The sequence below is a fragment of the Leptosomus discolor genome, unplaced genomic scaffold (genome assembly GCF_034619465.1).
Source record: "Leptosomus discolor isolate bLepDis1 unplaced genomic scaffold, bLepDis1.hap2 HAP2_SCAFFOLD_104, whole genome shotgun sequence".
Classification (NCBI taxonomy): domain Eukaryota; kingdom Metazoa; phylum Chordata; class Aves; order Leptosomiformes; family Leptosomidae; genus Leptosomus; species Leptosomus discolor.
The window spans coordinates 138,510-199,457 of NW_028237901.1; the positions used below are offsets into that span (position 1 = coordinate 138,510).

General features: G+C 53.6%; 4 protein-coding genes across 4 annotated transcripts; 1 reads left to right on the top strand and 3 right to left on the bottom strand.

The window, feature by feature from the left end:
- Window positions 1-7,883: 7,883 nt before the first annotated feature.
- On the bottom strand, window positions 7,884-11,893 carry LOC147412468 (ubiquitin carboxyl-terminal hydrolase 42-like). The gene is made up of 8 exons (XM_086481341.1): window positions 11,707-11,893; window positions 11,232-11,342; window positions 10,604-10,674; window positions 9,967-10,049; window positions 9,534-9,720; window positions 9,143-9,283; window positions 8,821-8,921; window positions 7,884-8,103 (listed from the first exon to the last, which is right to left on the bottom strand). The coding sequence occupies exons 1-8, from the start codon at window positions 11,891-11,893 to the stop codon at window positions 7,884-7,886; spliced, it is 1,101 nt and encodes a 366-aa protein (XP_086337467.1).
- A 7,838-nt stretch (window positions 11,894-19,731) lies between these two features.
- On the top strand, window positions 19,732-20,334 carry LOC147412469 (olfactory receptor 14J1-like). Its single transcript, XM_086481342.1, has one exon. It carries the CDS (start codon window positions 19,732-19,734, stop codon window positions 20,332-20,334), a length of 603 nt encoding a protein of 200 aa, XP_086337468.1.
- Window positions 20,335-31,291: 10,957 nt separating this feature from the next.
- Window positions 31,292-37,440, bottom strand: LOC147412470 (uncharacterized). Its single transcript, XM_086481343.1, has 9 exons — window positions 36,863-37,440; window positions 36,421-36,828; window positions 36,210-36,322; window positions 35,940-36,009; window positions 35,484-35,578; window positions 35,088-35,164; window positions 33,745-33,831; window positions 31,978-32,062; window positions 31,292-31,842 (listed from the first exon to the last, which is right to left on the bottom strand). Exons 1-9 carry the CDS (start codon window positions 37,438-37,440, stop codon window positions 31,292-31,294), a joined length of 2,064 nt encoding a protein of 687 aa, XP_086337469.1.
- Window positions 37,441-37,823: 383 nt separating this feature from the next.
- Window positions 37,824-48,302, bottom strand: LOC147412471 (ubiquitin carboxyl-terminal hydrolase 36-like). Its single transcript, XM_086481344.1, has 16 exons — window positions 48,065-48,302; window positions 47,771-47,992; window positions 47,485-47,595; window positions 47,083-47,185; window positions 46,358-46,425; window positions 45,859-45,929; window positions 45,361-45,443; window positions 44,918-45,029; window positions 44,484-44,624; window positions 44,073-44,173; window positions 43,628-43,766; window positions 43,164-43,350; window positions 41,149-41,228; window positions 40,677-40,731; window positions 38,987-39,056; window positions 37,824-37,941 (listed from the first exon to the last, which is right to left on the bottom strand). The coding sequence occupies exons 1-16, from the start codon at window positions 48,300-48,302 to the stop codon at window positions 37,824-37,826; spliced, it is 1,899 nt and encodes a 632-aa protein (XP_086337470.1).
- Between the last annotated feature and the right edge of the window lie 12,646 nt (window positions 48,303-60,948).

Here is a 60,948-nt window from a genome sequence, read left to right on the forward strand (position 1 = left end):
TGGCCGCGGAGTTATGAGCTACCTACGGGTCAGTTCTTTGCTCCTTATGTTCCCTACGCTGCTACAGAGATGAGCCAGTCGTTACCTGGCACGGGGAAATGCAGGGCTCTGAGGGCAGCTAAGTGGGGCAAGACGTGACCCGCAGCTCTTCCCAGCCCCTGCTTTCCTTCACCAGCCTCGAGCAGCCAAGGTCAGCTTACTCACCCCCATCTGACCTGGGGGACATTGCGATTGGTTATTGCACTCTATTTTCTCACACAGATTAAGACCCACCAAGATCTTACAGATGTTGCAGAAAGTTTAGGCAGGTTCTTTTCCCCAGACAGGTTCATTCCAGAGTAAAGCAGAGCTCACAGTGCAAGAGAAGCCTGGGATGGGGGAGCTCAAACATGCTGGACAGGGAAAAACATATGCTGAGATTTCTGTATGTGTATGCCTTCACTCCAAAGCCTTTTTCTCCCCGACTCCTCCTCCCTCATCCCAACTCCCAGACATAAGTCCCTTATTTCAGCTCCAGGCAAATCTCCACCTGCTATTGCCAGACCCTGGGCTGGACATATCCAAGCCCATCGACTGGAGGGCAACTCCAGCACGCACGGCAACACAGTTATCACTGCGGAAACTCCAAATGGCAGCCCTGAAGAGGTCACCCCTTGGTAAGAGCACACCAAGACAGCCTGCAAGAGCTCGTTTTGGCCACCCAGGCTAGAGAAGCACAGCACCCAGAGGGCCCCAGCTCCATCCCTGGCTCAGCCAGGCTCTTCAGCCTCCCTGCAGTGCCCATTGCTAGAGGCCTGGGTAACCCTTGCAAAACCTACTCCCAGCCCCACAGGAGGCAAACTCCCTCTGCCAGAGCCTTCCACACCCAGACAAAACCCTTGCAGGCAGCAGGGAACAGCTGTGAAAGCAGAGCTGCAGAGACCCTGATGACCAAGCAGAAGGGCACCGATGGGCTCTGCAAAAAGCAGCTCTGTTCGATTCTCTCAGCTTTTGCACACAAAGCTCTTGGGGGGCTCCAGTGCTTTGCGAAACACACACGTTCTGCCAAAGCTGCTTGATTTCTGATGGCAGGGAAGGCAAACACTGCGGATTATTACTTTTTTCCAGCTAATGGGGATTTTGAGGGACAGGAATACACTGCATTCCCAAGGAACACAGCAGGGAGATGTCACTGCAGGTGGATGCTACCAGCCAGACTGCAGAGGGAGGCCACAGCCAGCTTGTCCTGTAGCTTCTTCACCACAACCATGGCTCTTGATGGCCACAGACACGAGGCAGCCCTGCCAAACTGCCCTTTTGGAACAGCAATGGACCCAAAATTAAAATCAACATGGGTGCACATAATTTGCAGGTCTACACACACAGCTCAGGACACCCTGCAGGATGCAGAGGACTGCAGCCACCACTTTCTAACCCAGTTCTGGGCTTCACCCTGCTTGGAGATGGAAGTCGTAAGACAGACCGTCCCTCTCACAGAGCTTGCTGCCCAGGTACACAGGTGTAGCTGAGACAGGGCAGAGGAGGAAAGACCAAGCCTCTTCCAGGCTTCTTCCTCAGGACAGGGCTGATCAGCCCAAAGGCAGCTTGCAAGCCAGCCACAAAAGGAAGCATCACCCACCGCCCCAGGGCAGACCCACAATTTCCAAAAGTGAGCCCAGGAGCCCAATTTCACACCATCACAGATGCTCGGGACCACGGGCTCAGGGGAGGTACAGAGTTCACATCACTGCGCCCTCTCCATTCCTGGGGCTGTACGTACCCACCCCTGCACCCTCCTCAGGGACCAACAAGTTCCCTCGCCAACACCCTCTCTGCCCCAAGAGCCCCCCTCTGGTTTCCTTCACCACGTCCAACGGTCACCATCAAGCCCAGCTCGGAGCCATCACGCCCCATCACACCCGCTCTCACCTGACTGCCTGCACTTCTGACTCCAAGGACACATTCCAAGCAGCACAGCCTGCGGCCAGGCCCCGGGAAGCGCAGAGGGGACCACACTTGCACACAGCCCAGGCAGAAGCCAGCCAGCCACCGAGCACTTCAGACAAGCCACCCTTCTCCACCCGAGCAGGTCTGACCAACCCAGGCTGTTGGCCCTGCTCTCTTCAGAGGCACAGGTACTGCTAGTTCATGCAGGGAGCTGCTCTTCGGGGCTGAAAATCCCTCCCCCTTCCCCTGGGAAAGGCAGTTTACTCAACTCCCATCCCCCTGCAGACCCCAAGGAGCACACAGCCCAGGGCAGCAGGCAGGCCTGTTGCATTATTAACCTCTCCTTTGCTGCAGTGCTAGAAGGACACAGAGCACTATCAGCCAGCGTCCTCAAAAGCCCTGCTGCAGGCTCTGAGGTGAGACCTGACAGCACAGGCACTGTCCAGCTTCTGAACACCAAAACCAGAGCCCCCGGGGGGGGGGTTGAAACAAGCCCATCACAAACATCTTTCCTGTCAACACTGTCACTCACCAGATCAAAGCCATAGAGTAACTGGACTCACTGGGTCTTGCAGAGGACACGGAGCTGCAGCAAAGGCAGAGACAAGGGCTGCAGCAAGGATCCAGGGAGAGGAGGGAAGCACTGGCACAGACAGCTCACACGAGCAGATGGGAGCATTCACTACTCCCAGGTTAACCCAGCGCTCGGTTAAAGAAGGGACTGACAGCGACACTCCAATCACTTGAGCTGCTATCAGAACATTTCCCATCGAGTGACTGCGTCGAGATCACTCACCCACCTGCACCTTGATGAAGTCACAATCATGAAGTCACAACAGGCGGCCCATAACCCTCTTCAATCCAGGCAGGGTTCGTATTGGTTTTCTTCTGAGAAATAAGGAAAGGAAAGTTGGCTCCATTTAACCATGTTTCCCCTGCCTTCCTCTGAGCAATGCAATCCCATATTGCAGGGGAGAACAGTGATTTTTTGGATAGCACAGACCTCCACAAACAGCCCTGGGTTTGCTTTCTCCCTTTTTATTCCCATGTCAGGAATGAATTTTATTTCCTCACTTTTTGCTTATTTTATATCTCATTTCCAAATCCTGAACTGTTTCTCTACTCCTTTTCTAAATCAAGACAATATTTCAAATACCCACATTTTGGAGACACTGACATTAGCTGTGCAGCCATGAAATCCAAAAAGCGTCAATTGTTTTTTTCCCACTGCTTTTTAAAACAAAGCAAAGCCCTTGGCCCCAGCAAGTGTAATGCCTCCTAGGTTTTCTTTTCCCTTAATACTATTAAATCATTTAATCCAGCCAGCTGTCTTTGTGTAAATGCAGAAGGAAATTTATAAGCCTCAAGATGTTAATCACAGTTCAAGGGGAATCTCTCACACGGAGGTTAGCAAGGCAGTAACTGAGGCTGTGATTGCCAGGAGACAATGTCACAGGAAGACAGGTAGATTTTGGATGGAGGTTCAGGCCTGACTCAGCAGTAACATCTCAGCCTAAACAGGAAAGCTGACAGATGCCAAGGGCACTGATCACCTACGCAGTTACCGGATGGTTCGATAGTTGTTCCTGTGGCTGATCCCAACTGTCTGGGCCTCGTGTTTCCCCTGGCAGCTAAAAACCATCTAAACCCCCACAATATTGAGGACAGAAACACGCTGCAGTACCACCACGCGGCAGGACGAGGGCTTAGTGGTCTTTCACAGTCACAGAGGCAGAGCAGGGGTCAGTCTCTCCTCCTTCACACCCAGCTCTTTTCATCTGGCAGGGTCCTGCCAGGGCAGTCTCCATCCCACCCAGCGCCATGGGGCACCACAGGCTGGGGAGCACCAGGCCCTCCTTTCCTCCACCCAAGGCACAGGACATCCTTCAGAGCCTGAGCACACGGCAGCTCTCTGCTCCTCGGCACCACGCGCATTTAAAACCGCAGCGATACCTGAGCACCCCCAGCCCACCAAGACCCTTCGGTGGGCAGCTCCAAGGGCCACGCTGAACGCCACAAGCGGTCCTTCCTTCCAACTGCTCCAGGCCAAGAAAAACACCTTCACCTGCTGAATCCAGGCCACAGCAGCTTGGCTGGCATTTGCAGCTTCTGGCATCACTTGGCAGCTCCATTTGCAGCAGGAAGAGGCTCCTTGGCTCCTGGCTTCACAGCAAGTCGGGCGTTCACAGCCCCAGCAGGTCTCACCCCTGGGGAGAAAGTCCCCCCTGCAGGGGACTTTCAAACACCAACATCTGCGTCTGTGATTTGAAGCCTGGCAGAGGAAGATTAGAAAAAACAACAGCTGTCAGTGGGACACAGGGAAGGGACAAACAAACCCAGCCCATGACACGGGTTCCAACACGAGCCCACAGGAGCCCCTGGCACAATCCCAGCAGCTACGAAGCACCACAGGGTGTTCAGCAGCAGTGCTGGGAAAGGAGTAGCTGGTTTTATTTATCACTTGGGAAGCACCAAAGGGACAAGCTGGTCCCCTTGACACTGCCAGGCCAGCTGGGGCAGCTCCCTGCAGCACACAGGGCTGTGCTGAGAGGTGCTGGGACAGCCTGCAGGCACCAGCCCTGCTGTGCAAGGAAGTGACAGACTGAAGGAGGCACTAAGGAAAAAAATGTCAAAGCCGAACGTGGCTTTACCTGCTCCAGGCAGTTGCCTTCACAGGCCAAATCCAGCCGTGCAACAGCCACAGCGGCTGAGTTTGAACTCGAGCAAAATCCTGAAGCAATTCCCCATTTGCTCAAGGAGGGACTGCTGGATCCCCTTTTGCTTAGGCAAGTATTTGGCTGCATTTGTGTCCAAGTTTTTTGCCAAAAAGACTGGGAGTTTTGTTAAAGAGTAGCTACGCAGAGGCTGTCCTGGGCTGGAACCTGAGCCAGGGCTTTCTGGTTTTTAAACAGGGCACCTACTCCATCCCTTCGAAGAGCCTCTGCTCTCTGCCATGCAGGTACCATCAGTCTCTACAGCTTTTACGTGACCCAGGTCTCCATGCTGACTCCAGCACATCACATTTTGGCAGTGGGGTCAGAGGGGCAGGTTTTCACTTTCCACATCGAGATTGTCCAAGCTGAACTGTTAAATGAGTTCCTCGGGTTCTGCCTTTGAACTTATTCCCATCCTTCACATGTCCTAAGAACTACCATGAATCAAAGAGCCAGCAACAAAACCAGCCCCAAACATCTCCTGCAGATTGTCCTTGAGAGAAACTTCCACACTCATGAAAGCCCAGCTTTGGAATAAATATACGGACCCAAAAGCAGAGGGGAAAATCCTTCAAAACACAAAGCAGAAGGGGAGCCACTCAGGAAATTAAGCGTGGTTGATCAAAAAAGCAAATAGGTCTGTGCAGAGAGCACCAAAGGCCTAAAAAATGAACGTGTCAAGTCGCTGATGTCATTTAAAACAGCTGGGATTGCAGAAGACAAGACAGTAGCCACACTAAAAAAACAAAGATGAGGATAAGAACATTAAAAGACGAGCACCCCAGTGGGTGCAGAAACAGCCAGGTTTGCATCTCTGTGACCGTCAGCACAAGCACCTCTGAGTTTCAAGGCTCAGACAGACCCACCCGATGCAGAGCTGCCAGCCTCACTGCAGAGTTCTTGTTTCCCCTTACCAGGTCTGTTACAGGAGCAGCTCCAGAGGGTGCAGGTTTGATTTGAGCAACCTCTCTCTGCCAAGGATGAAAGCAAGAGCAAGCCTGTGAGCCAAGGACATGTTCCTTGACCACACACAGTCAATTCGAGGAATGGTCGAGACCTCCCACTCACGGACCACCTACCCAAATCATACCCCCTACTCACAAGGGAACAATACAAGACTACGACAGAGGCTGCGTGCTAATTTGCATCAGAAGTGAGGAAAGAAGAACCAATCATTGAGAGGATGATAATGAATATGCATTGTATAGACTGAATCTGTATGAATTTAATGTATAAATATTTGTTGACTGCAATGGGCAGGTGGACATCTTTGGGAAGGATCTCATGTCCCTGGTGCGCATCGTTAATAAAGGACATCTCTACTCATCTGACTGTGTGCAGAGAAGTTTTCCTTACCAGTGCAGATTGGCGAGTCACAGAGCAGAGACGGAGGATTTAAGAAAGGGCCCAGTAAGGGGGGCAGAGAGAGACTCCAAAATACCAGAAAGCCTCGATGACCTCAAGGGGGGAGACAGAGCAATTAAAGACCAGGGACAGGGAGCCAGGCAGAGACCAGCGAAGGCAAGAACGGGCTACGGGACAGAGGGGGAAAAATGAAAACACAGGGACAGGACCCTGGAACGAGAGAACGTCAGGGGCTCCTGGAGGCACTGTCCACGTCCGTCTTGCCGCCAGCACGACGGGGCTGGGAGCGGCCCGGGGCTTCGGGACAGGCTGTGGAGGAGGTGCCGGCGCTGGGGGCAGCTGCACGGGGCGAGCGGGGCCGGGGACGCACAGGGGCGGCTCCGGCGACCCGCGGAGGCGGCCGGGGTCTGCGCCCGGGGTGGGAGCGGGGGCTCTCCGCTCTCGGCAGCTCCCCGGGGCTGCCCCGGCCCGGCTCGCCTCCCGCGGACCGGCAGCCGCCGCAGCGGGGGGGGTCGGCGCTTCCCGTGCCGCCACCCCCGGGCGCCCCGCGGGCAGCGCCGACATCCCCGCGCCCGCCCAAGGGGCTCGCTCGCCTCACCGCTGGCCTCGGCCCTCACCCACCGCCGCCGCCGCCGCCACCCGCGCCCGCCGCGCCGCCACGCTGCTCCTGCCGTGGCACCGCGCATGCGCCGGTCCCGACGGCGCGGCGCAGGGGCCAGAGCCGGCGCGCGACCGCGGGGCTGCAGGACCGCGCTTCGGCCACGCGGCGGCGGCGCGGCCCGAGCGGGAGGGGGCGGCGAGCGCGAGGCACCGCCCCGCGGCACAGTGCTGCCACGGCGCATGCGCGGCGGCCCGGCCACAGCAGCGGGCGTCGGCGCTTTGGTGGTGGCGGGGTAGGGTCGCCTTGGTCGTTGTGTCGCCTTAATGACTCTGTGTCCTTAATGACTCTGTGTCCCTAATGACTCTGTGTCCTTAATGACCCCTTCCGAGCGCCCGGCCGGGCGGGAACGGCCGGTGCCTCAGCCCCGCCGGAGCCGCCGAGCCCCGGCCCGCTCGGGGCACAGGGCTGCAGGTCTCTGCCCGGCCCCGCTCGCAGCCCGCACAGCCTCATTTTCACTTTCTGAAGTCCTAGCTTTTGCTTCTGAAGCCTCATTTCAGGCTCCAAAGGCTCATTTTGAGGGTTCAAAGGGTCAGCTTTACTTTGCAAAGTCTCAGCGTCCAAAGGCTCATTTTTAGGGTCCATAGCTCAGGTTCCAGGGGTGAAAGCCTCATTTTTATGCTCCAGATCCTCCTTTGAAGGTGCAAATTCCTCACTTGAGGCTCAAAGCCTCATGTCCAAAGCCTAATTTTCAGCACCCAAAGACCCATTTTTAGGCTGGAAAGCCCTATTTCAAGGGCCCAAATCCTCACTTTCAGGCTCCAAGCCCGGCTTTTCGCACCCATTGACTTTTTTTAGGACCCACAGTTCCAGTTTGAGGCTATGGCCCTGCTGACTGGCTCAGCTGTGGCCGATGGCCCCTCCTCTCAGAGACGCCCCGTGCCCCTTCTCGGGCCAGAGGGCCCTGACCAGGCCCAGGCCGTTGCAGTCATTCCCAATTCAACATGGAGCAGGAGAGCAGCCACAAACCCAACCCCAGCGGCTTCCCCAGCCCCACATGGCCCAGGCTCAGCCTCACTCCTCCCTTCCCATCTCCTCGGCCCCCTCTGCCCCCTGAGTGGCGCAGGGGGATGGGGAACGGGGCTGCAGCCTCCCTGATGGGCCTGTGCCAGCACAGAGCTCCCAAAATCCCCAGACATCAACCTCCCGCGCTGGGCATTTGCACCAAGAGCCCCAAAACCTGCACAGAAGAAAACTCCCTGCAAATCACATGTGGAAGGTCAGTGCGTGCTTTTAATCATGGCTTTGGCTTTTCTGCTTGCTCTCCTTCTTGCTGGGCACTGGTGATCTGTGTGCTCCACAACCTGGCTGCGGAGATCGTAGCCCTGCCGCGGGGATCTGCTCCGGACCCTCTCCCTGGCGCCAGTCCTCTGGCAAGGGGATGAAGGGCTGAATCCTGGTCCCGCAGCACCCCCCTGCTTGCTGCCAGCCGCCTGCCGACTGAGGAAGGAATGGGCGTGTGATGGTGCCGGTGAGGAAGGCCGCCTTGGTTCAGTTTCCAGGTCAGGGCGCCTGGAGACAAAAAGAGTGATCTCTGGTTAGGGCTGTTCTCGCAGCCTCCTCTGGGCTTCAGCCATTTTCTTGGGGCGGTTTCTATGACAGAGAGAAGATGTAACCAGGACCACAGATGGGAAACGTGACTGGCGTCTTCCCACCAGGTCTCCCCTGCCGGGGCAAGTCCTCGTCTTCGTACCCCCTACAGCCTCCATTTCATAGGATCATGGAATCACAGAGTGGTTTGGGTTGGAAGGGACATTAAAGACCATCTAGTCCAACGCCCTGCCATGGGCAGGGACACCTCCCACCAGACCAGTTGCTCCCAGACCCATCCAACCTGGCCTTGAACACTGCCAGGGAGGGGGCAGCCACAGCTGCTCTGGGCAGCCTGTGCCAGCACCTCACCACCTTCACAGGGAAGAACTTCTTCCTAATATCTGATCTAATTTACCCTCTTCCCATTGAAAACCCTTACCCCTTGTCCTATCACTGCACTCCCCCATGACAAGTCCCTCCCCTTCTCTCCTGCTGGCCCCCTTTACATGCTCTTCTCTGCTTTAGCCAGCTTCAGATCATTGAAACACTCAGGAGGGTGAGAAGGAAAGGAGCAAAGCCAGGAAAAGGAAAGCTATTCTGAGCACCTTCTAACACTGCTCTTACCTGATGTAAAAGAGTAAATAGGCTTGCTGCTTGAGAACTGTGCTGATGTCACAAGGATTCACAGCCGTGTCATCCATCTGGTACCACAGTCCGTCGCTGGCCTGTACAAAAAGGCACCGAGATCTGGAGATGAAGTGCACGGTTTCTCCACAAAAACACAGGTTCAGAAAGCTGCGGCACCAAGAGGACGCCCCAAGCAAATCCAGCCCAGCCCCTAAGGAGACCTTCTTCCCCAAAACCTTGGCTGCCAGGAATGCTGCCAGGAAAGTTTGTCTTCCCCAGCACACGTTGCTCCCTGGCTGGGGAGGAAGTTGCTCTTTACCTTTATGTAGCAGAAGTAGTGTCCTGCACCACAGCTGCCACCTGCGTGCACCAGGACAGCATACAAGGAGTAGAGGAGAGGCTCTCCAGCTGTCTCGGATGTGTATGGGCGAAGGTCCAAGTACTCGGGGTACTGCACAGCCTACGGCGAGAGAAAGAGGGCTCAGAAACCATCCTGAAACAGTGCGTGAAACAGCCTTCCAAGGGCCAGGGGTTCACAAATACACCTCCGGGTCCTGCACACGCTTGCTTTTCCCCAAAGCAACATGTCATGGTTTGGGTGGCGGGAAACTGCTCTTGGCCAAAGCAGCTCTGTCACAGCAGAGCACAGGCTGGTCTTCCCACAGGAAGCCTCCTCTCCCCAGAAGGGAACACGAAAAACCCAACGTGACCAGCTTGGGAAAGAGCGCGCTGCTTTGGGAAATCCGCTCCGGGAAGAGACGGTCGCACTCCAGCTGCCTACGCACCTTGCAGATCTTCCTGCCGGTGAAAACGTTGTACCTCTTCAGACACAGTGTGAGGACCTTGGGTTCGCGATGGACAGTGAACCCCTTGGAGACGGCAACTATCTTGTTGCAGCTGGAAAGCAAGCACAGAGCCTGGTGCTGAAATGCACCCTCTTGCCGCCAGAAGGCCAGGCTGCCTTCCCTGTCTCACACACCCCTCCGCTCTTTCAAGGCTACTCAGCACCGTGAGGCCATAGGAAGAGAAGCTGCGTCTCACCGTTGTGCATTAAACCCAGGGGAACAGGTCACTTGTGCTTGATGCCGTGCAGCACCTTCCTGCCGGATCTGGTATTAATAATGGTGTCAGTGATCATCTTACCTGGCACATTTAAAGCAGTTTTGGACATCCAGCCGCTCGGGTTCCACAAAGGCCTCCAGGGCTGCGGCGACAGATGAGGCTGCCTGGAGGAGTGAGAAAAGAGAGCGCTGAGCTCTGGGAAACATCCTTGCCCAAACTCTCACGAGGAGTTTATGCCAAAACCCAGCTCGGTGGTGCCGAGGAGAGCCACCGTGAGCCCATGAGCCGTGCCCAGGAGGAGGCAGAATGAGGGTATTTGGCTGAAGAGTCCCTCAATTCCCAGGGATTCCCGGGGCCATCAAGAGCCACGGCTCTGTGGCACCGCTCAGCTCAGCTCCCGACAGTGTGCGGGGTCATCCGTAATGAAACCAGCACAACCCATCAGCCTGGGCTGGAAGCCAGATGGGTGCGGGGGGAGGGCAAAGGGAAGAAGGACGAGAGTACATGGAGGGTGCAGAGAGGACAACACGTGCTTGTCCAGCTGAAAGGCAGCTCCTCCAGGGAGAGTGGTGCCATGGCCTCCCCAGCAGGACACTGTTCGTTCCACCTCCCACCCGCCACCAAGCTCTCCTGGGTTTGCACTAGAGGCGTTTAAGCCCACTGCATGGATTCTGGAAAGCTACAGGGAGTCTGGAATCACAACTAGAGAGCCTCTTACTCTGATATCCAAAGAGACATCCAGGAAGGCCTCGTAGGAATCAGAAACCGCTCCACAGCTCAGGCACGTGACTGGAAGGCAAATCAAAATGCTCAGCGACAGGGGAAGTCGACTGGCTGTGCCGGCTTTCGCTCTTCTTGCCGACCACGCCAGTCACAGTGTCAGTGGTTTACCCTAGGCAGACAGAAGGGCACCGGCAATCCCAGGGGGAGCAATAGTTGTGGAAAAGTACCTCTGGATCTCAGGGAGCCCCAGAATATTTGATGGATGGTGGTGGTCGATTGAGAAGAAGCGTCCAAGCTGGAAAGCAATGGTAAGGCAGAGGGTTAGTTATCTCCTCCGAGAGCTTTGCTTTGTCTGAAAGCCCTGGTCATACGGTTGCCTTGACGGGAGTACGTCAAGGAGCCCCAAGGGCTCAGGAACATTGGAAAGGTCACTGCTTGTGCTTACTCGCTGCTTCCGTGCAGACAAGCTGTCTGCATGGCATTCAGAGTGCAGAGGAAGAACTCGTGGGCATCTTCCTGCTCATCAGGCTGGAAATGCTCTCCTATTACTAAGAAAGAAGAAGTTAGTTGTTCTCTCCTACAAGAAGGGAAGAAAACCTGTAAAAGCACCAGAAGCGACTTACGATTGAGGACATTGCTGATGGCCGTAGGATAGATGGCACTGATTGAGCAACTCAGGACCTTGTTGACGTGCTCTTCCACTGCGCACATCACACAGGTGTCTTGCTGGAGACCTGAAGAGGGAGGAGGGAAGGAAGAAGCACCTCAGGTTAGCAAAAGAGCCGCAGGGATGGGAAATCTGATGGTGATCTTGACGTTCTAAGAACAGTCTCCGCTCCTCTCCTCCCAAGGTCCCAACAAGCCCAGGAGAAAACTTTCTTCGGAGGGATGCTGAGAGCCGGGGCTAGAAAGAGGTGCCTTTCTAAAGGTGGACACACCTAGATACGACAAGCGGCTTCTAGGCTTGAGTGTTCTAAGAACACCCACTTGGGGGGCCAACAGAGAAGGGCTGCTTTTCTCCTAAATCAGATTCCAGACTCTGGGAACCCTTGGGCGTGCCCAACAGATTGACACGGAGATGTTCATGAAAGCACTCACATGACTGGCTGTGCTCCCGAGAGAGCAGGTAGTTGCCCAGAGGCGGGGTGTAGGTCAGGCACTGCAGGACAGAGTTGAGGAAGCACGAGTTGCCCAGGTTGTAGAGTCCCGCTCCAGCACCCCGTCGTTGCTGCCAGTCCAGGCAAATCTTTTCCGGGGGACAGAGGATTCTTCGTGGTGGAGCCATCCCTTCGGCAACGACTGCAGAGAAACAACATTTGAAAAGAGATGAGACAAGCAAGTACTTCTCAGAGAGGGTAACCCTACGGATGTCAGATCTTCCCAGGAGCAACGTCATCTCTAAAAGTCTGGTTCCTAGTGACAGAGGAGTGAAAAAATTTGTTTTCCTGCGACTAATCGAAAACACGTGGGTAAGTCTGGCTGCTATCAGGAAACCCCCCAGAATGCACTCTGGGCGGTCAGCACATCGACGGCCAGGGATGGAGCATCAGCCACGTCCATTGCCTGTGGGGATTCACAAAGGCCAAGGCTGCTGGTGAAGCCCGTACTCACAGGAGTTGTTCCCCATTGCGGCCATTGCTCCTCAGGAACAGAGGGGAAAGCTCAGGATGACCAAGGGTGTCGGGACGTGCTCCAGAAAGAGAAGATTAGTGCCAATCTCATCACCTGATGGCAAAGAAATAATTGTAGATCAACAAAATGACTTAGAAAAGCCCCAAAGATAACCCACAGATCAGCCCCCGCCATCAAAAGTGTCTTGGTGGTACTTGTAACTGCTGCAGAGCTGCAGGCTGGTGGCCCTGCTGTCCCTGTCACAGGACTCCAACTGTCAGCAGTTCCCAAGGCCCTTTGGAAGACTGCATTGCGTGCCACCTTCTCAGAAGCGAACCTGTTGCCAGTGTTAGCAGCAGAGCCCTCTCCTCCTTGTAGGCAGGAGCGACCGGCTTTTGGCCACGACTTTAATGGCTGCCTTTGCCAGGCTCCTTTTCTGTTTCCCTTCCGACCCATCGGTGAGGGTGGGTGGGCTCCTTGTCACTCCAGGCTGAGCCCAGCCCCTCAGGCTAGACTGCCACCCCCCCACTTGCCTATCCTAGGCTATGGTAAAGAAATCGGAATCGGCAAGTAGGATCCCTACCCACAGCCCACCTCTGGCCGGCCTATGCAGGTGCAATAGCTCAGCCCCGAGCTCAGAAGGCAGAGACCAGGCTGTGCTTCTTTCCTGTGCCTACCCACCTACAGTCTGTCCCGAAAGTCAAACCATAATTACCTTTGACAGAGGATGGACGTTGCAGACAAGCAGCCAGAAAACGAGAAATGGCTGGAACAAAGTAGCCGCACCAGCAGCAAAGGAAGGACCAAGCTGCTGACCCAAAGGCCAGCTCAGCCCGACTGGCTTTCGCTGGGCTGCTTCTCGGGATACCAAGCCTTGGCCAGGGGAGGTCACAATAGCCAGGCGGGTACTGCATCACTGCCCCTTTGTGACACGGGGCCATGTCACAAGCCGCTGGGCTTCCCCAGGCGCCGCTGGCCAAGGGCTGTTCGTCTGCCAGCAGAGCTCCCATCTCTGCCCTGGGCCGCCCCAGCCGGGCAAATGGAAACCTGCCCAGGGCCGTGAGCACGCCTGTCCCCAGCTTCGGCCGGCACAGGCGGGTTGCTGAGGGTTTCTTTTCCACTTGTCCCAGGTCCGGGGCTGTGTCTGTGAGCCTCATGTAGCAAAACCCCCGCTCTCTCACAGCGTCATTTCCAACGCCTTTCGTCTGCCCCCAAGATACAGCCACGGGCTGACGCCGAGCAAGCGCTGCCCGAGAAACACCTTCAGCAACTGCACGGGGTTGAGCTTCGCTGGCTGCCAGGCCCCTGCCCAGCTGCGCTCTTGCCCAAACTCCTTCATGGGCAGCTCTTTGCCACCTTCCCATTTCTCCTGCCTCCAGGGATTGTTAGCTCTCTGTCAGCCACAGCTTGGCCAGATCCCTGCTCGCGGTGGCTGGAAGCAGTTTTGTTCCTGCCCGGCCTGGCCTGCATAGCTTTGGGCTGCCCAGATGAGGCAGCTGGTTGCTATTCCTGCCCCACTTGAACTGGCCAGTTTGGCCCCTGCCCCAAACTCAGGTCATCCAGTTTTCCCAGTGTCCACTCAGGGCAGTTGGTTTTCCTCCTGCTCAGCTCAGGGCAGTTCGTTCTGCCCCTGCTCCACCCGGGGAGACTTTCTTCTTTTTATCCCCCACTGGGGCATCCCGTTTGGCCACAGCCTTGCTTGGGTGCCTTTTGCTCATCATGTCCCCCTCGGTTCTTCCCCTCCCTTGCTTGGGGAGGCTCCTTTTGCCCCTTCTCCACACAGGCTACCTGGATTTACTCCAGCCCTGCTCTGGGGGCTCTTTATGCCCCTGCCCAAATCGGGGTGGCTAACTTTGCTCCTGCCCCACTTGAGGCACTGAGTTTTCTCCCTGCTCCCTGCTCCCTGCTCCCTGCTCCCTGCTCAGGGCATCTCATTTTGCCCCTGCTCCCGCCCTGCTTGGAGTGCCATTTTTTGCAAAGTTCCCTCCTGAATCGAAGAAAACTCAATAACAACCCAGTGTTGTCAAGCAGGGATTCTTTATTGCGGTGCCAGGCAGCACGAGGGATGGCTCCTTCCATCCGTGTGTGCGCAAGCGTTAGGACTCTTGCCTTATAGTTACAGCTTTTATACATATTTATTACATTTCTAAGGAAAGGTCGGGTTATTCTAAACATTTCCAGGAATTCGTTAACGTAAGTTCCTCCCATAGTCCCGCCTCAGTCCGCCCAAGTTACGCCCCCATCGGGGGTCCTTGGTGGTCGTTGGGGATGAAGGTCCGAGCCTTCCTCAGGGTTGAGCTTTTGAACTTGTCCTGTGGCACATGCCCTGTACCATCCCGGGTCTTTTCCAATTTGCAGAACCAGCTCATGCGAGCTGCCCTCCCTGTCTCTCCTGCTCAATCCTTTGTGTTCCTTGAGCCCCACAGTCTGATTGGAGGAATCCAGCCGGTGTCCTTCATTTGGCTAACTTGGCTTCCTTCTCTCTAAAGGCTGGTTAGTCAGTTGGCAATGGATACGTACATATGCATAATTCATTACAAAACGGAGAACAACCAGTGGTGGATGGGGATCAAGCCAGGGGTTACTTGAGCAAACTGCGCTCTTCCCAGGCCATGGAACTTGGAGGGGCTGCATCCACAGGTGCTGAGAGAGTGGTTTTTCCCCAGGAGGCACCAGTTCATTATAATTCCACTAAGAAAGGCACTCAGATCCTGTTTATTAGCACTAAGACTATAAGGAGAGAATCTTGCAGATAATCTTAGGTCCCTTTAACAGTGGCAACCCCAGGGAGTGTAGCATCGAGCGGGCCTTTGACCTTAACGCAGCCAAGCATGCAGACCCCATCCATGGAAGAATCTCCAGATTTGGTCACTCAAGCTAGTACAGGATTTTCTGACAAGGAAACAGCTCTATTCATGATCTTGAAACAAAATCCGGAGCTTCCAAACCCCCTTGCTTTCTCATGCTCCTCACCGAGGTCGGAGGCTTGGTGCGGCCAGGTGAGGGTTTCGAGATGAACGCTCAGTAACAACAGGGTGTCATGAAGCAGGCATTCTTTGTTGCAGCGTTGGGCAGCACCAGAGATCGCTCCACCACGAGTGCTGCACTGGAGCAGTCTCACAGAATAGCTTAAGGACAGTTTAACTCGTGCCTCTTCATTACAGTTCTCAGAACTAATTGTAACATTCAGGACTTTCCTGGAACTCATTACTGTGTGCTAATGATTTTGGAAGATGCGCAGTTAAGTTATGGTAGGGGTCTCTTCTCCCTCTGGTGGTCGTCTGTAGTCTTCCTCACGTTGTCCTTCCTTTAACCCCAATCACCACACACGCTCAGTTGTCCTTTGAATGTATTTTTGTGTCTCCTGGTCTGGAGCTTTACTTGGGTGTTTTTCAAAGTTCCTGTTATTTGCATATGGCGGTGTGTTTATATCTTCCAGACACCAAAGGCCACACAAACTGTTCTTCCCTGACATAAACACACGATCAATTTCCCTGTATCTTAACTGGTAAAAATATCATTCTCTGACAAACAATGTAAACTACAGACAGAGGGTGTAAGATCAAACGATCCTCGAAGACTAAGCTCCATAGCTGACAACAACCAGGCTTAACACCCATGTGGTGTGGGGGTGTGTGATGCCAGGTCCAGGTCAGCAGTAGGACCCCTCCCAGGCTCCATGGAGGGTGGGTGAGGAGACAACAAAGCGCTGGAGCTGTAAGGACCTTGTGTCCTCCAGCGGGTCTCAGTGGAAAAGACAGAAGCCAGAGCTGAGAGAGAAAGGGTCTCAGTTCTGTTGGGGTGTCAAAGCCCCTCAAGGCCCATGGCTATCCACACCACAGCTACACTGTCCCATGCCGGTGCCCGTTACCTTGCTTCCAACACCAAGCTGTGGTTTGCTGAGCATTCGCCAGTGCCTGTGTACCCAGCCCATTTCTCCCAACACCTTGCTAATGCCCATTTTCACCCAAGGTTTCCGGTCCCCAGACAGGTGTGACTTCTCTATTGCGCGTCCTTCTCCTGCTGCCTGGAAATACAAACACAACCTATTTCACTTCAGCTTGACACCCTCAATATTTTGGGTCTTCTTCCTTTCTTCAACGCACTCCCTGCTACACCTACACTCATCTCTCCTGCACTCCCCTGTGTCCAACAGACACAGAGGTGGGATCTGAGTGGACATGCTCCAGGGCACAGCCGTGGTTGCCCTGCTCACCCACTAGCCATTTTCGAAAGCCCCATTGAACATCTGGGTGCTGCCAGTAAGAAGGGAGTTCCTTCCACCTCCATGACCTCTCCAAGATGATGGAGAGTGGCTTCATGGTGACACCAGCCTGCTCTCTCAGCTCCCTTGGATGTCGCACCTCCTGTCCCTGGGAAAAGCTTGTGTTTGCTCAAGTGACCTCTGACTTCATCCCCATTTGCCACTGGTTCTTCTTCTCACCGGTCCTGTCTCAAGTCACAGAGGCCTGCGAGACCTTGCTGGGGAAGGCTGAGGCAAAGAGGATGGAGAATCTCAGCTCTAGCTGCACCTGCTCTCCCATTCAGCAGTGGCCACACATTGTGTTTGTTCCTTCTTGAATTGTCCCTGACATTTACAGCAGTAAACAGGCACCGTGGGGCCCTTGAATTGCCTTTCAAGCTCAGAGTGACTTTCAGTCTGGGCTGTCGCTGTGCCTGGAGGATGGTGTCCTGGAACAGCAGCTGTGCAGAGCTCTGCCACCGTGCCTCACCCGTTTAATCCCCCAGTGCCACAGCTCCTTCTCCAACAAGAAGAGCTCCAGCTTGTCCTGTCTGTGCCCCTGTCTGAGAGTATTGCTGTGCGTTTGGGCTGAAGCAACACAGCTGGGGAACCGGGCAGGCTCCCCCTTGCCATAAGGAAATCTTGCTTGCAAGACCCTGTGTTTGCTTCAGGGCAGAGACACGGCATGGACAAAAGTCAGCTGGATGTCTGCCTTGGTCTCTGACTGCCGTCAGAGGCTGAAATGGCTCTGCTCACTGAACTGAAGACATCCCCCTGCTGGGAGAAATTAGAGCCTTGCCTGTCATCTTCCTGGTGTGCTGCCTGATGGTAGGGGAAGGAAAGGTGATTCTCCTGCCCAGCTCTTTTCCCAATAGCAGAAATAGCACTCCCAGGATGAGAGAGAGAGAACATCAGTGGTTGCTTCAGGGTGTTTGACAGAAGGTTCCCCTGGAGGCCCAGGGACACCTGGAGGGAGCCCAGAGGGGGCAGAGAAAGGGCTGCCTTGGGCTGCTCCCCTGCTGCTGAGCTGGGCTGGGCTCCTGGGATGGAGGGAGCTGCTGGCAAGCAGGCAGCGCTGCAGAGAGACAGCTCTGCCCAGGAGCAGGGCTGGGGGCACTGCCTGCAGGCAGGGAGGGGAGAGGAGCCAGGCAGAGAGAGGTTAAAGGCAGCATGGGGTGGGAGGATGGCTGAGAGCTCACTGGAGGAGAACTCTTCACAGCCTCTGACCCAGTAAGTCTCTGGCTGCAGGGCACTGAATCTGCAGTTGCTGGAGGGATCTCCAAAAGCTGGCGCAACCTACAGCCTATGGGATCTGTAAGTACAACTCTGCCAGTTTCTCCAGTGTAGAGCAGGACATCTTGTGAGAGCAGGCCTTCCCTGCTGCCCCGTCAGAGGGACAGGGCACAATGTGTCTCTCTGGGTGCGCGGTAGTGCAGAGAGGCTTCCTGGAACAGTGTCCTAACGCTGGTATAGCCCACGTCTCATATGACCTGTGAGGAAGGCTCCCAAGGATCCTTCAGGGCTGAGAAGGATGTGCTCCAGAGCAGGGCACCCCTACCGCATCATCAAGGGGACAGGACATGATGGCTCCTTGTCCCAGGCATGGCTTCAGGGGTACAAAGCTGGGTGTGCAGCCAGGAGTGCCCAGGGCTCTTCCTCCAAGCAGGATCCCTGTGTTGCAGCGGGCTGTGTGCTGGGGGCAGGGACCCTGCTGCCTGCCACAGTCAGCACTCAGCCTGCCCGGGGACTTCCCCATGGCACTGTGGGGAGAAGCTGTGGATGGAAGGAGTGACCCTTGCAGGGCATGGCAGGGTCCTTCTGCCATCGGGAGGGTGCTGCGTGGGTCAGGTCTGGTCACAGCTCCAGATCACCCCAGGCAAATTTGCAGCGTGTCCATTTGCAGACGAGCATTGAGGAAGCATTCACCTGAAAGACAAGGAGTCTGTGCTTTCAGTGTTCTCCTCATGGCTGACTGGGTGGGTGGAGGAGATGGGAATTTCTTTCTCCCTTGGGGAGAAGACATGGAGAGCCCAGATCTCGTTGGCACGTGTCTGCGCTACTCCTTAGCCCTTGCCCGCACAGAGATGCTGCTGGGCAGTGTCCTGCTGCAGAAGGTGCCTGCAAGGCAGAGCTGAGAACACAGCAGGGTGCTCTGAGCACTGAAAGGGAGGACAAAGGAACAGCCCCCGGCAGGGGCAGCTCCAGGCAGCAGAGAGATGGGCAGGGAGGGAGAGGGAGCTGCTGCTTGAACGGTCTTGGGAGGGGGGATTCCAGTAACTCCCTGCCATCCCCTGCAGTGCAGGTGCCTTCCTGGAGCAACTCCGTGGTCTCCTCTGACACACAGTACAGTCCCCCACCCCTTAATATCACGGGGAAATAGCCCTGCATTATCCTCCAAGCAGCCCAACCACCAAAGAGGAGAAATGCTTGAGTGTCTGACCGGGTCTCCCCATCCTGACTCTCTCGGCAGCAGAACTTTGGCATGTTCTCCTCTTGCCTCTGTTGACCTTCTTCTTCCCCTTTTTCTCTCTGTGGTGGGGGGGGTGAGGATCCAGGTACAGCTCAGACACTGATGCTGCATGTCCTCTCCTGCAGGCGTAGCCATGGAGGAAAAGCACCAAATCCCCTAATATCTGGGACTCTGGGGACGGCAGTGTGTGGGGCTGGGAGTAAGCCGACCCTGCTTCAGGGTGCCCAACTGTAGGACTTTCCCTGGAGGATCCTGCTGGGATGCAGGCTGCCCTCCACAAGGGCACAGCTCTCCCATGGCATCTCTGTGTTTTCCAGGAGCCCCTTGGAGAAGACGTGCCAGTGCCAAGGCCATGAGAATCCTGCTGGAGGGCTGGTGTGGGCAGCTGCAATGAGCACTGTGTGTCCCTGGCTGGGAGAGCAGAGCTGAGACCCTCCTCAGGTATGAGGAGACTGGGTGAGGGGGTGGGAGAGGTGCACTCGTCCATCTGACTCCTCTGCTGTCAGCAGTGTCCAGTTTCTTCTCAGGGGAATGGCTGAGCGTGATCATCCTCCAAGTCAAAGAGGTGCCAGCACAGGGCAGCTGAGAGCAGCAGTGACGGACAGACCGGCTGTCCCCACCCTGCACTAAGGGGAAGTCCCTTTGTCTCTTAGGACCCACAAGGTTTCACTTGGAGCACAGCAGAAGAGGATCTCTGCCTTCAGAACCCTTCTCAGCTGCGGTGGGCAAACTGGAATGTGCTGCTCAGCTCTTTCTGTTTTCCTTCTTGCTTGGAGCAGAGTATTGTCTCCTCACTGTCATGGCCTACGACCGCTACGTGGCCATCTGCAAACCTCTGCGCTACAGGACCCTCCTGGGCAGCAGAGCTTGTGTCCACATGGCAGCAGCTGCCTGGGGCAGTGGGTTTCTCACTGCTGTGCTGCACATGGCCAATACATTTTCACTGCCCCTCTGCCAGGGCAATGCCCTGGACCAGTTCTTCTGTGAAATCCCCCAGATCCTCAAGCTCTCCTGCTCACACTCCTACCTCAGGGAGGTCGGGCTTCTTGTGGTCAGTGCTTGTTTAGCATTTGGGTGTTTTGTGTTCATTGTGGTGTCCTACGTGCAGATCTTCAGGGCCGTGCTGAGGATCCCCTCGGAGCAGGGACGTCACAAAGCCTTTTCCACCTGCCTCCCTCACCTGGCCGTGGTCTCCCTCTTTCTCAGCACGGCCTACCTGAAGCCCTCCTCCATCTCCTCCCCATCCCTGGATCTGTTGGTTGCAGTGCTGTACTCGGTGGTGCCTCCAGCAGTGAACCCCCTCACCTACAGCGTGAGGAACAAGGAGCTCAAGGATGCAGTGTGGAAGCTGATGACTGGCTGCTATGCAGAAGCAAGAAACTGCCCATCTGCTTCTGCATAGCAGTTGCCATGTACCTCAGCACAAGCCCAGCCTGCTGTTGGTGGCGGTGTTTTACTTGCCATTCCCTTTCTAATTTGCTGTCTGATTTCCTTTCCCAGCTGAGTGGCTGTCTAAACGCGGAGCTCTGCTCTCTGTGCGGTTAAACAAAATAAAGGACCCTACAAAGACTTTTTAATTTTTTTCTGATCTCCTTCCTCCAAGACCGTTTGAGCTGCAGAGAGAATTCCTCCATGCAGAGGTGGAGGGGAAGAGAGCTCCCACATGGCAGCACTGCGAGAGAGCTCTTGGTCTGCCAGAGCTCTTCTCTTTCCACTTCCACACTCTCCCTCTGAGTCCTTGTGTGCTGTAAGGCCCAATCGCTCTGGCAGCTCGGTCACAGTCCTGCTGTGTGGTGGTCCCGTGACCGCAGGCAGGGACAGGCAACGGGCATCTCTGCCATACAGCTGCCCTCTGTAAGAGCGGTTCCATCGTGAAAGGGGATCTCCTCAGGGCAGGGCCTGCAGGCTTGGCTCTCCCTCCAAAGGGGCTCTCAAGAACATGCCCAGGAAAGCATCCCACAGATGAAAACACCAGTGAAAAGCTGAAGAGTGTGAGTGTGCAGGGTGGGGGCAAACAGCAGTGTCCCCACACAGCCAGGCCTCCTGGGAGAGACCTGAAGGACTAGCAGAGCAGCGTCTGGTCTGTGCCTGGGCTCACTGGACACCCTGGGGAAGCTGCCTGCGCTGGTTTGGGCTGGGATAGAGTTAATTGTCCTCACCGTAGCTGGTAGGGGGCTGTGGTTTTGATTGATGCTGGAAAAAGTGTTGATGACCCAGGGATGTTTTAGTTATTGCCAGAGAGCGCTTGCACCGAGTCAAGACCTTTTCTGCTCCTCAGCCCACCCCAGCAGCGAGCAGGCTGGGGGTGCACAAGGAGTTGGGAGGAGACGCAGCCGGGACAGCTGACCCCAGCTGACCAAAGGGTTATTCTATACCGTTTGATGTCATGGTCAGCAATAAAACGCTGGGGGAAGGGGAAGGAAGGGGGGCCTTTTGGATGGATGGCGTTTGCCTGCCCACGTAACTGTTAGGTGTGTTGGAGCCCTGCTTTCCTGGGGATGGCTGAGCACCTGCCTGCTGATGGGAAGCAGGGCCTGAATTCCTTCTTTTGCATGGGTGGCTTTTGATTTACCTGTTAAACCATCTTCATCTCGACCCACGAGTTTGCTCACTTTTGCCCTTCTGATTCTCTCCCACATGCCTCTAGGGGGGCAGCGAGTGAGTGAGCGGCAGTGTGGTGCTTAGCTGCCAGCCTGGGTTAAACCACGACACTTCCCCAGGGCGACCCTCATGGACTAGCGCCTCGCAACCACCATTTCCAGCACTGCCTCTCACCACAGCTCGGGGGGGTCCTTTGTCCCTCCATGGAGGGACACTGAATGACCAGGTCAGACGTCGATGTTCGCATTGTACAGATGAGCTGTAAGAATGCGCATCGCGCCCACGAGGTGAGATGAACCTGAATGAGCACAAACACCATCAGCCCCTTCTGGGGGTGTCATGAAGGCCAGTGGGACAGACAGGGTCTCAAGGTCACTTCACGTTGAAAGTAGCGTCCCCTGGGAAACCACCGGAATGCAGCACTGGGGTGGGCTTCCTTGAACCAATATCTCTGAGTCCATTTCTCTTGCTGTGGGGCATCTCGTGCAAGCGCAGAGCAACGTGACACACGCAGGGCTGAGATGCCTGCCAGCCTCTGGGAGAGGGAAGAGGAGGCCAGAGAGGCACTGCAACTCCTTCCCTGCACTGCCTGTGTGTGTAAGGACTCGTGTCTCTGAACACCCCTGTGGGCAAGATCAGTGCACGAGGCCAGCTCAGATGTGGAGATCTGGCAGAGCCCTGACATTTCTGTGTGTGACTCCAGGAACAAGCCCCACTGGCCCAGTGAGATTCATCTCAGCCGCCTCGGACAGGCTCATTGCAAGGGCTCCTGTTTGCTGGGTCACCCTTGCCTGTAGTTCTGGATGTGCCCTCAAAAGTGCCAGAGCAATCAGAGAGGTTCTGGGGTCCACGTAAAGGAGCCATCAAACCCATCTTCAGGAAGGGCAGGAAAGACATTTGGGAGAATTACAGGCTTCAGAATTACCTCCGTCCCTGGGAAGGCAATGGGACATGTCGTCCTGCAGCCATTCCCAGGTAGCTGAAGGACAGGAAAGGGATTGCTGAACCAAAATGCCAAGGGGAACAAAGGGCACGTTGTGTACCTGGAGTTTTGCAAGGCCTGTGACATGGTCTCCTGTCATGTCCTTACAGCCAGATTGGTGCTCTCTGGGCTGAAGAAGCAGACGTTGTCGTGGGTGGGATGTTGCCTGGATGACCAAGGCCAAGTGTTATGTGGTACAAAGTCCTCCGTGCAGCCAGTTACTAGCAGCGTCCCTCAAAGACCAGCGCTTGTGACAACATGCTCGAACAGCTTTACTGTCGCCCGGCATGATGGGACAGAGCACACTTTCAGCACCTTTGGGGAAGATGCAAAGCTGGGTGGAGGCTTGAGCAACCTCACCTAGTTCACCCTGCCTGGAGCACGAGAGTGAGACACGATGTTGTTCAGGGCTCTCTTCCAACCTCAGTTATTCTGTGATTCCATGAATCTTTCCCTCAGAGAGGTTTTTGAAGACAGAATAGGTAGGGGAAGAAGAAGAAAAGAACAAAAAAAAAGTCAGAAGAGGAGCTGTAAAATTTGTCAACATAAATGCATCAGTTCCTGTGAAGAATGTTGCTCCACTCAAATTGTTAGTAGGAAATATATTTCGTACATTGTATAAAATAAGCACACTTTTGTCTGGCCATGTCCTGGCCATAAGGAGGGGGATGAATGGGTCTGGCATTATGGGGTCAGTTGCTTACAGGAGGTACGAGAGAGAACATGGAAAGACAGCGAAGCTTTACCTCCCTGAAGCTCAAAGCAGGGTGAGAGGTGGGAGGGATCTGAATGGTCAAAGAGTAAGAGGAGGAGGAGCCCTGGGGAACAGTGGAAAGTGCATATGTCCAGAGAGGCTTCTGAAGAGATGCCTGCAGACAAGGTGAGTTTAACCAGGACAGGCAGAAACAGGTGGAAGGTTGGGAGATTAAACAGAGAGCATGACAGGCAGAGTGTGGGCGAGGCACACACAGGGTAAGGTCAGTATTTCAGAGAGTATTTTCTCTCCAAGTTGGACAGATATGGGTTCGATGGGTGGACTGTTCAGAAGATAAGGACTTGGATGGATGGACGCATCCAGAGGGCAGTGGTCGATGGCTCAATGTCCAGATGGAAAAGGGTGACAAGTGGTGTCCCTCTGGGACCAGTGTTGTTTAATACCTTCATCAATGATATTGACAGTGGCATCGAGTGCACCCTCTGCAGGTTCACTGATGACACTGAGCTGGGTGGTGCAGTTGATATGCCAAAAGGGACGGGAGGCCATCCAGAGGGACCTGGACAGGCTGGAGAGGTAGGCCCAGGTGAACCTCAGGAGGTTCAACAAGGCCAAGGGCAGGGTCCTGCACCCAGGCCAGGGCAACTGCTGGTATCAACACAGGCTGGGAGAAGACAGGCCAGAGAGCAGCCCTGTGGAACAGGACTTGGGGGTGCTGGTGGGTGAGAAGCTGGACATGAGCCACCAGTGCGCAACTGCAGCCCAGAAGGCCAATCGCATCCTGGGCTGCACCAAAAGAAGTGCGGCAGCAGATCGAGAGAGGGGATTCTGCCCCTCTGCTCTGCCCTGGTGAGACCTCACCTGCAGTGCTGCGTCCAGCTCAGGAGCCCCCAGCACAAGAAGGATGTGGACCTGTCGGAGCGTGTCCAGAGGAGGGCCACGAAAATGCTCAGGGGGCTGGAGCACCTGTCCTATGAGGACAGGCTGAGAGAGTTGGGGTTGTTCAGCCTGGAGAAGAGAAGGCTCCAGGAGGACCTTGTAGCGACCTTCCAATACCTGCCAGGGGCCTATAAGAAGGCAGGGGAAGAACAGTTCGCAAGGGTTTGCAGCGATAGGACAAAGGGTAATGGTTTTGAGCTACAAAAGGGTAGATTTGGGTTGGACATTAGGAAAAAGTTCTTTAATATGAGGGTAGTGGGTCACTGGCACAGGCTGCCCAGAGAGATACTGGAAGCCCCATCCCTGGAGACATTCAAGGTCAGGCCTGATGGAGCTCTGAGCAACCTGACCTAGTTATAGATGTCCCTGCTTATTGCAGAGGGGTTGGGCCAGGTGGCCTTTAGAGGTACCTTCCAACCCAATACTTTCTAGGATTCTTTGAGGTGGAGGCTCAGGGCGCTACAGTAGCAGCGTGCACCTGCTTGAAGGTGGTTTTAGAGCTGATGGAGCTTTTCTTGGTAGTGGGAAGGGAAGGAAACCTCCACAAAGTGCAGCTTGGAAGGTTCAGACTGGAGGTGAGAACAAAAGAAATGTCACTCAGAGGGTCGCCTTGCAGTGCAAGTGGTCCCCCAGAGGGAGTCTGGATCAGCCCTTGGCTTTGTGTTTCAAGGAATGGCCAGCGAGAGTAGAGAGACATGAGGGAAGGTGTAGAAATGGTGGGGTGAGAGCTAGGTGGGAAAGCAAGCAGGGTGTCAACAGCCTGAAGGGAAAGAGGTGCAGGCTTGGGGCAGGGTAGGACAGCCTGCAGTAGAGATGGCCAAGGGCTGTAGCAAGGCTGAAAGGTCCAAGAGGCCTGAGGTCTTGGTCCTCTTGGCTAGAGCAGTTGCCTCTGCCAGCGAGGCTGATGAGATGGAGGGTCTCAGGATGTTCCTTCCCAGGGCCTGAGGGTCAAGGCTCGGCCTTTCTGCTTCCTAAAGCAAAGCAAAGGGTTTTCTCAGCATTCCAGCCACCTGCACAGGGCCTTGGCCTGCCTGCAAGCATGGCCTCCAGTGATCTGCTCTAACGACGCCCTGGGAAGGCTTTGTCAGTAAGGGCCCTCAGGGGGGCCAGTCAGGGCTTCAAGGTACTTCTGGGGTTTGCTTCTGACTTTGGCTTCTGGAGAGCTTTCTTCAGGCTTCTCTCAGTACCTGAGGGTCATGTAATGAGCCCCAAATGCCCGAATGAGCCGTTTATTTGTGTCATTTCCTTCAAGTCTTCAAGACTTGCACAGCTGATGGGAGCTTTTTCATAGCGTAGTTCAGGAGGAAGATTTCAAAGTGCTTCTAAGAACTTTATTTTTTATTTTCAGGGTTACACCTTCTGCCTTTTCTTTCAGAGAAGGGGTTAGAGCAGCCTTCTCTAAGTGCTAATGATCCCGAGGGTCTCCTCAGGAGGTCTGGACTGGTCAGAAAAGCAGTTTTTTGAGGTCTGACACTGTGTGGACAACCTTGCTCCTCATCTCCCCAACCCCACCATTTCCCTCACTGTCCCCCGGAACCTGCATCACTTTTTGTGACATCAGCCTTCTCCACTGCAGTGCTTTGCTTGCACACACGGCTTTTGCTTCCCCTCTTCAGCTGTCTTTGTCTTGACCCACAAGTTTTGCTGCTTTTGTCACTTCTGATTCTCTCCCCCATTGCTCTGGGGGTGTGTGGGGGGAGTAAGCAATTGATTCTGGGTGTTTAGCTGTTGGCCAGGGCCAAACCACAACTAGTTCCTACCACAGTGACCTTTCTGGGCTCTCCTCTGACCCACACGCAGGCTCTCACCTACACTCTTGCCTGTCCAACAGAAGAGCTCAGGTATCTGAGCTGCCCTGACATCAAACAGGAGATCTGCATCGTTCCCATTGGTCTCTCCTAAAGACCCTGCATCTCCACCCACCCCAAGAGCCGTGGGAGCTGTCCTTCCCCACCCCAGCCCTTCTTCCACTCCTGTCACAGCTCTGTGGTGGCACATGGGGCTCCTGCTCTCTGTGCCCCAGGCTGTGGGGCCCATTTGGGCTGCAGCGCCTCAGACGTGGCACCAGGGCCAAGGGCGGGCTTGTCACCTGGAAACCTGGTGGCAAGAGATGGGACGCCGTGTGTGGGAAGGCTTTGCTTGCCAGCAGAGGCACGCTGGAGGGGATGGCAGGTGGCAACGTGCTGATGGCTGAGGTTCCCACCACGAGAGCAAGAGCTGCAGTGCCCGAGGGCAGAGAGAAAAAGACCTGGGCTGTGCAGCCCTGGCAGGAGAGGGGTTGGCTGTGCCAGGGGACTCTGCAGCATGGTGGGACCTGTGCCAGAGGTGGAGCCCATCTCCAAGAAGGACCGTGATGCTGCTGGAATGTCCCTGGGGGAGGACAGCCTGTGATCCAGCCGCACAGCGGACATCCTGCTGGAGGCTGGTCAGCTCCAGAGCAGCTCTGCAGAGAAGGCCCTTGGGGTTCCGGAGGACCAGCTGAGCCTGAGCCAACATGGCACCCGCGTGGCCAAGGCCAACAGCTCCTGGGCTGCATGAGGAAAGGCCATGCTGGCAGGTGGAGGGAGGTGACCCTTCCCCTCGACTCGGCGCTGGTGAGGCCACACCTGCAGTGCTGTGTCCAGTGCTGGGCTGCCCAGGGCAGGGAAGCTGTTGACCTACTAAAGGAAGCCCAGTAAAGGCCACAAAGGTGGTGTAAGGGACTTTCCGTACCTTCCATAGGAGGGAATGCTGAGAGAGGTGGGACTGTTCAGTCTGGAGAAGGAAGCTCGGAGGGATTCTGTTACTGTGAATGAATACCTGATGGGGGGGCATGAAGACTGAGGAGCCAAACTCTTCTTGGTAGTTCCCAGCAACAAGACAGGGGGTGATGGACAGGTAAACACTTTTTGACTGTGAGGATGGTCAACCCCTGGAACAGGGTGCCCCAGTGAGGTGGTGGAGTCTCCATCCACCCACCTAGACACGGTCCTCAGCAACCTGCTCCAGCTGAGCCTGCCTCACCTGAGGGTTGGACTACATGATTTGAGTGTCTTTAGACGACCATTAAAGGTCCCTTCCAACCCAAACTGTTCACGATTCTATGATTCTAAAAGCTCACTTTGGTGAGGAGTGGGCCATCAATTAGAGTCCTCTTGGGTGACGTTCCTGGGCATCTGAAAGAGAAAAATGTGTCCAAACACAGGCAGCATGGACTTAGCAAGGATACATGCTAGGAATTCCCTATCTAGCCCCATTTTGAGGATTCTGGCTGCAGTTTTGAGGGCCCAAATCCTCATTTTGAGCCTCCAAAGACCCATTGTTAGGATGCAAAGCCTCGGGTACCAAAGTACCGTTTGAGGGACCAAAACTGAATCTCAGGTTTGAAACCCTCATTTTCATTTCCAAAGCCCTGTTTTAGGGTCCAAAGCCCTATTTTTAGGGCCCAGACCCTCCTTCAGAGAGTCCAATGCCCTCTTTTACAGCTCTAGGCCTGCACTGGAGTGCCCAAAGCCCTGTGTTTGGGATCAAAGCTTCATTTCTAGGGGCCATAGAGGAACCAAGAGGTTCCCTTCCTGTGCAGGGTCCAAAGAGCCATATGTAGCACCTAACCCATCCTTTTTATTGCCCTAAGCCTCATTTTGAGGGCCAGAATTCTCATGTTTCTGGTCCAAACGTGTCTTTTATTACCCACTGCTTAACTTTCAGCACCCACAGTTTCATTTGCAGGGTTTTAAACCCTCAGATTTAGGGCAGAAAGCCTCTTCTCAGGGTCCAGAGCTACATTTACAGTAACCAAAGCTTGAGTTTTCCTTTCCAAAGTCCTAGTTTTGGATTCCAAAGCCTCATTTTAGGCTCCAAAGCCTCACTTTTATGGACCAAAGGCTCCATTTCAGTTTGCAAAGTCACACATAATTTTCAAGCTTCGTTTTCAAGCTCCAAAGCATCAATTTTAGGATTCAGGCAGGAATTTCTAGGGCCGAAGCCACATCTTGAGTGTCCAAATCCTAATTTGGAGAGTCCAAAGCCCTCTTTTAGGCCTCAAAGCCTTAGTTTGTGATCCCAGTTTTAGGGTCCATAGCTCAGATTCTAGGCGTGAAGGCTTCATTTTCATGCTCCAGACCCTCCTTTCAAGGGGCAAACTCCCCACTTAGGGCTCAAAGCCTCAGTTTCTCCAGGTCCAAGTTCTCATTTTAAGCACCCAAAGACCCATTTTTAGCCTGGAAAGCCCCATTTGTAGGGCCCAAATCCTCATTTTTAAGGTCCAAGCCTCTCTTTTCACACCCATGGCCTATTTTTAGGACCCACAGTTCCACTTTTAGGCTCCAAATCTTCACGAGTAGGCTCTAAACATTATATGCAAGTTCCCAGGTTTACACTTTTAAAGGTTCAGAGACTCATTTTAGGGGCCCTAAGCATCATATTGAAGCCCCAAAGTCTCATTTGGAAGCGCCAAATCCTCGTTTCTACAGCCCAAACCTCTGAGGTGCTGTCCATAGCCTCATTCCTACTTGCCAAACTATTCGTTTTGGCTTCTAAATGCTCAGTTCAGGCTCCAAAACCTCATTTTGCAGATCCAGGCAGGCATTTTGAGGGTCCAAGCCAAATCGTGAAGTTCCAAACCCTGATTTGGTGGGTCCAAAGCCCTCCTTTAGGGCTCAAAGTCTCACTTTGAGGTCCCAAAACCTTACTTTCAGGCTGCAAACCCTCCTTTTAGTGTAGAAACTCCCCCCCTTGGGGCTCAAAGCCTCATTTTCTTTATGTCCAAAGCCTCATTTTCAGCACCTGAACCCATTTCTAGGCTGGAAAGCCCCATTTCTAGGGCCCAAATCCTCACGTTTAGGCTCCAAGCCTGGCTTTTAGCACCCATAGCCTTTTTATAGGACCCACAGTGCCAGTTTTAGGCTCCAATCCATCACGGTTAGGCTTGACAGCCTCATTTACAAGTTCCACGTTTTACACTTTTAAAGGTTCTGAGACCGATTTTATGGGCTGTGAGCATCATTTTGGCCCCCCCTCCGGCTCCAGTTTCAAGCCCTCTTCACCAGCTTAGCAAGCCTATGCCCAAAGACCCTCTTCCCTTTCTTTGACAGATGGAGCCCCTCAGCCCCCAACAGACCAGGTTTCTCCGAGTGAGCGCCATGGTCTAAGTAGCCAAACCCCTGGCTGTGGCACCGCTCCCAACAGCAGTTGCTGACCTGCTAGATTCGACTGGCCCTTTCAAAGCCCTTTCCTTTGACCAGGAGAGCTGATGAGAAAACCACCTGCACGCCAGAGTCCTTTACCATCGCTCCCAGGGCTCTGAAATCCTTCGTGATACTCTGCAGATGGCTCCTGGCTGTATCCCTGGTGCCCACATGAAGCAGCAGCAGTGGGTAAGAGCCAGGGGGCTGTCCGAGGCTTGGCAGCCTCTTGGTGACATCCCTGGTACAAGTCCCCAGAAGCTTGAAAGCTTGAAGCTTCAAAGCCTGAGTCCCTTTGAACAGGCCAGAACAGAATCAAGAGGGAGTTGAGGCAGTTCTGGCATTCATCTGACGAACCACAAGCACGGTTTTCATTTGGTTCTCATTAAATACTACCTTTTTACAAAGTGAGCTTAACAACTTCTGTAAAGATGGGGGATGTCTGCAGCTACAGGGGCATAAAGGATTTGGGCACGTTCCTGTCTCAAGGTCGGACTGACTGGCATGAACAGCCCAGAGCTCCGTGAGCCCTGACAGATGTGCATGTCTTCACTGGTACAAGTCATAGCACGGCTCGGGAGACCCCCGGGGAAACACACCCGTCCTGAGAACGACATTGAGCTCTGGGCCAACAGAGCCGCAGTTTGTTGGCGAGTTACAGGAAGCTGCGCTGGGTCGTCATCAACAGCAGCAAACCCCAGACACCACATTTCATCTACAAAACAGCCACCAGAAAAATACACCGGAGCAGCCCAGCGCTCTGACATCGCAGACACAAGTTCCTGGTGTCTCCAGAGCACTGAGCACACGGCCGAGGAACCTGGGTTTCCAGGAGGCCGGCAGAGCGCCTCCCCTGCGCCTGCCAGCCTCAACGGTCCGTGTGTTCGCGCTGGTTGAGCGAGCCAGGGTGCCGTGGGCCTTTGGGAGGAAGCCAGCTCTAGGCTGAAGGAGGACTCTGGGCTCCACAGCACAAACTGAAATGTCACCTTCAAGTGTCACACAATCAATTTCTCTATGGACAGCCTGCAGTCAACTGTTGCTACTTTGGTTTGGTAATTTTAAACCCGTAATGGGAGGGCCTGGTCAAGAGCAAATGTTCTCTTCACCTGACTCTAGTACCTCCTCTAGAAGATTTCTGACCCCTGCTTTACAGCGTTTGGGCAAAATCTACACCTTCCTCAATACCACTAACTCAGAACAGGTACTGCTAATGTATGCGCCCATCAAGCTGGGAGAAGCAGACAACAAAACGCCACCAATTCACACCATTGCAGTAAGCAGTTTTGCAATTGCTGGCAAAGTTTTATCCAAGAGGTATCAGAAGAGCAAACCACAAGCTCCCTGTTCATGATGAATGCTCTCAAGGCTGTCCTCCCCCAGCTGTAGGACATGAATTGGTGCATTACGCCCTCCAACAGATCAACGAACAAAAGCTGAATCGCATCAGCTGGGAGAGGTAACCAGCTCCCAGGCGACACAAGCATTAGCTGGGTACAGACCACACAGGAGCCCTCCACCCACCCCAACTGTCCAGGGCTGCACGTCCCCTTCAAGTAAGAGCCAAAAGACAAGGAGGTCCCACAACAAGCAGTTGTGCACCGCAACCGCGTCCGTCTGGCTTTGCACTCGCAGCAGGCTGTCAACACCTCACTCAAGCACTCTTACTTTCGACAAAGCCTTTTTAACACAGGTTTTGCCCAGAATCTCACAGTACAGAAGATAAAAGGGAACTTTACATTTTATCTTCATTAACTCATTTCTGGGATGTAAAAGTTCCATTCCAAAATAACAAAGAAATGACAAAATACGATGTTCAAAGTTTATTAATGCAGAAGACTTAGAGATGAAACAAAATTCAACTCAAACAGGAAAATTTAGTACTCGACCACAACCACCACAAACTTGTGTAGTTGAGCTACCAAAGGAGTTACAGTAACGTGTTATTTCAAGCAAACTTAAGTCATAAAACACGTAAAAGTTCTACTGGTGGTGGATTAAGAGGAATCTTCCCCAAGGTAAACTTTTTGGCTTTGAATTGTTCCACCTCTTCAGCTGTTAATTTGCTCATCGGTGTATATAAATTTTCTGATGTGCTGTTACTTGTGACCGCAGAAGATGTTGATGTTACGTGATGTCCAGAGGCACTGGCAGTCTGTCCAAAACCAGCGCTGCTTGAATGGGAGGGAGAAGCTGTACCTGCTGCATTCGAATCTCCAAAGGCTGGAAATGGAGTGGTGCCTGAACGGTCCACAGCCGAACTGCCAAACCCTGAAAAACCAGTGGGGTTGGAATTCCTGGTGGTTCCAGAAGTTTGAAATGAGAAGGAGGCTGCAGATGGAGTTGCCAAGCTGCCAAAACCAGCAGAAGGGGGTACACTAGGAGAGGACATCAGCCTAAACGCGGGAGGATTAGAATCAGCAGAGGAGCTCCCCAGAGCAGGACCAACACGACTGGAACTTGTTTTAAAGGAGAAATCGCTGGCACTAGTACTGCTGCTCTTCACAGGAAAGCCTGCAACTATAACATTTGTAAGAAATCTTAGAATGTGCACCCCTGTGATGCTAAACCACTGCTGTATTTCAATAATGCAGTAGAAGAGAAACTCAAGAAAATGTTTCACTGTTGGTTCTTCATGCAGGAACTTACCTGACAACCCAAAGCCTGATGTTTGCTGTCCTCCAAATCCAAAGACAGGCAATGGTCGAGTGGTAGTCTTCTTCAATTCAGGTAGCTGCAAAAAAATACCAAAAGCATAAAGGAAAATTAGATTCCAAAACAGGGAAATGTCTTTCGATAAATACTTGAAGCAAAAATACAGCGGCCCAGTGCAAGGGAACACAACTCAGACCGAGTTAAGACACAGATCGCTTTCATCATGACCCCATGCTCTGGCAGCTACAAACAAAACGCTGTAAAGCCACATGCTGTTCCCTGTAAAACACTCCACAAACACAGATCTATCACAAGGTACAGGTTTTGGTCTGTCAGGCACTGGCCTGAACGCCTCTTCCAGCTCTCGTTCTCCTCTCTCCCCTGTTTCAGTCAGTGTTTCAGGACCCTCTCCCTGTCACTGCTGTGACTGGGTCTGTTCCCTCACCCTGGCACACCCAGCCTGCTGTGCTAAAGCTCCAGTGGCACTCCTGCACCTTCCGCACGGAACCCACCAAGGGCTGGGATCATCGCACTAAAACTTGAACGCGCCTCACGCGGACTCCGCTCCAATCAGCTGCCTCTGTCTCCCTGACTGGCTTGAACTCCAGCATTCTGTTCTGACACATCTAGATTCAGCAGTGTTTGTCACCTTCCCAGAACAGCTACATAGCCAAAGAGCTTCTCTCCCTCCTCTCTACCCATTTCTCCTTCTGGCACCACCAAAATGCTCCACTGATCCTAAGATGGCCTGGAGGACACTGCTGGTCTCATCTGCTGCTGACACCTTGGAAGACTCAACATCAGCACGTGGAAGAAAAGGTGGGGTGGACATTCGCCTCTCCCTAGACGGGCACTCGACTGGATCCCAGCCTCAAGCTGCGGTGACCTGCCCGTGGCTGGCAACGACAGCATTCCAAACCTGGGACCCAGCGGCTGCCTCGCTGACATGGAACCGTCCTGACCAGCTGCTCTCCTGAGTCACCTACAGGGTTTTACAACACCCGCCTGCAAGTCACTGAGTTCAAGACTCCACAGAAAGGTGGAGGTAAGACCCCCAATGGTGTTCACAGACTTTCACGGTCGCTGGCCTCAGGCAGTGCCAGAACATTCCGTCCCGTTTCTGTTGCCTATGAAAACCACAGAGAGGCAGAGCCGGGGCAGTTTGCAAACTGCCAGCGTTACTCTCTTCTGCAATTGCTCCTGACACCCTTTCTGCTCTCTCTGACGGGTCCTGCGGCGTGCCAGGGTCACGGTCAAGGTCTTCGTGCCGCCAGTCAGCCCAACGCTTTCACGCCAGATGTTTTTCAAGGCTGCAGTGCCAGAACAGAACACATCCCAGCTGAGATTTTCAGAGCAGTTCACAGAGCTGGCGTCAAATTGCCAATGAATCCAGGAACCGCATGTTTCCACGTCTCAGCTACTGAGGGGCAAACACGGATGCCCTAAAAGAATCACGTCTGTCTGGCTGTAAAACAGAGCATCCTGCGATCTTCAAAGCAACACCGATCACCTACTGATGTGAAGTCAGCAGAAGTGCAGTTAAATACGCTGGTGACAGCCGACGCTTCTGGGGAACATTTGCAAGATCTCTGCATTAAAAATGAGGTGGCACGTTACAGTTCTCACGTCTTAGAGATCTTTGCAGCAGAAATTAAGGTCGGCATCTGCAGCACAGTTTGGTGGGATATGCCTAAAGAAATGTGAACCTAAGAAAAAAATTACATCAGGAATGGAAACATTTTACCTTTCATTAGCACTTACCAAAGCTGCTTTTGTCGATGCCTGTGAAGCTTTCAGCTGGCACAGACTATTTTTCCATTGTTCCGTTAACTGTTGGACAGAAAATATCTAAAAAGGGGGAAAAGAAAAGCCTGGGTTTATTATTGGCGAAGACTTAAAAAAAAAAGTAAAATAGTGATCTGACAACTAAAGTGAAAGATTTCTACAGTTAGAAAAGAAACTTTATTAGGCCAAGACGACAGGAGCTGAAATGTTTGTTATTAACACAGAATTCCTTTCCACTGCCCTTAAATAACTTTTTTATTTCCTGGGCCTTTCTGAATCTAAGTTCTATCACTATCTGAATCAGGTGCTTAGGAAAAAAAAAAAAAACACAACACAACCACCACCCACCAAATATGTCAGTTTTAAGGGTAAGAGAACAAACTCTTCAGTCTTTGTTTTATTTCTGGCTTGTCCACTGATGTGCTCACTCATTAAGCTGAAGTCCTAAGATTTGCCTTGGCTTCTCTCACATTTTCAGGAAAAATGCCCCCTTTCACACTACTATAATTCAGAGCCCTTTAACAGTATCATCCTACAACATTCAGCTTTGCAGAAATTAACTTCCTTCAATCAAATCAGCCCCTTTAATGTGATCCAACAGATTACTGCAGGGAACATACACAGCAATAACTAGTGCCTGTGTCCGTCCCATAACTGTGATTGAAGTATTCAACAAGGAACTGGCAAGTCATTAAATCATTTACTTCTCGGGAATATAATATATATACGCAATACAAAAAAAATAAAAACGTATGTATTGCTGCTTCTCTAGAAATGTATACACTCCTTTAGCAGTATCTGCTATTTTCAGCATTAATTCCCCGCAACAAAGGTACGTGAAAGCCCAAGGTCAAATAAACTTCCCCAGAGTTCTACCTAAAGCACTCCATCTCCAGCTAGAGCAACCCAACAGATGAAGAGCGTACAAAGGATGAGGCTGTGGAGACAGGATTCAAGTAACTTCTACAAACAACGCACAAGAGCGGGGCCAAGGCCAAGCCGAGGTGTGTCTCGGTTTAGGAAGCCCACACGTTGAACGGAGACTCGCTCAAGGGCTCTTGCCACCCGTTTCGGAAGCCCAGATCGGACAGTTTTAGCCCCTGTTCTCAGGCAGAAAGAGCAAGTGACGGCCGAGCACACAGACTGGCAGCTACTTTTGCAGTCTATTTGGTGCACAGGAACTTAAAAATATCTTGGCGTTCTGATCATCTCCTAGAGTTTGGTCATTAAATGGGTACAGAGTCACCACCTGAAGAACAGACACAAGTCCCGTCTTGAAAGGTGTTCCCAGAAAAAGTCAGCATTTTTTAAATACTTACATAGCTTTGAATGTTGAAATTTGCTCTGCAGTTGTAACACTCCAGGCGCAGCTCTTCTGGAGACAAGTCGGAAAACCCTGCGAGGAGAGGAATCATCAACAACCTCCAAGAAAACATAGTCCTACTCCCAAGTGCCCTGTATAGTCATGAAGAAACGGGCCTCGGTACCTTCACCGGTAAGTCAGTAACAGCTGGAGACACAACAAGGATTCGGGAGAGAACTTCAAAGATGGGAATGTCCCAAAGGACTTTGCCACAACCCAATATTCCTTTCTGTGGCACCACAAGGCAAATCATCCCCTTGCAAATTGCTCCACAGAGGTACAGCAGCGTGGGCGAGCGCAAGAAACATCCTAAACAGCAGCAGGACACGGCAACACCGAAAACATCACCTACCCGAGACATTCGGCTCTTCTCTCATCGGGGAATAACATGAAAACATCCATTGTCCTGACGATTCCCAAATCTCCATGTCCTTCAGTACACACTCGCTAGAAAACAAAACCAAACCAAACCACAGATGTAGGTGACATTATATGGTCAAAACAAAGCCCCCAGAAGCAATTGCCTAGTTTGAACCCAGAGTCAGATTCCATGAAGATGAACAAGGTGTGACAGTGGTCGGAACGAGCAAGAGAAGCACTCGGTTCTCTGGGGGAAAAAAATGCACTTGTTTGGCAAGAGACGTAAACATCCCTTCAAAACATTTCACTTTATCATCGAACTGCAAGTAACACAAACCCCATCTTAAAAAAAAATCCCAAAATACACAGGTTTTTTTTTTTGAAGCAGTGTTTTCTAGGGTTCTTACATGTCCCAGATTTCTCCTCATGATCATGGTCTCTGCCTTACCTCTTCAAGGCAGATGGCTGGATGACGTTAGTGTATCCTCCTCCTCCTCCTTCTCCTCCTTTGCTAGTGCCTTCCAATGAAAAAAAACCCCAACACAAGTCTTAAATCATTAAAATATTGAAGAATACAACATCAACAAAACCACTATTTTTCTGAATAGAGGAATAGAATAACGATTCCCACGGTGGCAATAAGCAGCTTCAAAAGAAAATGTTGGTTTTTTCCTCAGGAGTTAACTAATTATTTAGGGAGCTTAACCCAGCGAGTTACCCAGGGCAGCTCTGGAATCAGAGCTCACAGTGACCTCCTCCTCACATCCCCACACCAACAACTCCGGCACTCCAGAGAAGAGACTGTTTCGCTTCTGTTGCTTCACCAAGTAGCTGCTCCAGCAGAAACACGAGGTTTAACCCCCAGGACACCGACGCTGGGGGCTCCTGCCTACACGGCTGCAGCAGAGGCTCTGCTGCACAGCACCGACCGCCCCAGCTCAGCTTGAAGACCTCGGGCGTGTCTGTGCGGGCGACAAGCAAACTCCGACCCTCCTTCCGCGGGCAGGAGCGACGGCGGCCGCACTGCTGCCCTGCCAGAGCGGGATCTGCCCCTTCCCCACCACAGCTCCTGCGCGCCGAAAGCTTCCGAAGAGCCACCTCCAACCGCAACCACGGCAGCCTCAGAGAGGTGCAGCCCGCGGGTGCCTGACGCCTGCTCGCTGCTCTGAGCAGCCAAGTCCCCGGAGCTGTTTTCCTTCGTCCCCTGTTCTTGGGGCCCATTTCGCAGCGCCTTCGCCGGAGCCCGACTCCACCCGCGCCACAGCAGATGCCGGCAGCCCCAGGCCAGCGCCACGGCAGCGGGGTCGCTCGGCTGCGCAGCTCCCGCCGGCAGCGGCCTGCGCGGAGCCCCGGGGGCAGGCCCGGCCCCACCGCCCGGCGCTCGGCCGCCGCCTCCAGCCCCCGCCCGCCGGGCCAGAGGCTGCCCGGGCCGCCGGGAGGCCCCGCGCCTCCGCCCCCGCCCTCCGCGCCGCGGGGCCGCCGCGCTCGCTGGTACCTTGATGGTGCGGGGCGGAGGGGCCGCCGTCGTCGTCGTCGCCGCCGGGGCCGCCGCCACCGCCCCGGGCGCCAGGATGTTCATTCCAGCGCCTCTCGGCGAAGCGGCAGCGGCCCTGCAGGAAGAAGTGACAGACAACCCTGGCGTCCGCCCGCCCCGCTGCCGCCCCGCACCGCCCCGCAGGCGTTGGAGGCGGGCGCTGCGCGGCGGGGCAGGGCTGCGGCGGCGGAGGGTCGGGGGAGCGGGAGGAGGAGGCACTGGCAGCCGGCGGCCGGCCGCGGCCCAGCGCCACCGCCCCCAGCGCCGCCGCCCGCCCCAGCGCTGCCCGCCTCCACGCCGCCACTGCCCCCAGCACCGCCCCCCCCAGCGCCACCGCCCCCCCCAGCGCCCCCAGCGCCGCCCCCCCCAGCGCCGCCAGGAGCGCCCCCGCCGCCAGGAGCGCCCCCGCCGCCATCGCCGCTCCGGAGCAGCCGCCGGCACAACGGACCCAACGGCCGCCGCTCGCGCGGGCAGGAGGGTCCCGCGGGCGGGGGGGCGGGGGCAGCCCCGCAGGAGCAGCCGGACCGAGTTCTCGCGGCGGGAGCGGGGCGGGATGGAGCGGCCTGGGAGCGGGGCGGGCAGCCAGGCCTCGGCTGTGCTGCTCGGCAGGAGCTGGAAGGTGGGCGCAGGACCGAGAGAGAGCTTGACCAGGTGAGCTCCTCTGCTGGGAGGAGGGCGCTGTCCTGTTGGCTGGAGACATTGGCGGAGCTGCGCGCTTAGACACCGCAGAGATGAGTGACCGTGTGCGGCTGGAGAAGACTTCTAGCGAGTCTCTTTAACGACTTGGTTCATGCCGTCTTAAGACCAGTCCTTTTCCAGGAGAAAATCCAGACATCTGTTGTACTGACTTGGCTTTCCCGTTTCTGTTCCCAGCTTTGCTAACGGTTTGGCATCCACAGCAGGTACAGTCTGATGCCTGGGAAGGTAAGAGTGAAAATTCATCCCAAGTTTCCAACTTGCTAATTATAGTGCACACTTACTGTGGACTTCCTCCACCATCCCCCTACTGGAGGATCCTAAAAAAAAGGGAAGGCTTTCTGTGAAAGCTCCCCCAAATGCCAAAGATGTCACTAGCAAAGTATTTCTCTAATCTTTCTATAGGGCCTGTCTAACTTTACAAAGAGATAGGCAGTCATGCCAGTGCTGGAAGAAAATCTCTGGAAAAGGGCAGTTGTCACGATCAGGAGAGCTGTGTAACCTATCCCTGTTCACCATGGGAATCTTTATTATCCTGCTGTCCTCAGTCTTTCCTGAGGAAAAATCTGCATTGCATCCTAGTAAGAATTCTGCAGGTAGGTATAGATGAGAAACATTTTTGCTCATCTTTCTCATGACCCAAGCTGCATTTCCTCATCTTTATTAAATGAAGAATCTCTGCAACTGAGCTCAGGAAAGTGTCGCTTAACCAGAAATCTTCCCTTCATCCAACGCTTTGATTTCTTCTAAATCGTTGGATTTGGTCTCTTTTTGACAAGGCCGCACACACGCTTCCTTTTACAGGAAGATGCCATATGATCTCAGCTAGATAGCTGGAGTCCCAAAACACATCCCTATCTCTCAAAGCAGACAAGGAAATGGGTCTGACAAAATCCGTGTTGTACAATATGCTGTACACGCAAATTGAAAGACTGCGTCTCAGTTTTTCCTATTACTTGTTGTGACAAGGTTCAGTAAAACATGGAAGCGAAGCACCCGTAGCCATCTTTCTCCAAGTCCTTGAAGAATGTCTCAGCACCTCCTACAGGTCTTCAGGACTCTAGAGTTTCTTCATTTGCCCCACAAGTGACTACCACACAGATTAAATGACTTGTCACTGGAAAGCACGGACTTTGGAGCTGGCTATCCACTTGTCTGTTTTGGTATTGTATTCAAGAATGTGCCTAAATCGACCAACACGCTGAAAACCAGCCAGGACACAGACTACAGATCCCACAGCAGCACACTTCACTGTTACACCTTGCCGTGGCATCGGAGGCACCATCTTCCATTCATTCATCTTGATGTTGTAATATTCTACATTGTCAAGGCCACCTACAAAGCAATGAGATAGAGACCTGTTTATTGCATTAGATTGTACAGACTGAACTATAGCATACAAGTGCTTCATTAAACTTAGTTTTATTTTCAAAGTTTAGATTAAGTCATAAATCCTAGAGTAAAAAAAAACAAAAAACAACCCACAATGTGAAAAAAGGCCACACCTTTCTAAACTAGCAGTTTACCCTTTTATAAATGCAGCAACAGAGAAAAGTATAAAAGGAAACAAAATGAGAAGTATTGTAACATAATTCACATTGTACACTTTCTGGAGATTTTAACATGTTACATCGTGAACAGAAGAACTAACAATGCTGAATTGCTTACAGATTTGTGGCTAGTGGCTAAAACTCAGGAATCCACCTGACTCTTCCCTCGAGTAAGGGCATTTTATTCTAGAAGGGTCACCAGTACCTATACCTAAATTTGTCACTTACTGATAGAGGATGCCTCTCTTCATTACGATATTTTAATATCGTTGAAGCTTAAAAGCCCAAGTCCCTTTGAAAAGGGCCAGAGGAATCCAAAGTTATTAGAGAAGAGCAGATTTTGAGACTAAGATTTCCTGCTTTAGAAAATAGGCTAGTAATTACATTTTACAGTATCTACAAGCATCCCTGTTTATCCCTATTTAACAACTGTAACATGAGTCACAGCATTTTCACTTCCTGTCCTGAATTATTAGATCTGAGAGATTAAAAAAACCTTTCCATAATGTTGAGAGGTACGAAGAGAGAAGACCTCCCCATGACAGTAAGAAGTCATACTTCAAAACTAGGGCAGTCCAAAAAGTTCTCACTTTTTAACAACTTTAAAACAGCTGACTAGCTTTAAGTCTTTAGACTGAGGTTCCTAAAATAGTGGCTGCACCTTTACCTGCCTCTCAAAAGAACGCTACAATCTCTCAAAATGCATGATGAATAACTAAAAAGAAAAAAAAAAAACCTTTTCCCAGATGACTGGTTTAGCCATACTAATGGCTGCAGAATTGGGCCACAGTATGGGTGTGTATCTGAATTTGACAGTACTGTCATTAGTAAAAGAGTTTGAAAAATAAGATACAGTGAAGTAGGGAGGTGGAAGAAAGAAGGCAAGAGTGATGTGACAACAACAGGACATGTTTTATGGTACTGCTGGGGTGGTTTGACCCTGGTTAGATGGCAGGTGCTCACCAAAGCCACTCTATCACTCTCCCCCTCCTCAACTGGACAGGGGAGAGAAAAATGTAACAACAGGCTTGTGGGGTTGAGATAAGGACAGGGAGATCACTCGGCATTTACCGTCATGAGCAGAACAGACTCGACTTGGGAAAAATGTAATTTATTGCCAATTAACTGAGAGAGGAGTAATGAGAAATAAAAACAAATCTTAAAACACCTTCCCCCACCCCTCCCTTCTTCCCAGGCTTAACTTTGTTCCCAATTTCTCTCCCTCCTCCCCCCGAGCGGCACAGAGGGACAGGGAATGGGGGTTGGGGTCAGCTCATCACCCTGCTGTTCCTGCCGCTCCTTCCTCCTCAGAGGGAGGACTCCTCATGTGTTTCCCCTGCTCCAATGTGGGGTCCCCCTCACGGGAGAAAGTCCTCCATGACTTCTCCAGCGTGAGTCTTCCCACGGGTTCTGTTCTCCACGAACTGCTCCAGGGTGGCTCTCCTCCATGGGTTGCCGTCCTTCAGGAACCAACTGCTCCAGCGTCAGCCCCCTCACGGGGTCACCAGCAGCAAACCTGCTCCAGCGTGGGCTTCTCTCTCTCCATGGGCCACAGGTCCTGCCAGGAGCCTGCTCTGGTGCAGGCTTCCCACGGGGTCACAGCCTCATTCAGGCACCCACCTACTCCGGTTTGGGGTCCTCCACGGGGTGTAGGCAGTCATCTGCTCCACCGCCCATGGGCTGCAGGGGGACAGCCTGCCTCACCGTGGTCTTCACCACAGGCCGCAGGGGAATCGCTGCTCCGGCGCCTGCAGCATCTCCTGCCCCTCCTTCTTCACTGACCTTGGTGCCTGCAGGATGTTTCTCTCCCATATTCTCACTCCTCTCTCTCGCTGCGATTGCTGCTGCCCAGTAACTTTTTCCTCTCTTAAACACACTCTCCCTGAGGTGCTGCCACCGTCGCTGATGGGCTCGGCCTTGGCCAGCAGTGGGTCGGTCTTGGAGCCGGTGGCACTGGCTGTATCGGACACAGGGGAAGCTTCCAGCAGCTTCTCACAGAAGCCACCCCTGTAATCCCCCCCACTACCAAAACCTTGCCCCGCAAACCCAGGACACTGGCGTAAGCCTTAACTCATGGAACAGACCGTGGGAAACTCCTGAGCGTGGCGAGAGAACTGGGTGCCCGTAGCAAAGCGGGTGAGAAGCTGACGGAGTTACAGTGCCATGAGGAAGAGCTGGATTTCCCGGGTAGTCCAGGGGATGGATGGGCGAGGTGGCCACGCTGCACAGACGACTGACGGAAGGGTTGGGGTCGTTTTGGGGAGAGGAGTCTGGCAGGGCCAGCAGTAACCAGGAAACCGTAACAGTGATGCTGTGGAAGTCCAAGGGGACTGAGCCAACAGCTCCTGAAACACCAAACCTGTTCACGGATGGGGTAAACCTGGGAGCAAGGGGGAAAAATAACCGGGGGGGTAGGGGCCCTGTTTGGGAGGAGACAAGGGTGGAGCAAGGGGGGGGCGGGGGGATGTCAAGGGAGATGAGTGGGATGTATAAGCCTGGAGAATGGAGGGAAGGGGGGATGAAGGAGCCAGTCCCGCCCAAGCAGACTGGGGGTCGGTTTGCTTGTTTCCTGAGCCCTGCGCCTCATCGCCGCAGCGTGTCCTGCCTTCTTTGGGAGACGCTTCCAGACCCTCTGGTGTGCGGCGCAAGAGGTGACGCCAGCCTCAGCGTGGGGAGTTTTGTCACCTCACCCCCAGCTGAACGCATCCAAATGTCTCAAAATCAAAACGTACCAAACAATAACCTATCAGGCCAAGAAGTGACTTGGTGTCATTCTGTGTGTGTGCCAGCAGCCGGTCTTGTCACATGCGCCCTTCCCAGGGTTTTGTCTGTTTTTACAGACCTTGAGTGCTCTGACTGACAAGTCAGACTGACGTTGATTTAAGAAAAGCGGTAACTGCAGTTTCCCTTCTTTCCCTATTTCATGTGTGGTTCACATTAACTTCTAAAGGCCAAAAAACTAGTGTAAACATTAGGGACTGTTTTTTATTTGTCAGCTTCAGACCTTAAAAATGAGGCTTTGGGCCTTAAAATGAGCATTTGGACCATCAAACAAAGGGTTGGATACTAAAAATGAGGCTTTGGGCCCTGAATAACAGAATTTGGGCTCTGTCATCAGTTTTGGACCTTAAAATTGAGACTTTGGACCCTAGAAATTAGGGGTTGTACCTTAAAGGTGCAGGTTTGGAAACTAAAGGTGAGGCTTTCTACCCGAAAGAGGGATTAAAACCCTAAAGCTGAGTCACTGGAGTCTAAATGCAGCTATGAGCCCTGAAAGGGAAGTTTTAGACTCTAAAAAGGAGGCTTTTACCCCTAGAAGTGAGGCTTTGGAGACTAAAAATGAGGCTTTGGGCACTGAACCAGGGGGTTTGGACTCTCCAGGTAACGCTAAAGATGCCTGGCAGGATCCTCAAAATGAGGCTTTGGAGCCTGAAAGTGAGACTTTGCAAAGTAAACCTGACCCTTTTGGTCCTAAAAATGAGGCTTTGGACACAGAAGAGAGCAGCTGGCTCACTGCCGGGGCCAGCAGGGAGGTCTGTGCTTCAGCTCGTTTCCCAAGAGCTGCAGGAGCTGCCAGGTCTGCTCTTGGCCTTCTGGGACACCTTGGCCAGCTTCCCCACTGCGCCCTGCGCTGGCCTGGGAGCACCGCTGTCGCAAGAGACCCTCTTGAGGGTCCCAGTGTTGTCCCCACTGCCCCCAGGCTCCTGGCAGCGGCCGGGCTCCAGCAGCGCCTTGGGTGACACAGGTGGCTGCTTGCGCTCGCAGGAGCTCTGCCGGGGCAGCTCCGCTTTGGCCGCGCTTGCCCTGCTGGTGCTGCAGAAGCCTTGAGCTGCTCTGGGCGCGGGAGGCAGCTGCAGGAAGGAGAGCGGCTGCTTGGGCCGCTGCGCTGCACCATCGGGCAGAGCTGTGGCCATGGGGGTGTCTGTGAGGGGCAGTCTGGGTGACGGGGACACAGCAGGTGGCTTTGGTGGAGCGGTTCTGTTGGGCAGCTCCAGCCCTGCCCTGGATGTACTGCGGGCCACAGGGACTCCAACCTCCTTCGGCCCCGGCAGATTCTTCCCCAGCAGCGTGTCTGGTCTCTAAACAAATAGAAGGACAGAGGTTCAGGGAGGAGAGCGTTCAAGGAGCCAAGGACACAGAGGGATACATCCCTCCCCATCCCTCGCCAGGCACGCTCAGGAGCCCTTGGCTCAGCAGGATCCCTCCTGCCAACCATCCTCCCTTGCGCCTGCCCGTTTGGAGCAGTGTGCCTGCCCCCCTGCGAAGCTGCAGCCCACCCGCCCTCACAGAGCAGACAGAGGGGCAGCAGCTCCCAGCTCCCAGGAGCGGTGGCCAAGAGCAGCCTTCAGGACTCACCTGGCCCATCAGTGGTGAAGACAGGGCGCTGTTGGTCACAGTGGTCTTGACCTGAGCGGAGACACCTCTGGCGCAGCCAGGCAGGCTGGAGGCAGCTTTGGCCATGGGCCCCTGCGAGCTCTTCCTGGGGCTGGGGGTTCTGGTGAAGGCAAAGAAGTGCAGGTGTTAACTGCGAGGGTTCGAGCGATGGGAACGCTCTCGTCAGAGATGCACACAAGCAACAGGAGCCAGAAGCTCCGAGGAGATGAACTGCTCTTGATCTACAGCAAAACCCTGACAAGGGGCTGGACCTCTCCCTGCCACCCTGCTCTGAGCCACTGCATGCACACAGGCTTTGGGGCTACTTGGGCCAAGCTCCATCCCACACCCAGGCACTTGCTACCAGCCCCGTCCCAAATGCTGAGAGCAGGGGGAAGAGGGGCCGCGCGACACAGGGCGCTCTCACCTCAGGTAGAACAGCACGTAGGCCTGCTGTTTGAGGACTGTTCTGATGCTGCTGGGGTGGACCCGCTCATCGTTCATTTTATACCACTGCCCATTGCTGGCCTGCAGAAGGAGAAGAGAGAATGGGGTCTGACTGCGACCGGTGACGCTCCTGGCCTGAAAAGCAGCAGCAACAGTGCCTGTCGGCAGAGCTCCTCTCCCCAAAACCCACAGGCAGTCCAAGGCAGGCAAGGGCACTCTGTGAGAGCAGACCTCCACGCTTCCTGCAGCAGAGCATAGCCTGTGCTCCCGATCCAGTGCTCCACACCACGCACCTCTGCTCAGCACCCTCCTTTCTGCACACTACAGGGACCTGTGAGCACCCACCAGCCCCCAGCCCAGAAGGGGTGCCAAGGGAGCGCCCTGGGCTCACCTTCACGAAGCAGTAGTAGTGCCCGGCATGGCAGCTGTACCCAGAGTGCACCAGCACTGCGTAGAGCCCATACGTGACAGGGTCCCCATTCTTCTGAGACATGTAAGGGCGAAGGTTCAAGAACTCAGGGTACCCCACGTCCTGCAGAGAGAGGATGTCTCAGGAGCCTGCACAGCAGACGGCTTTCTTGCTAGAGCAAGAGCAGCTCAGCCGTCCTACAAATCCTGCCTCTCGAGGGAGGGGGACCTGCTCTCGCCAGGCAGAGGGCACAGTGAGGAAGATGCCAGGACGAGCAAAACTCCCTCTGTGCTGCACAGCTGGGGAAGGTCAGCAGGACTGTGGCAGAGCTCGCACTGGACCACCTCCCACCCTGCTCTGGGCAGCAGAGCCTTGGGCCAGGAGATAGCCCCCGCTCTGGATGGCCGAGCACTCACCTTTGTGATTTTGCCTCCACCAAAGTCAGCAAAGCGCTTCAGCGAGACTGTGAGAACGTTGGAGGCTCGGTGGATGGTGAAGCTCTTGCTGGCCGTCACTTTCTTCTCGCACCTGCACAGGAAGAGCTCAAGCTATTCAAGCTGTTCCACCACCCAGACGATGCCAGCCCTGGCCAAGCAGCACACCCCACGGCGATGACCCTGCTGACAGCGAGCACCGCTCCAGAGCACCTGCTTGTGGCCGTGTCTGCTGGCCCCGGTCCTCCCCACAAGAGGGGGGAGCTGAGGAGCAGCAGGCTTCATTGCAGGCTTCCGTGGCCACGTGCCTCACGGTTTAGCCATGGAGCAGGTAGAGAAGCCCTCCCTTACCGGAGCAGGCTTTCCGCCTGCTTCCCACCAGCACACCCACGGGCCCCTTCCCGCCCACAGCCCCACACACTCACTGGGCACACATGTAGGCGTTCTCCCCGCCCAGCAGGTCTGGCTTCACAAACAGCTCCAGCGCCTGCACTAGGTTTGTGGCTTCCTGCAAGGGCAGAGGAGAGCTCAGGGCACGAGTGGCCTGTCCATGCGACAGCCCAGCTCCCTGCCGAGACGCTGGCCCCGAGAGATAACGCAGAGCATGAGCACAGGGCCACAGGCTACACCACACCCATGAGCCTGCCACCAGCTAGGCACTCTGGCCAGCACGCCACGAGGGACGGCAGCACTGCCCTCCGCACCATGGAGCCTCGACGCAGGAGTCGTGGCCCACGCTCAGGCAGCGGGCACTGCTCTGCCAGAGAGAGAAGGCAGCGCCACAATGGAAGCGGCTTCCTCTCACCTGCACCGTGCCTTGAGGCTGGCCGGTTAAGGAGCCTTAAAAGAAGTAATGGTGCGGGTGCAGGAATGTCCCCCCGTGAGAGTAGAGCTCCTCCCCATCCCCGACCCTGCCCCAGTACCCCGATCTCCAGCGGCAGGTCCAGGTAAGAGTCGTAAGTGTCTGAGACGCTCTTGCACGCCAAGCACTTCACTGCAAAAGAGCAAGTGATGAGCACAGCCTGGTACAACACCTGTACCCGCCACCACCCCAGCACAGCGCAGGCAGCTGCGATATTCCCCCTCTCCGCGTTTGGGCTCTGGGAGGTGAGCACCAGGATTCACAGCCTGGCAAGGAGGAAGGCTGGCAGTTCTGCTGTGTGCTGGGACAGCAGCTGTTGCTAGAGAGCTGGCAGCACGGGTTCCTCTGCCGGTGGCAATGAGCTGGAGACCCACGGCCAATAGCTTTTTCCATCGCCACAACGGGGGTCACGAGCCGCAGGCACTGCCAGACTGACCAGCTGCAGCTCTGGGTACTTTACATATGCTTAGCAACTTTCCCAAAAGATTTTTACCGCAGGGCTCTCGGGGCAACAGCAGCCCTGAGCGTCACAGGCCCAGGACCTGGCAGCCAGCACTCACCACGGGACCGCAGGTAACCGCCAAAGATCTGGTGAACCAGCGTCGTGGCCTGGGTCTCGCGATCCAACCTGGAGACAGCAGCACCAGATCTCACACCGCCCCTCCGCAATGGCCACCCCCTGCGGGCCACCCCTCTGTCCTCGAGACAGCTCCCCTGTGCACTCTGGCCAGGGCTCCTGCAGAGCTCCAGGCGCAGAGGGAAGTCACAGCCTCTGCCAGTCTGCTCTCCCGGTGCCGCAGCTCGAGGGGTGGCACCAGGCTCCGATGGACACCTTCCTCGAGAAGGAGCAGAAACTCCTGGCCGGAGTTCAGAGCTGGGCACAGCAGACAGAGGCAACACAGGCTTCCCAGGATGGAGGGCCCACAGGAAAGCGGCTCAGCCCTAGCCCAAGCGCTGGGGCTGAACTAGCAGGCACGCCTGTATTCCTCAGCAACTGGGACAGGATCCAAACCCATAGCAGCCTCAGGATTTGGGGACAGAACCACAGCTCTACTATGGTGGAGGAGTCAGGAGAAGGGAAAAGGCAGACAACAGCCCAGAGCTGTGTCACAGAGGGGCAGGGAGCTGGGCCACCCACCCGAGGCCCCTGGAATCAGCAGCTCCCTCTGTGAGTCTGACCTGGGGGACACATTCACCCATCCCACAGACCCCTCCTGTGGGTGCAGGGGACCAGCGAGGGGACAGCGGGGAAGAGCAGCGACGGGCCATCAGAGGCCCCACGTACGTGGTACAGCCTTTCAAGCAGGCCTTCTGCATGGCATCGACGGTGTAACACAGGAACTCATGTGCATCCTCCTGTCTCCTGAAGCGGATGTGCTGGGCAATATCTGCAGGAGAGGGAAGAATCAGCCCCAGCGCGTGCTGCATGATGCAGGCCTTCCCCGCCTTCCTTGGGGCAGGGACTGTGGGGTTTGAGCCCCCTCAACCCAAACCAGATGTCAGACTCTTCCCGGCCACAGGGGAAGCCCCACGTGGCCCATGAAGGCGCCAGCCCCTGGCAGGCTCAGGGAGTCATCTCAGAAGAGCCGTTTGCCAAGACCTGCCCCCGTCGCAAAGGTTACGCTCCTGCATTAGCCACTGCTCTCCTGCATGGCTAGCAGGGGGAGGGGAAGGCAGCCATCCTTACTCTTGAGGTTTCGGACGAAGGATACCGGCTTTATTGCCTTGCCGCTGTTGGCAAAAGCCTCAATTGTGTGCTCCTCCATGAGGCACATCATGCAGAAGCCTCCTTGGTCACCTGGAGCAGGAGAGGAGAAGACAGGACGTTAACGACAGGACATGGCACCCAATCGCCGGAACCACACGCAGAGGTGCTGAGCACAGCACTGGCAGCAGGACAGGCAGGTGCTCCTCCTCCCACCAGCACCCCCGCCCCAGCCCTGCTGCCCGCCGAGCTGGGCCTCCCCACTCACAGCTGCGGCTGTGCTCCTTGGAGAGCAGGTAGTTGGCGAGCGGCGGCGTGTGGGTCAGGCACTGCACCGTGGAGTTGAGGAAGCAGGTGTTCCCCAGGTTCTCCAGCCCGGCACCGATCTGGTAGATCCGCTCCCACTTCATGGAGAGGCGCTCCACGGGGAAGAGCACCTTCTGGGGCATGGGGACCCCGTCCCCCCGTCCCCCTGGGGCATGGCCGCTGCCTGCGGGGAGAGGGGCGGTGAGCCGTGGCAGTGCGGAGTGTGGAGAGGAACCCCCTCGCCCGCTCTACCTACCCTGCTTGCCTGGTGGCTCCTCCTCGGCAGCCTCAGCCCCGGAGTTGAGCAGCACGTACGTCTCCTGCAGCTGCTCCAGCTCGCAGGAGAAGCCATGGCTGGTGGGCTCAACCTCCTTCTTCTGCAGCTGCATCTTCTTGGCTGAGGGGGCCAGCAGCCAGCCCAGCTTCCCATCCTCAGCCATCTCCCACCAGGTCCACTTCAGCACCAGCCTTGCTGCCTTCTTCAGCTTCTCCATGATTGATGTGGCAGAGGCTAGTGGCCCCAGCTGGGGGGAAGGGGTGGCCAGTTGAGTGGGAGCACCGGCCCTTTCCACTCTGTTCCCAATGCAGGGTGGTGTTGTCAGGGCAATAGGAATGCAGGCCTTGGCGTCACCCCTCCCATCCCATCCCATCCTGTCCAACCGCAGTCACCATCTGGGTCCCCACCGCTGTGCCCAAGTGTAGCCGCCTTCAAGAGCAGACTGCCACTTGCCTGCGCAATGGAAACTCCTGCCGCGCCTCCCCTGCACAGGGACGGGGACAGCACTGCTCCTGCTCTCCGCTGCAGCCGCACTCCCTCGGCACAACCCCCTGACTGCACTCCTTCCCTCCACGTCTGCCACGCTCCACGTCCCAATGTGGACTGAGGGTGAAGCTGTGCTTGCGCCTTGGCTGCAATGGCAAGGGGGCAGGGCCTGTCAGGGCGTGGCCGCTTGGGGTCTGTGACGTTCATTGTGTGCTAGCACAGGGTACCATGGCAGGGGCACCCGGCCCTGGCCCACTCCCGCCCCTGGCCCCGGCCCTTTCTACACCTTAGTCAGCCCTGACGGGAGGGCTTTGAAAGTGGCCCCGCAGCAGCTCCTGCCATCCTCCCAGCAGTGGGAATGGACCCCCTGTGATGCTGGGGAAGGCGTTGAACCCCACAGTCACCCGCATGTCCCCATGGGGAGAGAAGCAGATGGAGATAGGGGCAGCAGTGCCCGTGTGCATGCCGGGGGTCACCCCAGCCATGCTAACGTGCCCCTCCAGCTTTTTGGGACAAGACACCTGCACAGGAGCCGTCCTGCCCCGCGAAAGGCCATAGTCCCTCACACATAGTGGGGGCTCTGCCCCATTGTAAAGCCCCCCAGAGCCCCTGGAGGCCTGTACCCTTCCTGCACCCTGAACAGGGGGACGGGTGGTGGGTGGGGAGGGGGACAGCAGGGTGCCTGGTGCTGGAGGGCAGCCGGGGATTCTGCGGTGGGGAGGGCTGCCTGGCAAGAGCTGCTGAGGTGGCTCCCCCATGGCGGGGGCACTGGTAGACCGGCTACACAGTCGGGGCAGCTCCCACCATTCACGAGGGTTCGATTCCTTCACAGCTGCCAGGGCGCCAGGGCTGCGTGTGGCCAGGCAGGCAGGTGGCCCCAGCAGGGGGGTGTCCCCGTGCCCCGCTCAGCCCTGGCGCGAGTGCGGGAGTGCCCAGCATGGCCAGGAGCTGCCAGGTGCCTGCGACAGAGCGGTCCCTGCCCTTGCCCTCTGCAAGCGCGTGGCAGACGCTGCAGCCCAGGGACCCCCGCAGGCGGGCAGATTTTCATGTTCTCCAAGAATTGATACCAGTATGGACCAGACTAACATCTCAGGTTAGGTTTTTTTTTCTCCTGGCTGCTGGAATGCGCTCGTTTGACTTAGGGTTCCCAATGTCGAGAAACTCTTGCTTGGGGGGGGGCATGCTTCAGTATCAGGCACACGAGCCATCGCTTCTCTTGACGCAAGTGTAGCGCTTCACGTCCCACCCATCCACATTGCTCTTGTCCATCGCCCAGTCTGTCCAGAGACACTCTCCCAAGGAGGAGATGAAGCAGGGGATGGAGAGGTAGCACGAGATCTGTGCACAACAGAGACCATCGCCAGGCATCCCGAGGGGGGAACGCCGGGGCAGGAGGTGGGTGGGAGGAAGCACCATGGGGCAGCTGAGGCTGGTGGTCCTCCACAGCTCTGCTTCACCCACACCTCCAGCTCTGGACGAGGGATGCCAGGCTGCCCCTTCCCTGCGGGCTCTGGTGCTGGGATAATCAATAAATCTGTCGGGTTGAGGCTGGGCCGGCCACTAACAAATGACAGACGCTCTCTGTCAAACCCTCTCCCCTCCCAAAAGGAAAAGGAGAGAGAACAAGGGAGAGAGACTTTATGGTTTGGAAAAGAAAACTAAAACACCTTTAATGAAATAATAACAATAAAAGAAAACATAATAATAATAATAAAGAAATAATGAAATATATAGAATATGTACAAATACACACAAAACCAATACCGAACCCAACTCCCCCCACCCTGATGATGATACGTCCCCACCATGCTGCAGGGCTGGCACTGGGGCAGTCCCAGGCTGGACTGGGCAGCAGACAGGGACGGGATGCAGGAGCTGGACTCAGGCACTGGATTCTGGGATGCATGGATCGGGATCGACGACAGAAGAACAGAGACTCCTCAGATGTTGGCCATCGAAGAAGAAGAGAGAGAGAGAGACCCTCGTGATCCCTCAGCTTTACACTGAACATGATGTCTATGGGATGGAATACTCTGTTGGTCAGGTATGGGTCACCTGGCTGGTTCGCTCCTCCCTGCAGGTGCGACCCTTTTCACTCCCAGCACCCCAACACGGAGATTTAGCAGTGACCTTGGTCGCTCTAAGAACAAGGATAAGCACGGGCCTCTCTGCATCCCATTCCTTGTTACTGACTGTAAACATCAGGCCTTGGCACTGCTGGGAGAAGTCACTGTCTGGAAAAACTTGCTGCTGTTTCAGAAATTGCCGTTAGTGAGAGGAGACTTAACTAAAAAGTTAAAGCACTAAAACAGAATTAGTTCTGATTTAGCCCAAACCAGGACACTGGCTTTGTAAGCTATGGCTTCAAGTAGTAAAAATGTTCTCGAGACTGTAAACCAACAGGTGTTGCAGCCACTGGAGCAGAGACCACTTCTGTCAGGCCCATTTGTATCTCTGGAAGAGCAATTCGGATGCTCAGGGTACACAAGACATGTTGTAGGGGTAGCAGATATGGCACAGGGTCCTGTGGGAGATGTGTGCCCTGACAGGACGGCAGCTAGTGGCTGTGCACTGAAAACTGGAAGTCAAAGGGCACTGAAAAGCTACGTTTAAGCTACAGAAACTCATCCACTATATTTTAAACCTCAGTGATCTTATACATATAGGTACTCCAACAGAAGATTACTGGTACTATGGTAATTTTATGTCCTTCCAAAGGCATTAACCTTCTTGGCTTTTAAATGAGCTCTCCTTAGGAAAAATACCAATAAAGGGTTTGCACTAGAGCTGACATTGACAACTTTTTGACAGTCTCAGCAGTCAGCCCAACTACAAAAGGGAGTGTGAAAGCAAAGCAACCGATCCACACACACGAACAGGGTTGGTGGTGAAGAAGGCCCAAATATATTCAATAGCACATTATAGCTGCTAATTATTGTTGCAACATAGACCTGTTTAAAGAATAAAAATTATATGCTAACTCTCTTCTACACATTCTTGGAACCAGTTGTAATGATGCAAACGACTTAGATTTATTGTTTTGCTTTGACTTTGAGTATGCAATTTGTTCTTCATGACAAGAAAAAGAAATAAATCGCTACAGGAGCAATGATTTCTACAGCAATTTCATTAATAGTTTCAAATCTGCCACTTCATGCAGAAGTCCTGCAATTATTTTCCTTGTTAATGAATGAGTTTCCTTCATTCAAGACAAAAGGCTAAGAAAAATAGTGGTGGATCTCCTAACCGCCCTTTTCCCACACCTTTCAGGAAGCATCACCAATTTGTGAGTGGGAATGCAGAACAAACCAGGAACAGCTGGACAAAGCTGATACTCAAGTATTTCTACACTGTGTCACAGACAGGGAACTACAGAGGCATTCCAGACCCCGCTTCAAAAATGACCTGCCATGCAGAACACTTCAATTTCTCTGTGGGCTCTTCCGTGCTCACACAAAGTACTGAACCGCCAAACCTTGTACCCGTGTGTTAACAGTAACAGACAACTTCGGGTGACAGGTACAGGTACAGAGAATGGTTTCTCCATCATTTCACAGCTCTCTGTGCTTCTTGTAGCGCTCCACCGTTGCTGGACAAATGAGAGATGTCCTTCCTTCTGACTGGCCCTCCATCATTTTTCCTAAGATCGAGTTCAGTGGTTACCCACAACCTACATCACACGGGTAACTACAGGGATCTGTTCTGGGGTGATGTTATCAGCCTGAGTGCCTGGCTGTGTCCCCCTCACTCTGCTATTGAGATCTGCAGCCTTCTTGGGGCCAGCTTACCAAGCAAGCTATTTCTTAAAAGGCCTCATTTAAATTTGAAGTTGACCTAAAGATACTTTGTGAAATATGGGGATAAATCTCTTTTCCTTGCTCCCAGTTAAAGGACTCTGACAATGTGTTGCTCTCTGATTCAGACACTGGATTCTGCCTCACGAAACGTTGCTCTGTCGGAAACTGGGGAACAATACATAGGGAGAGTACTTCATGAAACACTAAGAATTTTTAAATTCTTTAGCATCAAAAGTAAAAAGCAACTACATTTGTTGACTACGCTTTTTCTTTTGTCCACCTGTATTATAACAGCAACCTGTATTACCGATAGCAAATGCACAGCCTGAGCGAAGGATCACTGGTCAGCTGACACTGAACTGTATGTTACTGTGTTCAGTGGCCCCTGCCCATGCACTATCCCCGTGTTAATGCTCGTACCGCAGGAATTACCAGGTGATATCTACCACAAAATACGTAGATTTGTGCCAATGACTACTAGAGCCAGGTTAGTTTGTGTACATAGACCAATTTCTTTTCATTCTGGTCCAAAGCAAGAACAGCAGCTGCTCTGGGCACCGTAATCCCACTGGGGAAGCTGAGGAACTCAGGGAAGAGAAAGACCTCACAGCACACATTGAATACACAGAGAAACAGAAAACAGGCAAATAGGTAATGAACTCCATTACATCCAGGCAGAACACACCTCCTTGGCCATGATAGTGTATTTCTGCTTTTCTTTTGTCTCTACAACAGCCCACCGACCCGCCAGGACCTTGGTTGCATCACGGCTATTGAGCCAAGGGTGTTCTTTATGCACGAGAGCGTGATGGTGTTTGCAGAACAAGAAAAACGCATTCACTGGTCGGCGAGCTCGTTGCTCTGAGGACTTCTCTTCGGTTCCATCAGCATCCCGCTCTAAACCATCCGCGCCAAGGAGTGACACCTAGCAGAAACAAAAGGGAAGGGGTGTAAACCTAGTTATCCATGCTTCTCCTGGAGACTGAGAGTCTTGTGTATGCTGCGTGTGGACACACAGCTGTCTCCAAAGGCCACCAGTTCCCTCCAGAAGACCTGGAGTTCTACACCAGACCTCCTCACCTGACTGTCCAAGGTTCATTCACGCTCTCTGCAAGACTCAAACTCCAACTTGCAAGTGGAGCAGATTTCTAAGCTGAGGACCATTCTCTAGCAACAGTCCTAAAGGGCCTGGAGGGAGGAGATCCTTCCTGTGCCCTCCCTACACCCTCGAAGTCATTTCAGTGGGATGAGGTGAGCAGAGCTACCTTGGATCCCAACCACCTGTGTTTGCAACTGCAGAGCGCACAGGAAGGAAAGTGCACAGGGAACAGTGGTTTCCCCACCTCCTGCCCTTCACTACTCAGCCTGGGAGCTGTGCTGCAGTGCAGCCACCGCACAGCTGCCCAGTCAGAGAGAGAGGGCAAATCTTGAAGGAACACACTGCCAAAATATGCTCTCTGTGCTTACGGGGCAGTGCATTGTTCCTACAAGGGGTGCACCACAGGAGATGAGTCCTTACTGGATGAGACAGAAAACCATCTCCTACCTAAGTGCAACACGGTGATTTTATACCACATGGTGACAGTGGCCTGTAAGGTCAACAGAAAACTGTCAGAGTATCAGGCTCCTCCTTGCAGCTCCTTATTCTTGTCAAGGTCACTCTTCCTTATCAGTAGGTGGCTCGAGGCAGTCTCCTCAGCACTGACCTCTCCCTTCCTGCCTTAGGAAGGCGCCCAGGAGAGGCAGATAGGAATGTTATCCCCACAACTGAAACATCCCATCTCCGTAACACATTCCCACTTGTTACAGAGGATGAGTCTAACTGTACATTTGTGAGGTGCCACATCGTCGGGTCCTTACGGAAAACGGGTAAGGCTGGTGCCATTGAACCATACCAAGTGTTAAACCAGAGACAGATTATTCCACCTGTGCTTTCAATATTCTGCGGGATAAGCTGAATTTCACACGCAAAGATAGTAAAAATGGTTGACATCTTTTTTCTTCTTTTTCCATTTTAATCTTTGTATTTTTTTAATCTTTAAAAAAGAAAGAAAACTATTAGCTAGGCATGTCCTCGCAGCCACTAGAAGCAGATACCAAGCACAGGCGAACTTCATGTCTACAATAAAAAATTTTAAAAAACATGTCAAAACCCCTCCTTGACACTATGAGCTAGGACTGCTGGGCGCAATAGGGAAATCTGACTCCCTGCCCAAGAGAAGTGAATTTTCACACACAAATTTGAAGCAAACAACCGGAAGTCATTACCCTGACACTTCCAAAGTACTCATCAACAAAGGCCACCGCGTAGCAAACAAAACAAACGATCTGCCGAACCAAGCGCACGCAGAAGGTAAATCATGTTTACTCACACACCTACCTTGTGTGTGCATCCTCACCTAAAAAATGCCTCAAAACTGCCTCTCAGTAAAAATACATGCTTAACACATGCAAACTGCCAAATCAGGGGATGGCTTAAGAGATCTACCGCCTAAGTAAGGGGCAAAGAAATACATAAATAAATAAAACCAGCACATCACATCTGAGGACCGAAGGCTGCACAAGCAAGTGCTGCCCGCACACAGTCTGGCCCCTCACAGCCGTCTGTTTACACTGTGCAATGTCAATGATAATCCTAACGGGAGCATGGCTGGCTTGCCAAGAAAACAGCACAAACATCAAAACAAACTGAACCTGTGACTGGTTACCCAGCTAGATCTTTATAAAGCAAAAAAAAAAATAATGGATGAAGTCTCACAGGGGCTTCTTGCCAGCAAGAGAAAGAAGCTGGGCTAAGTGCTGGTCCCACAGGCAAAGCCAGAAGCAGCTCTGTGGTTGATTCTCAGGAGAAGGGCATGAAAAGAGGTCTAGCCTTGTCACTGCAGGGCTGCCTCGCTGCTTTCTGGAAGATGCCTACTAGAGCACTAGGGTTTCAGCCTGCAGCAGCAGAAGGGAAAGCTGTGACCCCTGTACTTACACCAGCTGCCTGAGCCCTGGAGCCACACTGGGGCAAGCGCCTCCCCAGAACCATCTCACACAGCAGCTCCAGCCGTACAGCTCCAGCCATGCCTGTACGTATCCCACCCATTTCAGTGATCACTAATTCTGGTTTTGGCTGATCTCTTCTCTGTGTGTTTCTTGCTGGTTAACTCAGTGGCCTTTTGGCGACACGCCCTTGTATGCAGCAGAAACGTGTGTGAGCAGTTGCTGCCCCTGCAGACTCCAGCAGCACAACCAAGCGGAAGGACCTTCAGAGCCCGCTGCTGGAGGGAAGAACTGAACCGAAGTGGGTTCAGAGATGGGAACCTACGTCATCAAACGGCATCTGCCGGGGGGGGGGGGTGAGTCCCTGCCCCTCGCCAGCAGCAGCTGCCCCCAGCAGTGAAGGACGGCCTGGCAGCTCGTCGCAGCCTGACGTCACGCGTGGGCCGGCGGGGATGGCGGCAGCGCGGAGGGAAGCTCGGCCGAGCGGCGGGCCGGGGCGGACAGCCGGACCAGGCGCCCGCCGAGACCGGGAAGCCCGAGGAGGAGCCCCGGGATCCGGCAGGTTCCGCCAGTGCGGCTGCGCGGCTTGGCCGTTGCCAGGAGCGACCGCGGGAGATTTAAAGGGCCCCGGGGAGCGGCGGCGACCGGGACGTGACGCGTCAGAGGGGCGCGGCGCGGGAGGGCGCGCGGGCGGGGAGGGCGCTCCAAGCAGCCCGGCGGTCCCGGCCCGGGACAGCAGTCCGGGTGGCTGCCGGGCCGGCGAGCGCTCCCTCGGCGGCAGAAGGAGCGTTCCCGCGGGGTCCGCCCCGGAGCCGCCCGCCGCGTCCCCTCAGGCAGAGCCGGCGCGGACAGAGAGCCCCGGTCGGGCGGCAGGTCGCGGTGCCCGCCCGGAGCCTCCCCCGGCGGCCAGGTCAACCCCTGCCCAGGGCGTGCGCGGGCTGCGGCGGCCGAGCCGCGGGCCAGCCCGAGGCTGCGGAGCGCTGCGGAGAGACAGGGCAGTGGGTTCACGGCCACGCTCCTGTAGCGGACACCCCTGAGAACAAGGAGGCACCTCGGACCCTGGTGACCTATAAAAGCAGAGCTCCGGTACAGTCTCTGCCCTCTGGCATCAGAGCAAAAAAACAAATGGGAAGCTTTAACAGATCCAGACACTCGTGAGCAAGGCCTGCACAGAGAACCTGCCCCAGCAGCGCCCAGTGGGCACCGAAAGGAGAAACCATCCCAGCAGTGGGTACCAGAGGAAGAAACACTGAGGGCTCGCAGTGGGTGACTCTGTTAAAAGGCACTGAAGGGCCCATCTGCCGACCCGACAGAGAGTCACGGGAGGTTTGCTGCCTTCTGGGAGCTGAGATCCGAGATGGAGCTCAGGAGGTACCGCAGCTTGTCAAGAGCATGGCTTGCTATCCACTGTTGCTCTTTCATGTGGGCATGAATGACCTAACAAGTCACAACCTGTGTAGAATCAAAGAAGACTACAAAGTCCTAGGGACAACAGTGCAAAATTCAGGTGCCCGAGTTACCTTTTCCTGCATTTTACCAGTTAAGGGGAAAGAGGCAGCCGCAAATCAACAGATAATGCACATCAGCTCTTGGTTTTGCGGCTGGTGCCATCGTGAGGGGTTTGGGGTTTATGACAGTGGGGCATCCTTTGACATTAACCTATTGGGGAGGGGTGGAGTTCACCTGTCTGGCAGAGGCAAGGGTATCTTTGGTAAAAGGCCGGCCAGCTTGGTAAGGAGGGCTTCAAACTGAATGTGCCCAGGAGTGGGGTCTAGGGTGGCAACGCCCCTGCCGTTTCATTTGACTGGGGAATAGACCAGGCGAAGCAGAGCAGCAACAAGTGTCCCACAGCTGCCTCTCCAGAAGAAAACCGGAAGGCCAGCTCCCTCCAGGGCATGTCTAGCTATGGTAGATCCTCCTCTGTCCCTCCAGGGAAACCTGCGTGCTCAGTTACCTCCCCAAAATGCCTGTACACCAGCGCACGCAGCACAGGGAGCAAACAGGAGTCACTTGGAAGGGATATAGAAACACTGCCAGAGAACGCAGGGATGCAACCAGGAAAGCTAAGGCCCACTTGGAATTAAAGCTAGCCAAAGATGTCAAAAACAACAAGAAGGGCTTCTTCAAATACATTGGCAGTAAAAGAAAGACGAGGGAAACTGTGGGCGCATTGCTGAATGAGGCGGGTGCCCTGGTGACAGAGGATATGGAGAAGGTGGAGTTGTTAAGTGCTGCCTTTGCCTCAGTCTTTACTACTAAAGCTGACCCTCAGGAGTCCCTGACCCTGGCACTAGGGAAAGAAGTCAGAAGAAAGGAAGACTACCCCTTGGTCGAGGAGGATTGGGTTAGGGATCTTCTAGGTAAACTAGACACTCACAAATCCATGGGCCCTGATGGGATGCACCCACAAGTGTTGAGGGAACTGGCGGATGCCATTGCAAAGCCGCTCTCTCCCCTAAAATAAATGAACCAAAGCTTACTGCACATTAGTGCGGAAATAAAAATGTATGCTCAGCTCCAAGAATTTAAGTGGTGTTCAGGAGGTTGTTTTCTTAAATTGTGAACCATTTAACCCGAGTCATCACCCTGAAGCAGCAGTTCTACTCTAAAGAGGCTTTTTAGCAAGATGGGTCATCATCCTCTAGGATGAACACACATTTAGGAGATCCAAGACAGAGTAAGTCAGATCTTGGCTGTTACACAGGCACCACTTACTACAGGAAGACACACGGTCGCTCTTTGCTTCAACTTTGGAGTGAATCTCTGCAATGGTCAACCACAAAAATCCTCAGGATTTAGCCCCACTGATGGAAGGACTGAGGCCACAGACTGACTTCACACTTCACCTTTGCAGCATGGCCTGGAAGCCCCCCGCCCCTTAAGTATGTCGAGCTACATAATCTATCCTCTGTGCCCTCTCTTCTCTCCTATAATATAGGGGGTCGTTCATAACATGAACAGGTAAAATATTTCAGCCCCTGTATTTTAATAAATCTGTGTTTCCAAATCTTTTCCCCCCATTTTTACTTATTCAAGTTCTCCTAAGTTTTGACCTGCATTTCAGAGACTTTTTTGGGATTCATTTGTTGCTGATGCCTCTCTCAGTCAAATGTAGGATTGGCATAATGAAAAATGTTCTGATTCTCTATTACATCACATAGGTCTTTTCCTCTTAAAAAAGGGATGCTGACATAGTGTGATGAACTTGTTTTCCTTTGGATTGCTTCATCTACCATATTGCTACCACACTTCATGGGCACTTCTGTCATAATTGTTGATATATTCACATACTATTAATATAATTATGAGAGAAGCTGTCCCATCAAAAAAAAAAAAAAATCAAATCAAATGCAAAACACAGCTAACATGGACACTTTCATTCATTTTTTTTGTATGGAAGATTTTGGCAAGACACAGCGTAACTACTTAGACAAGGCACTCCATGGTCACGTGAATGCACATATGATTATATGACAGCACAAGTTTTACTGGCATTATTTACTTTTTGAATGGCAAAACATCAGTGGAATCCATTTAGAGGACTTTTCAGATTCTATTTATTTACCCAATTTTTTTTCCCCTCAACACATCATCAGTACCATGTTAGTTGCTTGTTTTGTACGGGAGATGGGAAGCTGGCAGACAGAAGCAAGCCAAAATACTGACTCCTGCTCTCCCTCTCAGGAATCCCTGAGTGCTGGCAAGCATCCCTAGCAGCAGGCTTTTGGAAAGAGAGCTGGACCTGGACTGTACCAGAACCGAAGCATGGGTTTAAGCTTGGCCGTCAAATAGTTCCCTGGAAAGTCAGAGTCTTTGCAGGATTTGGGGCTTAAAAGTATAGAAGCTTGTCCCGGTTTGGCTGTGCAGTTCCAGGGCAGCCAGGGCAGCCAACCCGAGTTAGCTCCAGGGGTAGCCCACACCATGATGGCATGGTCATTCTAAAGGGGGAAGGTTTGCTGAGGAGAGGGAGCTCCTGTGGGGTTCCTCTGGCTTCTCCTCAGGACTGCCCTCTGGCCAATGGGGACAGCTGCATATTCCCTTGGCTAAGCACGTCTCTGTTGGTATTGGTGGTGTTTTCACTAAATCTGCTGCACTTCTACCCCAGGTCTGCTCTCCTTTTCCCAATTCCCCTCCCTGGCTGGTGAGGGTTCACCAGGTGACAGAGTGACTGTTACAGCTTAGCCCCGGGTACAGGCTCAATGTAGACAAAGATACACGAAACCCAAAGTGCAAAGTCTGCAAGAACTGGAATTTATGAACCATATCACAAAAAAAGTCTTTTCTTCTACAGTACGAGTAAAAATACCATGTATCTTTTAAGGCAGATGCAATGGCTTTTAAAAGTTAGCAGGAGGGCAGACAATTAAAACCAGCTAATGAGATTTTACAAGACATTTCTCAGCGTAAGGATGACAAGTGAGAGATGCTATGGAAAAAGTAGGAATACTCCAACAAGACAAAAGTACGGACAGCTTTGCTTACAGGAAGCCATAGATGCTTTATAACAGCACCAGAGGATGCTTGTCAAGGCTGACATTCATGATCCACTGACAGCAAGAGATACCTTCAGGGTGATGTTCTATACCTCCCTTTGGTGCAGATACAGATCGAATAGAAGAGAGAGATTACACCAGTAAAAAATTAACAATTTTTTTTTTTTTTTTTTTTTTTTTTTTTTTTTTGTATGTGTGTGTGCTGGCTGTATTATTTCCTTTCTAGTCCTAGAAACAATAACCAAAGAATGACAGTTTTATTGGATCACTCAGAAATACTTATACCTAATAGGGCTTCAGAGACAAAAAAAATAATATTCCTTAACAAAAGAGCTGGATGGTGGGGTGGAGCAGGGGAGAAGAATAATTGTTTCGTTTTTTACAGCATACGTTTCTATTTCAATGAGACAACTGTATGCAAGTCTTCATTTTTTTAAGTGTTCATTAAAAACAAGTGTTTGATTACCTTCATGAACATTAAGTTTTGTTTTCCTCCTATCATCCTCTGTTATTTACAAAACCTGATACAGACAGGAGACTGACTTCTGCGGTCCTCGCTTTGGGACTATCTCACCCCACAGTTGACCTGTCACCAAGAATGCTGCTAGTGGTTGTGTTGAACCAGCTGCACTCACCAGGCATTGCCCAAACTACATCCACAGACACAGAAATCCTTACAAAGCTCTTCAAAAGCAACCAGGCGCCGTAAGGCACACAGTGATACAGGCTAGAAAGAAATCCAAGACCTGCAGAAGCAGAACCCGGGAGATGTGAATTTTGACTACGGTGGTTTTGACTTCCCTGTGGGAAGGTTCTCTGTGGAAGAATGTTTGAACTTCAGCAACGCTCATCTCACCTCCATGAGGACAGTGGAAATGAATTTCTGGTTTCCTGTTACCTTAAAACCCCATTTCCTGGAGTCCAGCTGGGCCCTCAGCTGACTCCATGCAGATAACCGGTAAAAAGGAACAAAGGGAAAGTTTCAAGTGGATTTCCCACACCTTCTGCTCTGTTTTACACGATGTAATTCTCTACTACCTTATAAAAACAAATACCAAAGAGAGAAAAGGGGACCAAACTACGGCACTAATAGCTTGGTGTA

Bases quoted from the DNA above. Each gene is read 5' to 3' on its own strand.
- LOC147412471 (XM_086481344.1), bottom strand. From the start codon at position 48,302: ATGGAGAAGCTGAAGAAGGCAGCAAGGCTGGTGCTGAAGTGGACCTGG. The intron at 45,444-45,858 runs GTACTGGGGCAG...CTGCCCTTGCAG, and splicing joins ACCTGCCGCTGGAGATCGGG to GAAGCCACAAACCTAGTGCA. The intron at 41,229-43,163 runs GTGCAGCGCAGC...TGTCCGATACAG, and splicing joins GGCCACAGCTCTGCCCGATG to CCAGTGCCACCGGCTCCAAG.
- LOC147412470 (XM_086481343.1), bottom strand. From the start codon at position 37,440: ATGGCGGCGGGGGCGCTCCTGGCGGCGGGGGCGCTCCTGGCGGCGCTG. The intron at 36,829-36,862 runs GTGGGGCCGGGC...GGCTCCGCGCAG, and splicing joins CGGCGGCCGAGCGCCGGGCG to GCCGCTGCCGGCGGGAGCTG. The intron at 35,579-35,939 runs GTAAGGCAGAGA...TTTGTTTTCTAG, and splicing joins CAGCCATCTGCCTTGAAGAG to CGAGTGTGTACTGAAGGACA.
- LOC147412469 (XM_086481342.1), top strand. From the start codon at position 19,732: ATGGCCTACGACCGCTACGTGGCCATCTGCAAACCTCTGCGCTACAGG.
- LOC147412468 (XM_086481341.1), bottom strand. From the start codon at position 11,893: ATGGCTCCACCACGAAGAATCCTCTGTCCCCCGGAAAAGATTTGCCTG. The intron at 10,050-10,603 runs GTAAGAGGCTCT...TCACTCCTCCAG, and splicing joins ATGTCTCTTTGGATATCAGA to GCAGCCTCATCTGTCGCCGC. The intron at 8,922-9,142 runs GTAAAGAGCAAC...CTTTTTGTACAG, and splicing joins ACTACTTCTGCTACATAAAG to GCCAGCGACGGACTGTGGTA.